This window comes from Manihot esculenta, chromosome 16 (genome assembly GCF_001659605.2).
Source record: "Manihot esculenta cultivar AM560-2 chromosome 16, M.esculenta_v8, whole genome shotgun sequence".
In the NCBI taxonomy this organism is placed as follows: domain Eukaryota; kingdom Viridiplantae; phylum Streptophyta; class Magnoliopsida; order Malpighiales; family Euphorbiaceae; genus Manihot; species Manihot esculenta.
The window spans coordinates 32,430,847-32,502,071 of record NC_035176.2 but is presented as its reverse complement, the minus strand read 5'-3'; the positions used below and the strand labels follow the sequence as shown (position 1 = coordinate 32,502,071).

The window sequence follows — 71,225 nt, the reverse complement described above, 5'->3', positions numbered from 1 at the left end:
ATATTGTTTTGTTAACAATGTTTTTTAATATAGAAAAAAAGGATTGAATAATAAAAATATAATTAAATTACATTAAAAGTATACAGTTATTTTTTTTTATTAAAACTAGTAATTGAAGGTATTATATAATTAAATATTAACAATTTTTTTAAAAAACAAAGTTTTAAAATAATATATATATATATATATATATATTGTCTTATGCTGTTGCCTTATTTAGTGGACGTTGTTTCGTCTAAAATCAAATCATGCTCAATGGCTTTTAAAAAGCTGCGGCACCGAGTATTGCTTTACGATGTGGCGAAGAAGCGAACCACGTGTGGGGCATGCTGAGTTGAACAAACGGACCTTGCGTGCCATGGCAGCCATTTGCGTTTTCTTCCAGAGTCGCGTTCAGTCTTGAGTACGCTCTCTGTCTTCTCCTTTCTGCGCCGACTGAGCTCCAACTGAAATTTTCTGATCAGGATGGTTGAGGAGGTTCTGTTTTTGAAAAGCCAAGTGAAGCGACGGCCGCCACCAGGCGTTTTCTAGATACAGTTTCTGCGTATAGGAGCATGTGGCTTTGGTAATAGCTCTGCCACATGGGGTTTTCTTCTGCTATTCTTTCCAATCTTCCAGCGGACACCTACCCGAAGGTCTGTCTCTCTCTCTCTCTCTCTCTTCCCACATGGGTCGGGGGTATCGTCCTAAATGATTAGAGAAGCTAGGGTTTGAGAAATTGTTAGGGTCAATATGGATTTTTATTTGTTAATTGACTTTTTTTCTAATCAAGTAATTAGTTATTCTCTATTTAGTGATGGCAAAATTTTCCTACTTTTCTGGGTTGTAGGATGCTGGTGCTTTCTTGGTATGATAATGCATGGACAATAGGAAATTTTCACTTTTCTTATGGTTAAAACTCGTTGTTTGGGATTAAGGATTAGTTGCTGTTGTTGTAGGTGGACTCTCATTTTAATTAAAATTTAATGGGTTTTATAAAAATTTGAGAAGTATAAATTGGATTCCAGCCAAAAACATTGTCAAAATTGTGCCTAGGCTTCAAGTTTAGTAGGTTTATATTGAAATAATATAAATGTTTTGGTGCAGTTGTTCCGGCTGAGGTTCAATGTGAAGCAGAATAGAGTGAATTTTATAACAACTGGAAAAATAATAAGACCTTCAAAGTGGATTGTCAAATCAGTCTTAAATTGCAGCAAGTCGAGCATTAATGACAATGGGGCAACTGAACCTGCAAGGATTCTTCTTGAGAGATTGTTTGCACAGACAAAGAAACTTGAAGAAGAAATGACCAGTGACTCTCAGCTTCCCAGGGATGTTCAACCAGGGTTTAACCTCGAAATCCTTGAGTCTGATCTTCTGGCTGTTTTGGATGCCTTGAGGAAGAAGGAAGAAGATCTTCAACATGCAGAGAAACAGGTTTTGTCAGAGCACAATGATTTAAACTTTGCAAAGCAGGAGTTGCAGCAACGTGAAAAAGAAATTGCTGTTGCACATTCCAAGCATGAAAAACTAGAAGGGGAGCTGAGAGAGGCCAATCTCAACCTAGCTTCTCAAGCCAGGCAGATTGAAGATATAAAGCTTCAACTTAAGGAGAGGGAGGAGGAGGTGGCTGCTGGACAATCTGCACTACTTATAAAGCAACATGAAATTGAAAAAAAGATAAGTGAATTGACAAAGAAGAGCGAGGAGGTTGCTAAAATGGACTCTGAACTGCAATACAAGGCTCAACTCTTGGATGAGGCCAATGAAGTTGTAAAGAAACAAGAAATTGAGATTCAAAGACTCAAAAAAGGTCTCCAAGAGAAAGAAAAAGAATTGGAAGTTTCTGTGGCTCTTAGAAAAGTTGAAGAGGAGAAGTTAAAAGTTGTACAGACCAATTTGGAGAAGCAGGCAATGGAATGGTTAATAGCACAAGAGGGTCTGAAGAGGTTGGCAAATGAAACATCTAAACGTATGGTAGAAACTAATGAAACTATGAAGGATTTCAAAAGGGTGAAAAAGCTTCTAGTTGATGTGAGAAGTGAGCTGGTTTCTTCGCAGAAATCTCTGGCATTCTCTAGAAAGCGAATGGAAGAACAGGACCTGCTATTAAAAAAGCAGCTATTGGAACTTGAAGAAGAGAGGGAGAGTGTAATGTCTTACATGACTAGTTTAAAAGATGCCCAAATGGAAGTTGAGAGTGAGAAAGGAAAACTTAGGGCTGCAGAGGCTCGAAACAAGGAGCTTGAACAAAAGTTATCCTTGGAGAAGGAGATCATGGAAGAGATACGTGAGGAGTTGAATAAAGAGAAATCTTCTTTGGAGCAGATGGTGCAGGAGATGTCTTATTTGCAGCAGGAACTAGCGGCAAAAAATACTGAATTTGGTGAAATGCATGATATTCTTCAGTTTAAAGAGTCAGAATTGGTGGAGGCTAAGCTAGAAATTCAGCATTTGAAATCTGTGCAGTGTTCTCTTCAGCTTCTCTCTGAGGAGAAAGATTTGCAACTCTTGGATGCAAAGAAGAAGTTGGAGGAATTAGACCAGGAGGTTGCTGAGCTAAAGATGCTCCTGAGCAGTAAAGAAGACCAACTAATTCAAGCCACAAATATGCTGATGGAGAAAGAGGAGCGTGTTCAGATGATGCAAGATGAGCTGAATGATGCAAGGCTGAAAATATCTGAAGCTGAAACTGTAGTGGAACGCATTGTAGATCTCACAAACAAACTGGTTATCACTGTTAAGGATGAAGATTATAATGCAGTTAGGCCATCTGGGAGCATGGACTTGGAACTAATTCGACAGCCATTGGACAAGACAAGTGATGATTTTAGTTTGCAGAAGAAACAGCTTGAAGGTGAGCTCAAGCTGACCAGAGAGAGCTTAAGAATGAAAGAAATGGAAGTCTTAGCTGCACAGAGGTCTCTGACAATCAAAGATGAGGAGCTTAAAGTCGTTTTGGGGAGATTAGATTCCAAGGAAAAGGAACTAAAAAGAATCAAGGATGAAATGCTTGAAGATGCTAATGATCTGAATAAGCTCTATTCTTTGGCACAAGAGAGAATTGGTGAGAAAAGTATTGGGGACTGGGCTATCGAGAAGCTTCAACTAGAGGCAGCTCAACTGGAAGTAGAAGCTGCAACCTGTGCTCTACAAAAGCTTGCTGGGATGAGTCGAGAACTTCTGAATAAAGCTAATCTAAGCGTTGAGGCTGATGACAATGTTGATATGTTCACACAAAGTAGCTCTGATTCTAAGATAAGCATTTTTGAGAACAATGAATGTTTGAAGGAGGTTAAAACAGGAGTTGCTCGATTATCAGCTTTGACTGAGCAGCTGGTGAAAGAAGCTGGTGTTGTTGTTGGTGAAGCCTAATGGGATAGTGAAGCTAGTCACCTGATTCTGTGTATAGGCATATAGATGTTAACTATTTTCTTCAGAATGTGATCATAACCTTGTTGGGTGTCAACTATCAAGTCAATTCTAGTAGTGCCGATTCTTGCTGTATGATGAATGTAAACTGAGACTTGTTTTTTCTACACAAGCTTTTAATCCAATTAATTCTTTCCAATTCTGTTACATGTCACTATTGGCGATCTGATAACAAAGATGCACAAGAAGAGAAGCAAGATGAGGAGGAAGAGGAAGGGGCTTCTTTAATAAATTCATTAAGGTCATTAATGACTGGAGTTTCCGGTTATCAGGTACGAAATAAATTCATCCCTTTCAGGCATAACTTAGTTCTCTTTTCTATTTGTTTAAGGTGTCAGCATAAGAATGTAGCTCAGACCATGTTACTTGTATGGCTCTAAAAATGGGTTCTGGAGTCTTAATCATGGTGGTGTCAACTATACAACTTGCTAAGGCATCAAACTAATAATTACCGAGTTATGGTGTATACTGAAGCAGAGCTCATAGTGAGTTGTACATAAAACTTGAAAAAAGATGGCTGCAATTTTAGTTTCCATTGAAGTTTGTGTTTGGTCAGTGGATTATTTCTGCAGTGTAAAAGTGGTCACAATCTAGCTCCATCTAGTCTGATGTTTGTTTTTCATGGATAGATAATAGATGGATTCTTTGACATCCATGGTATGCAATTCAACCGACCATACTTGGGTGATGGATGCTTATTTTAACAAGATCTATTTATTCATTATGTAACAATTATGCTCTCCCAATATAATCTAATTGCTTCTCTCTGTTTTTAAAGTATTTTATATATAAAAAAGATTTAGAAGTAAAAGAAATGCTTACCAAGTACTTCTAAATCCAATACATTTGATTTGAATTTCTAAAAATTTTATTATAATTAAGATATCAATTTAAATTTTGCTGGTCAACGTTGTCTAGCTTTAGTTGTATAGGTTGAATTTGGGGGAGATTATGGTTCCCTCCTCCCTCTCTTACGCTTCCAATAAACAAAAATTTAGATGTTACCTAAAATTTCAAATTAGTCATTCAAAATCAATTGAGTTAATTAAGTGATTTTAATTTAAAGAAAATGAATTTTAATTATTCAATGATTTGAATCTTATAAATCTACATATGAGAACCAAGTCTTTTGTTGGAAGTACTGGGAAGTTCCTTTAAAATAATGAGAGGTTTTCAAAATTTGAAATTCTTTTTAAAGAAAAATATTTTTGCTATCTCTAAAAATGAATTTTTGCATACCATTAATTACAATGTATTAAATTTCTAGGTTTTTTTTTTCCAACTCAAGTTATTGTGGAACCATTTCTTCTTGTATCTTGAATAGAAAGAGAAGAGGCGGTGTTTCTTTCGCCCGAGGTTTAGTTTGATTTTAGGTCCTATTTGATTAAACGTATTAATTTTTTAGAAATGACTTTTTAAGAAATAACTTTAACTAAGTTGTGATAAATAAGTTATTCAGCAAAACTATTGATTTTTTTGTGAAAAGTTAAGAAAAAATGTTAATTAAATAAAAATAATTTTCATATTTTTTGAGAATTTTAAATTCTTCACTTGAGTTATCTCCAACCAAACAGGGCCTTAGTTTAAAATTTGGAGGGATTCAAATTAGATTATAGAATCTCTTTAACTTTAATTAAATTTAATGATTAAATTTTTTTAAAAAGAAAATAAATTTTGAATCAGATTCATCCATTGATTTTAATTTAATATAAAATCAATTTTGATAAAAAATAAATCTGAATTAAATCAATTTAATTTCAAACCCTTTGTCCTTTTCATGTTGGTATAAACTTAAATCGGAACAAGAGGTGATATCCATACTATAATTAGATATGTTTGAATGAAATTTTTGTGCCTTGATGTGATTTTAGCTTCAAGCTCCCAAATCTCATTGGCTTGGCTTTTAGTGCAAAGAAGCCAAGACCAAAGAAAGTCATCCTGGACCCAGCTTTCCAAAAATAAATAAATAAAACAGAATGCAGAATGTGAATGGCTAATTCATGTGCAGCTATAATTAGCTATCTATAGATATCTGCAAACTTAAGAAGCTTAACTACCGAGCACCAGCAGTGTCAACACCAAGGATTTTTGCCACAGGTGCCGGAAAACCATGCTGGGCTTGCACTATCGCCACTACACCGGCCATCCACGTTTTCACCATCCATTAGTAGCATACTGTTCTGTAGCTTCTTCCCTTTGGAAACCACCATTTTCTTCCCCGCAAAAAGTCCTACTTTCATAGCAGTGAAGAGCCCCAATGCTATCACAAGTGGTCTCACTGCCCAATGAAAATCCTCAAGATGTTGATATTTTTTAACCACGCCAGGGCAAGTTCTAAAAGAAACAGCTTCAACTTCAGCTGGGTCAGCTAAAAATGAGCTACATTCCTCTCCAAAAGTTAATCTCCCAGGGAACTTGATAATGAGGCATCCATTTGGAAGGATCTGCCAAATCTTCCCTGTAGCCCAGGCTTCTCCTCTTTTACGAGGCCATTCGAATCGAGGGCTGAGAACATTAGCTTTCAACGTAACAAACTGACCCACACAGTAGGATTCTGATATTTGAAGCTCTGAAGAATTGCCTTTCCAAAACGTTTCAACTCCTATAAATCCTACAGCTACACTTCCATCACGATTGATGGAATGAAGTATACCTATTGGTGAGTGCTTTTGTTCTTCCTCCTTCAACAGTACCCAGTCCCCAGCTGCAAATCCAAAAGTGATCCGCTCCAGGGCTGAAATTGGAACTATTAATGGATCATCGATGCCATGGATTCTCACCGAAGCAGAACCATCCTGATCTGCATCATGTTCTAAGCTCACTACTACTGCTTCTGGAACATCCATATTTTCAGACTTGCGTGCATTTGGTGGCTTTCTGGAGCGTACAGTGTCTCCCACTAGCAGATGATCCTTCAAAAGAAACCACTTTGAGTATCCACTGCCACTTGATTTGTTTGAGGTTGTTCCACTTCCAAGTCCTGTACAGCCTCCATCACCATAAATTGCATTATGCGAGCTGCAAGTTGTGGCTCAAACAGATGGAAATGATAAGGCAACCATTTCATATCAGAGTTGAGAAAAAAAGATGCATGACATACTACCTTTTAAAAACACGTAATATGTCAATCATTAAGGGTCTATTCCTGAAATCATAGTCAAAGCAACAACGAAGGACATTTTCAACTGGAGGAGGAAGGCCATCTGGAAGGTGTGGTTTCTCTTGCTTGATAACCACTGAGTCATAAATTTCTTCAATTGTCCTCCCACACCAAGGCCTAACACCAGTCAACATCTCCCCAATGCTGCATGCAAACCCCCACGAGTCAACCTCCAATGATAGAGGACCTCTTACTTCTGGCTGCCACTGTTCTGGAGCCATGTAGTTTGGGGTTCCAAGCCTGCGAGACACATCTGAGCTTGGCAAAGGAATTCCAAGCAGTAAGTAAGGAATACCAACTTCTCCAAGAATTACTTGATCATTTTCGTCTAGAAGGAAATTTGAAGGTTTAAGGTTAAAAACTAGGACTTCCTTTGCATGCAATTCTAAAATTCCCTGAGCCAACTGAATCCCATGCCTGTAAGGCACAAATATCAGCAAAAATTGAGGATTTCAATCTTAAGCCGTAAGAGGAAGAGAAAAGATGTGATGCACAGCACCTCAAAACATCAGCTAATGATAGCTTGCCTCCTTTGAGGAGGGCCATCTTGTCATCAATTGATCCCTCATAGAACTTCATAACAATGCATAACTGCAATGGGTTATGAAGTTAAATTGTTATAAGCCAAGCTAACAATGAGAAGGAAAATGCATATCAACTATGGTGACTCACCTTGCTGGTTATAATTGAAATTCCATAAAGCAAACACACACCTTCAATCCCTCTACACTTCAAAAATAAATCATCAAATTTATCCAACAGAACCTTCTCATGGTCCATCTTCACTGGATATAATATCTTCACAGCCACTTCATGATACTCATCATAATCTTCAGTTGATTGATGATAAGTGGCTAACCAGACATCACCAAAAGGACCCCTTCCTATTCTCTGCCTGAATTTCAGATTTGCAGGGTCAATCCAGGGAGTTGAGTGGCGTGATGAGGCTTCAATAGTTCTATGGTTTTCTAGATCACCTCCAAAAAGATTAAACTCAAAAGTAGGAGGTTGAGCAGGAACAAATTTTCCAGCCATTATGTCTGGGAAAGAAAAATAAAGTTGATTAAATTTCAACTAGGGAGAGAAGAATAGACTTAGCGACTGCCATATACATAAAGATAAAGATAAATCAATATCTTCCTAAAATCATACCCAATGCCATTTTAAGCAGTAGTCGAACGAGCTATATTGCTATCTGATATATAAAGAAAGGACCTTTTTCTTTTCGAGAATTATAAAGAAAAAAAATTATATGTTAATACTTTGGACACAAAATTGAATACAATCAATGGCACAGATTTAAATGTGAGATTACTCGGGCTATTCACGTATTCACTGGTAGAAGCAAGACATTGAACAGAAAAGATCAAGGCAAACAAATCTCAATTGTGCAACAAGCAGAAATTACATCGGAATCATTAAGTTCCTGTGTTAGCTGGCAACCCTAGATTACCGGGAAGCAAAGGCCAACACTCACTAAACTGTAGCTTAATACAACAGTCATCATAATGAGATAAAATTCTTAAAAACCAAACGATCAGTAATCGAGAAAATGAGAAGGAAAAATGTGAAATATTTATTATTCAAAGAATCCATAAGCCAGTATAACGTAAAAGAATAAACATAGCCATAAAGAAAATGAAATTAAATATGTTCCTTGATTCCGGGAAAGCGAAGAAGAAGGGAAAAAATGTAAGTGTTAAGAATTCAATTTTCTTCTTGTGAAGAAACAGAGATAGATTTTCCCTCTTAACTGTATATTTAGTTAAAAAAAAATGAAATAATACTTACAAAAAAACAGTGGAATGGACGAGCAATACAGAGCAAGAGAGTTTTTAGGCTTAAAAAGCCTTGCAAATATCGACGAATGATATAAATGAAAGCTGAAAAGGGAGCAAGATCGTTAAGTTGAAAATCAAAGAACAGAGAGAGAGAACTCTGCAACGACAGAAGAAGAAGAAGAAGACGACGACGAAGACAGTGTTTGTTTGTATGGAATTTGAAGGAAGATCCAACCCAGAAACAGAGAGGAATCGACAGAGGGAGAGAAATACCATACTATCATGAGAAGAGACGGGTTTCTCGTCAGGGTGGGCCCTTAATTCAGCGAACAATTAAAAGAAAAAACAAACATAATATAATTACTTAATTATAATTAAGATATAATTAATGTAAATACAGAATTATAAAATATCAAATTTAAATATCCAATTATATCAGAAGAATTTGTAAATATTATTCATTAATTTAATGAATCCCACTTAAAATCAATTTATACATTTGAATAATGTTGGTAAAAATTTTATATATTATAATTTATTTTTTAAATTTGAAATTAAATACAAATAAAAATTAATTTTAGTTTTTATTTTATTATTTTTATGTAAAAAATTTTAAATCTGCCATTATTGGCGAGTGATTGGTTGAAAAGGAAAATGATTTGAGACGGAGAAAATGATTAGTACGAAAAATTCAATGTAATTAGTGAGAGTAACGTAGAAGAAGAAATAGCCTTTTATTGTTTGTTTGATCGTTGCCAAAAATGGAAATCAACGTCCCTTTAACGTCTCCGTTTCTCTCGCTCAGCTTTCAATAATTTGTGGAAAATTCCTCCCTAAGCCAACTGAAAAATTCTCCTATACTATCCAAATTCACTCATATTCCAATCAATTAAAAATTTATATATATGTTATATGTTATTTAAATTCATTTAAATAAATAATTAATATATAAATTGATTATTATTAACCTCTCATCAATTATCAAATTAATAAAATTTAATATAATTGAAAAGTTAATATAAACTTTGTTTATGAAGTAAATTATTTCTTAATTTAACTTACTAATATTAATTTATATAGTTTTACATTAATAATAAAAATTTCTTAAAATTAAACTAAATAAAAATTCCTAGTTCAATTCCCATTTAATATTAAAACTCTTTAATTTCTGTCTTTATCAATTTTCAAACTCAATTGAATCTGAAAATCTTAATATATACAAAACATGACATATAAACTACATAATCAATTAAAATTAAACAATAACAAATAAATAATAATTAAAAGAAAAGAAAAGAAATTCTTTCAATAGGATGATTACATTAACTGTCAATGCTTATATATTAAAAAAATATAAGTAATTTAAGGTTTCGGAGATAAAGAGAAAGATGGATTTATTGAGCAGGAAGGACCTTCTTCACAATTTCGTCACTGAGAGCAGAAATCTGGGAATCCAGTGATTTGATAGTTTCCTCCCTCTGCTTCTCCAAATTGCCCAATGCCTCTTGCAATTCTGCCTCTATTTTCTTCTTTTCAGCAGCCAGCTTTTCCTCCAACTCAGCCTGCGTCTCATTTTTCATTTTGTTAAGCGCTGCTGATATCTCCGCCCTTGCAGCCCGCATAACCGCCGCTGCCTGCTCCTCCAGCTGCTTCACCTCTGTTGATGTGTCCTTCACGCTCCCCAGCTTCTCCTTGATCGCCGCGTCTCTCTCGTCCATGAATTTACCAAGAGGAGAGAAGTAGAGCTTGTCGAGTGTTACCATGAGGATCAAGAACTGGACCATCATGATTGGGAGAGTCAAGTCGAAGTCAAAGAGAGCAGCTTTCTCTATTTCTTCGGCGAGAGAGGGCGGTGCGAAGGTGAAGGAGGTGGCTGCAAGGAGGGAGAGGGATTTGAGGGTGGAAGAGGAGAGGCGTGCGAGTTGGGTTTTAGTGATTTTAGGGAGGATTTTAATAGGGAGGGAGAGTTGGGGGATTTGAAGTCTGGGTCTTGTGGTGGTGGGGAGAGAAGAAGAGAGTGGAATGATGGGTTTGGAGGAAGCCATGATCACGGCGGCCATGGCTGGTGGATTGCAATTTGGGGCTTGAGCTTTTCTTGAATCAGAGACGATGATACTGAAATCGAGTGAAAGCTTGAAGGGAAGATTTTGTGTGGAAGCGAAAAGAAAGGCTATCTCATTTGTCATTTCTTCGCCACACAAAACGCTGAGATTTGCAATGGACAAGATCCTTAGGAAGGTGTGTTTGCACGTGCAAACGTGCGTGATTACCCACCGGTGGATACGGGTTATTGACCCGTCTACATTAGACCCGCTAGGAAGCATTCTTTAATTTGAAAAAATAATTAAAAGATTAATCCTTTGATGATGATTGTCACATAATTTATAGTATAACTAATCATTAATTTAGATTTAATTTTGATTCAAATTAATTAAAATTCAAGAATTATATTTTGATCTAATTTTATTTCGCCTTATATCAATGTAATTGTGGTTTATTAAGTACTAATTTTATAGTTAATGTAATTAAGAAAAATGAAATTTTAATTTGAGTTCGAAGTGGTTCAAAGTAAAATGAATAAGCTGGAAATGTAATACTCGCTTGGCTTAAGCCTGGTTCTAAGCCTCTGCCGACATCCTTCAAGCTCCGGCAACTCTCAACGGCGGCTGCAACCGTTTGTGTTTTTCAGGAATGAAGGTGATTCAAAAAATCTTATAATTGCATCAAAGTCATCGGCAAATAAGATTTATCTTTGAATTTATTTGTTCTCTTATATTACTGTTGCTGATTCTGGGTGAAAACGTATCACTAGGTATTGGAATGGAATTGAGTTGGTCGAGTATAATCAGAATTTAGAAGCTTCTCGAGTTACAGAACTGTTTTCTTCTCAATTTAAGAACACTGGAACTCTTGTAGTATTCTTTTAGGTGAATGTTACTTCAGAACTTCTCACCAAAACAGCTTGCTCTCTGTTGGTGTTTTGTTCTTAGTGCTGGTGTAAGTTCTATTGTAATTCGTTACTCGAAATATATATAATGGTTCAGTTATCTCTTACTAATTGAAGATATTACTTGGGAACATGATCGTAAATGGCCTTCTGAAGAAATTGACATGCCCCGTATTATAGTCTGTAACAGCAACGCCAATGCCAAAAGTTTCTTTGTTATAATTGATACGTCTCCCGGCTACTAGCCTCTCTCACATTCCCCTGCTAAGTCATCAATTCCGTTATTTCCTTTGAGCTTCTAAAATAAATTATAAATGGTTTTAGGTCCTTTTATATTGTTGCCTTTCTAACATCACATCCCCTGAAGAAAAAGCCCTGTCCACAAGGCTAAATAAAGGAAATTGACCCTTGAAATTCGCTGTGTCAATCCAAGTAGCATTCTCAATTAATTAGTCCACCCAGTGAACTAAGAGTTGTTGGACCGGTATAAATGATACTTGTATTCAAAATAGCCACCGTGTAACGACCCGAAAATCGGACCGCTACCGGCGCTAGGATCCGGGTCGACTTAAGGCCGCCGGGACCCGTAGCAAGCCTAACATATAACCTGTACAATCCCATACATGATCAACAACATACATAAAAAAAAACTAAAACTTTTCTTTCCATACATTCTATCATACACCATACTCAACCTGTGCATGCACTGTACATATACATAATCATAAACTTGACCCCTCTGTGGGGTCTCATTAATGCCCCCAATGGGTGGCATAACATGTGTTGAGTTGGCTAAACATAGACATCCATAACATTAAGATCATGTTTCAAAAGGGATTACATCATACTATGGTCAAGCACACTTCTAACCTCAATATCATTACATCACGTATCTATACATCATTATACAAACTGTCATGTCCACATTCTAACTATTACATACATATGACTTCCTTACTCTTCTTGACTTCTCTGTCTAACCCGTACCTGCAAACCTGGGGAATTTGGGAGAGGGGTGAGCTACTAGAGCCCAGTGAGCAGAATCATAAAGCATTTAAAACGCATGCTATCATGGAATGCATCACATCACAACTAATCATATCAAGGATGAACTTGTCACCATTTAGCCCTCTACATAATCCAATCATGCCAGGGGCGTAGTGCAGGCCACACCTGGTCTTTCTTTTATACATAACATAACATAACATACATATTCCATAGTGCCGGGGGCGTAGTCCAGGCCACTTCCGGTCTTTCTCTTACATAGTGCCAGGGGCGTAGTGCAGGCCACATCTGGACTTCCATATCATATCATCATGTCATAACATAGGAGGGCTAATGGATCATTCAACATTCATCCACATCAACAACATTTTATGCAATGCAACATATTCGTGATTTCTAATGCAAGCAACCTAAGATATCACATGGCATCCGTGATGCATGAACATGCTCAAAACTGATTTATTTATTTAAAAACATAAGAGTCATTCCACTCACCTCTGGCTAGCTCTGACACTGACAGAAACAGCTGACTCACTGCTGGGGTCCTCGGTTCCTCGGGTCCAAACCTACACAGGTGGACTCAAATGAGGGACCAACATACTAGAACGTAACTCTAAAAACATCCCCCAAAAACCCCCTAAAACATCTCAAAACATCCATGCAAGAACATGTAAAGAAAGGCTGGACAAGGCACTTTCGGCGGCAGGTTCGGCGGCCGAAAGTCCCTCCAGAGCCGAAAGTCAGGCAGGTTCGGCGGCACCTTCGGCGGCCGAAAGTGCCAGACAGAGACGAAAGTCTCTTTTCGGGGGCAACTTCGGCAGCCGAAAGGCCTGCCTTCCCAGCCATGTTCGGCGGCCGAAAGTTCCTTCGGCTGCCGAACCTGGTTTCTGCCAAAGGGCAGAAACTTGGCTCCTTTATGCACATTTGCCTCCCAAAACTTTCAACATGCATATAACTCAATCAAATCATGCAAATATACATACATTGGCTCCTAGGGGCTTCAAACTAACTTAAACCTCAACTACAACACACAACAACAATACAAATCCAACATACATGCTCAAAACATAACATTAACTCAAAAACCTAACTATGAGCTAAACATGCATTCTACCCTATAGATCTTGCATAAAACTTTCTTTAAACATGAAATGAGCTTAAGATCGGCTCTTACCTCTTGAAGATCGAGAGAGAGACGTCCTAAACTCGGAGGTGGGAGATTTTGAGTTCTTGAACCTCAAAGCTCCAAAACTTGCTCAAATCTCTTCAAAACGACATAAACCTTGTTAAAACATGAAGGATTGAAGGAAAATCATCAAAAACGAACCATGGAGGAGCAAGAACTCACCGTGGCCGAAAATGGGGAGAAAACTCGCCCGTTTCGGCCATGGAGCTCTTATATAGGGGGCTGGCCAGTTCACGTTCGGGGGCCGAACGTGCCCCCACATCTCATGCATGTTCGGCGGCCGAACATGAGGTTCGGCGGCCGAACCTGGTTTCTTTCAAACCAAACTTTCGGAGGCCAAAAGTGCTCCCAAAACCTATCCACGTTCGGCGGCCGAACATGACTTTCGGCTGCCGAACCTGGTAAAGGTTCCATGGTCTTTTTCATTAAAAACTCAAATTCATTCTTACTTAAAAATCGTTAGAACACGAAAACATTTGTGAAAACATGATTCTACCCTACTAGAGGCTTCCGACATCCGAGATTCCACCGGACGGTAGGAATTCCGATACCGGAGTCTAGCCGGGTATTACATTCTCCCCCCCTTAAGAACATTCGTCCCCGAATGTTCCTCAACTAACACATAGCATGGCATACACACATCATACACATAAAACACATAAAACAATTCCGAAACTAACCTTAGAAAAGATAAGGGTATTGCTGGAGCATGGACTCCCGTGTCTCCCAAGTGCATTCTTCCAAATTGTGGTGGTTCCATAGGACTTTCACCATCGGGATTTCCTTGTTTCTTAGCTTTCTGATCTGGGTGTCTATGATCCGCACTGGCCGCTCAACATAAGTGAGATCCTCTTGGATCTCCACACCAGGCTCACTAAGAACCTTGCCCGGATCTGACACAAATTTCCTCAACATTGAAACATGGAAAACCGGATGGATTCTTGCCATTGAAGCAGGCAAATCTAGCTTGTACGATACATTCCCAATCTTCTGCAAGATTTTAAAGGGTCCGATGTATCGCGGAGCTAGTTTACCTTTCTTCCCAAAGCGAACCACTCCTTTCATTGGAGACACCTTGAGCAATACCAGATCTCCCTCCTGAAACTCTACCTGTCTTCTGCGGATGTCTGCATAACTCTTCTGTCTGCTTGCAGCAGTCTTGATTCTCTCTCTGATTATGGGTACCATCTTGCTGGTGATCTCTACTAGCTCAGGCCCTGCCAAGGCCTTTTCTCCAACTTCCTCCCAGCAAATAGGTGACCTGCACTTCCTCCCATATAAAGCTTCATATGGAGCCATCCCGATGCTAGCATGATGGCTGTTATTGTAGGCAAACTCCACCAAAGGTAGATGCTGCCTCCAAGAACCGCCAAAGTCCAGCACACACATTCTAAGCTTATCCTCGATAGTCTGGATGGTCCTTTCGGACTGTCCGTCCGTCTGGGGGTGGAAGACAGTACTGAAATCCAATCTAGTACCCATGGCATTCTGCAGACTCCGCCAAAACCTGGAGGTGAACTGGGGCCCTCTATCCGACACTATCGAAACCGGAACCCCATGCAGCCTGATGATCTCATCCACATATACCTGCGCCAACTTGTCCACAGAGTAGCCACTCCTGACAGGGATGAAGTGAGCAGATTTGGTGAGTCTGTCCACAATTACCCATATGGAGTCCACTCTGTTGGACGCTGCCGGTAACCCCACTACGAAGTCCATAGCTATATTCTCCCATTTCCACTCTGGAATAGGTAGCGGGTTAAGCATTCCAGCCGGCTTCTGATGTTCCAACTTCACCCTCTGACACACTTCGCAGGCTGACACAAACTGTGCCACTTCTTTCTTCATAGCCGGCCACCAATAAACCTTCTTTAGATCTTGATACATCTTGGTGGCCCCGGGGTGAATACTGTATCTTGCATTATGAGCCTCTCTCATAATGTCTCCTTTTAGCCCTATGTCATCTGGTACACACAGTCGACTCCCATAGCGGAGGATCCCCTTACTGTCAAATCTGAACTCGCTGTCCTTGCCTGACTGAACAGTCCTGGCAATCTTCACTAACTCTGGGTCCTCATGCTGTTTCTGGGCCACCTGCTCCAGAAACACGGGTGTCACTTTCATCTGAGCAATTAAGGCACCTATACCAGACAACTCCAACCGTAGACCTTCATCAATGAGCTTGTAAAACTCCTTCACCACTGGTCTCCTCTCTGCCGTGATGTGGGATAGACTGCCTAGTGACTTCCGGCTTAGGGCGTCTGCCACGACATTCGCCTTACCCGGATGATACTGAATCTTGCAATCGTAGTCACTCAGCAGCTCTACCCATCTCCTCTGTCTCAAGTTCAAATCTCTTTGACTCAGGATGTATTGCAGGCTCTTATGATCTGTGAGGATCTCACATTTTACCCCATAGAGGTAGTGCCTCCACATCTTGAGTGCAAAGATTACTGCTGCCATCTCAAGGTCATGTGTGGGGTAATTCAACTCATGCTTCTTTAGCTGCCTAGAAGCATAAGCAATCACCCTCTCATTCTGCATCAGTACACAACCCAGTCCCACACGGGACGCATCACAAAAGACTGTAAAGTCCTCATCTCTGATCCTCAGCTGATGGTACCCAGACCTCAGATCTATTTTGGAGAAACATCCCGCTCCTGCTAGCTGGTCGAATAGATCGTCGATCCTTGGCAAAGGGTACTTGTTCTTGGTAGTGACTTTGTTCAACTGTCTATAGTCGATACAAAGTCTAAGGGATCCATCCTTCTTTCTGACAAACAAAACTGGAGCACCCCAGGGTGAGGTACTCGGTCGGATGAAGCCCTTGTCTACCAGCTCTTGCAACTGTTCTTTCAATTCCTTCAACTCGGCTGGAGCCATCCTGTAGGGAGGGGTAGAGATCGGTCGGGTTCCAGGCATCAATTCTATCTCGAACTCTATCTCCCTGGCAGGTGGTAAACCTGGCAACTCGTCTGGGAAGACGTCTAGAAACTCTCTAACCACTGGCACCGAGGCGGGCTTTTTAACCTGACTGCTAAGCTCTCTCACATGAGCCAAATACCCCTGACATCCCCTCCTAAGCAACCTACGAGCCTGAAGAGCTGATATCAGACCTCTAGGTGTACCCCTCCTGTCTCCTCTGAAGACTACCTCTGACCCATCCTGTCCTCTGAACCTGACTACCTTGTCCCTGCAGTCCAAGGTAGCACCATGGGTAGATAACCAGTCCATCCCTAGAATGACGTCAAAATCTGTCAAGTCTAGAACCACAAGGTCGGCGGACAAGCATCTTCCCTCAACAAACGCAGGACTACACTGGCAGATTGACTCTGCCACTGATGGATCACACTTGGGTCCACTGACCCAGAGAGGACACTCTAACTCAGAGATCATCAACCCTAACCTCTGGACGGCTCTCGGTGTAACAAAAGAATGAGATGCACCGGGGTCCATCAAGGCATACACATCTGAACAACCAATGACTAAGTTACCTGCCACCACGGTGGTAGATGCATCTGCCTCCTGTTGAGTCATCGTGAAGATCCGTGCTGGAGCTGATGGACCTTCACCTCTAAAACCCGCTGAAGAAGAGGCTGCCCCTCTCCTTCTGCCTCTGCCACTGGCCTGCGTCATGGCTGGAGCTGCTGGCTGCGCTACACTGCCTGAAGCTGTCTGCTGGGACTGAGCCATCGGGGCTGCTCTTGGACATTCTCGAGACATATGCCCCTCCTGACCACATCTGTAGCAGGCCGTCGTCCCAAACCGACATACTCCTCTGTGTGGCTTACCACACATTGCACAAACTGCATTATCCGCACCAGAGCTTGAGCCACTCCCTAGTCCCAGACTGGACTTAACCTTGTTCCAGAACTTGTTCTTCTTAGACTTCCGGGGACCTCTGTCCCACTTCTTGCTACCTGAAGTTGCTGCACTCATTGAAGAAGAGCCTGGGGTCTTAGAACCAGAAGGCTGTGCCACTGACTGTTTAACTGTCCCCTGAACGATGGCACTAGCCTCCATTTTCCGAGCCATATCCACTATGGCATGGAAGCTCTCCCTATCTGCTGACTGGATCAAGGAGGAATATCTGGAGTGGAGTTTCATGATATACCTCCTTGACCTTTTCTGGTTTGAGTCAAGGCTTTGCCCTGCAAAAGGCAACAGCTCCAAAAATCTGTCTGTGAACTCCTCCACACCCATCTCATCAGTCTGCCTTAACTGCTCAAACTCTATCATCTTCAGCTCCCTTGAACTATCTGGGAAAGCCCATCCTGCAAACTCGTTTGCAAACTCTTCCCAAGACATGCTATCCACTTTCGGGTTCACATAATTCTTGAACCACTCTCGTGCCTTTTTGCACTTAAGTGTGAACCCAGCCATCTGAATGGCTCTACTATCATCAGCCCCAATCTCGTCTGTGATCACCTTGACCCTCTCCAGATACACAAACGGGTCGTCCCCTTTTTCATACTGGGGAGCACCCAACTTCATGTAGTCGGTCATCTTGACCTTGCTCCCACTGGCTGAGCTAGGTCTAGGAGGTTGGGTAACTGGGGCTGCTGTTTCTGCTGGAGGAGGAGGAGGTGCAGCATCCCCTGGGGTAGGGTTTGCTGGATTTGGATAGTAAGGTGGAGGCGGATACATTGGGTACTGTGAATATGGTGGGTAGTAGGGTGGGTATGGCATCTGTGTGGGATAAGGGTTAAAGCTGTGGTAGTCCGATGTGCCTCCCATCGAATACCCAGGGTTTTGTGAGAAGGGTGGGTAGTAAGGTGGCTGAACAAATCCCGAGGCCTGAGTGCCTCCTTGGGATTCTCCCATTCCTTCTTCTGACATACTGACTCCCAAACTGCCATCCCTCCTCTGCTCTACATCCATATCATCTCCCATGTCCTCTGACGCTCCTCCCTGAACTGTTCCTCTGACTGATCTGCTTCTACCCAGATCCAAAGACCTTCTAGGGTCTCTTACTGCTCTTTCTCTGCCAGACCTACTAGACATTGCCCTAGGCAATGCCGGAGGACGGGCACTCGTGCCCTCATCCTCAGGTGGTACTCCAGTCAATCTTGCTGATCGACGAGTTCCTCTCATCCTGTTTTCTGAAAAACAGTACACATCACATAAACATTAGCATCATATGGTTCATGTGGGCACACATGAACCCGCATCACACATCATGGCATATCATTCATATCATAGCATTTCACATCATCATGTAAGACAGGACTCCACATCCTATCCTAGTGGACATGACCTTTACTACTGTGCTTGACCTTCTATAACATCTATGAGCCCGACACTCTAGGTCCGACCATATGAACCTAGGGCTCTGATACCATTCTGTAACGACCCGAAAATCGGACCGCTACCGGCGCTAGGATCCGGGTGGACTTAAGGCCGCCGGGACCCGTAGCAAGCCTAACATATAACCTGTACAATCCCATACATGATCAACAACATACATAAAAAAAAACTAAAACTTTTCTTTCCATACATTCTATCATACACCATACTCAACCTGTGCATGCACTGTACATATACATAATCATAAACTTGACCCCTCTGTGGGGTCTCATTAATGCCCCCAATGGGGGCATAACATGTGTTGAGTTGGCTAAACATAGACATCCATAACATTAAGATCATGTTTCAAAAGGGATTACATCATACTATGGTCAAGCACACTTCTAACCTCAATATCATTACATCACGTATCTATACATCATTATACAAACTGTCATGTCCACATTCTAACTATTACATACATATGACTTCCTTACTCTTCTTGACTTCTCTGTCTAACCCGTACCTGCAAACCTGGGGAATTTGGGAGAGGGGTGAGCTACTAGAGCCCAGTGAGCAGAATCATAAAGCATTTAAAACACATGCTATCATGGAATGCATCACATCACAACTAATCATATCAAGGATGAATTTGTCACCATTTAGCCCTCTACATAATCCAATCATGCCAGGGGCGTAGTGCAGGCCACACCTGGTCTTTCTCTTATACATAACATAACATAACATACATATTCCATAGTGCCGGGGGCGTAGTCCAGGCCACTTCCGGTCTTTCTCTTACATAGTGCCAGGGGCGTAGTGCAGGCCACATCTGCACTTCCATATCATATCATCATGTCATAACATAGGAGGGCTAATGGATCATTCAACATTCATCCACATCAACAACATTTTATGCAATGCAACATATTCGTGATTTCTAATGCAAGCAACCTAAGATATCACATGGCATCCGTGATGCATGAACATGCTCAAAACTGATTTATTTATTTAAAAACATAAGAGTCATTCCACTCACCTCTGGCTAGCTCTGACACTGACAGAAACAGCTGACTCACTGCTGGGGTCCTCGGTTCCTCGGGTCCAAACCTACACAGGTGGACTCAAATGAGGGACTAACATACTAGAACGTAACTCTAAAAACATCCCCCAAAAACCCCCTAAAACATCTCAAAACATCCATGCAAGAACATGTAAAGAAAGGCTGGACAGGGCACTTTCGGCGGCAGGTTCGACGGCCGAAAGTCCATCCAGAGCCGAAAGTCAGGCAGGTTCGGCGGCACCTTCGGCGGCCGAAACTCCCAGACAGAGGCGAAACTCATGCATGTTCGGCGGCACCTTCGGCGGCCGAAAGTGCCAGACAGAGACGAAAGTCTCTTTTCGGGGGCAACTTCGGCAGCCGAAAGGCCTGCCTTCCCAGCCATGTTCAGCGGCCGAAAGTTCCTTCGGCTGCCGAACCTGGTTTCTGCCAAAGGGCAGAAACTTGGCTCCTTTATGCACATTTGCCTCCCAAAACTTCCAACATGCATATAACTCAATCAAATCATGCAAATATACATACATTGGCTCCTAGGGGCTTCAAACTAACTTAAACCCCAACTACAACACACAACAACAACACAAATCCAACATACATGCTCAAAACATAACATTAACTCAAAAACCTAACTATGAGCTAAACATGCATTCTACCCCATAGATCTTGCATAAAACTTTCTTTAAACATGAAATGAGCTTAAGATCGGCTCTTACCTCTTGAAGATCGAGAGAGAGACGTCCTAAACTCGGAGGTGGGAGATTTTGAGTTCTTGTACCTCAAAGCTCCAAAACTTGCTCAAATCTCTTCAAAACGACATAAACCTTGTTAAAACATGAAGGATTGAAGGAAAATCATCAAAAACGAACCATGGAGGAGCAAGAACTCACCGTGGCCAAAAATGGGGAGAAAACTCGCCCGTTTCGGCCATGGAGCTCTTATATAGGGGGCTGGCCAGTTCACGTTCGGGGGCCGAACGTGCCCCCACATCTCATGCATGTTCGGCGGCCGAACATGAGGTTCGGCGGCCGAACCTGGTTTCTTTCAAACCAAACTTTCGGAGGCCAAAAGTGCTCCCAAAACCTATCCACGTTCGGCGGCCGAACATGACTTTCGGCGGCCGAACCTGGTAAAGGTTCCATGGTCTTTTTCATTAAAAACTCAAATTCATTCTTACTTAAAAATCGTTAGAACACGAAAACATTTGTGAAAACATGATTCTACCCTACTAGAGGCTTCCGACATCCGAGATTCCACCGGACGGTAGGAATGCCGATACCGGAGTCTAGCCGGGTATTACACACCGGTTCAACCATTGGTAACTCATCAGTAACTAAGTCTGCAGGTAAGATGGAAACAAGAGTATAATTTTCAATGACACATTTCTATTGAGGCACATGGAAAACTGGGTGAATTCGAGAAGAGACCGACAATACTAACTTGTATGCAACAGTTCCCACCTTAGCCAATATTTAAAAAGGACTATAGAACTGGGCGACTAATTTTTTTATTAACTCTTGCAAAAACAGATTGTTATCAATGAGGACGAAGCTTGAGGAAAATATAGTCACCCACATGAAATTTTAGATCTTGACGTTTTTTGTTTGTTGTGTTTTTTATTCGTTATTGGACCTTATGTAAGTTAAACTTCAATTGCCTCAATATTTAACCTCGATCAGCTAAGGAATGAGCAACTAAATCAACTCATGTTTCACTAGGAAGAAACTGAGTGAGGGAGGGAAGGGAACGACCATACACAATCTCAAAAGGTGTCTTGCCTGTATTATATCAGCATTCTACCTAGCTTAACCATTTGGCCCAAGTTTTCGGTTGTTCACTGAAAAAAAAAGCGCAGATTTGTTTCAATGGTCCTATTAAGAACCTTTGTTTGTCCATCCGTTTGTGGATGGTATGCAGAACTAAAACGAAGTTGAGTTCTCTGTAAGCGAAAAATTTCGGTCCAAAAGGAGCTAAGGAAGATGGGATCTTTGTGCTTACCATGATTCGAGGAATACCATGCAAGCGAATAATCTCCTTTGTGAAAATTTCAGCTATGCTCTTGGCTGTAAATGGATGCTTTAGGGGAATGAAATGACCATATTTTGATAGTCTATCAATAATAACTAGGATGCAATCAGTACCGTTGGAATGAGGCAAGTCGGTAATGAAGTCAAGAGCAATGTTCTCCTAGATATTTTGTGGAATAGGCAGCGACAGTAGAAAACCAGCAAGAGATTGAGTGTCATACTTAACACGTTGACAAATCAAACCAGCGGCCACAAATTGAGTTACCGTTTTCATCATCCCTCACTAATAAAAAGAGGTAGTTATCCGCCTATAGGTATAATAGGCACCTGAATGACCTCTCAATAATGTAGAATGAAATTCTGAAATAAGTTTGGAATCCATGATAAGGTAGCAGGAAGTACTAAATGATCCTTGAAATACAGGCGATTCATAAGAGTATAATGAGGATGAAGGGAAGGGTCTCTACCCAAGTAAAAGATGATTTGTTGGAGGAAAGAATCCTTGGATATCTCATCTGCTTGTGAGTTCCAATCCAACACAATCCAACCAAGTAGGAAAAGAAAAAATAGATAGAGTTAACAACTCCTCTTCCTTTTGAGAAAGGGCATCAACTGCGTGATTAGAATTTTAAGGCTTGTATTCAATAGTGAAATGGTGTCCCAAAAGCTTAGGGAGCCATCGTTGTTGAGCCAGAGTTATAATAGGTTGTTCCAATAAGTAACAAAGGTTCCATTTATCTATTCTAACCACAAAAACTTGTCCTATTAAGTAAGGATGCCAATGATTCAGCTCTCATTCATAGGCCAAAGTGGCCAATGTATGGGAAGAAAGGGCTTTGTTGAGAAAAGCAATTGAACGTGCCTTTTGCATTATGGCGCCAATACTAGAATTGGAAGCATCACATTCCAAGACAAATTGCTTTGTGAAATCAAGCATATGCAATACTAATAAAGAGATAATGGCTAACTTCAACTGACATAATTCCATAGGAAGATAGGGTTTTTCTATAATAAGGCTATCAATGGTCAAGCAATCAACCCATAATTGCGAATAAAACGATGGTAATAATCTGTTAAGCCCAAAAAAACCCTGACGGCAGTGATAGTTTTTTGCTATGGCCACCGCAAGGCACTCAAAAATCTTGGAGGGATCCATGACAATACCGTGGGCAGAAATTATATGATTCGTGTACTCAATTGAAGTCTTACCCAAACTATATTTCTTCTAGTTGGTAAAAAATTGATGAAAGGCAAGAAAAAAACTGTAAGGCTATCCGAAGGTGCTCCAAATGAGATTCCTAACTAGGACTATAAACTATAATATCATCGAAATAAAATAGCACAAAGCGGCAAAGATATGGGCGAAACACATCATTCATACTTGATTAAAAATTAGTTGGAGCATTCCTAAGACTGAAGTGCATTACAAGGAATTAGTAATGACCCGATGCTTTCAGAAAGCCGTCTTATAAGCATTCTCCAAAGCTAACTAAATCTGTAATACCCGGCTAGAGTCCGGCATCGGAATTCTATTTTCCGGTGAAATCCAGGATGTCGGAACCCTCTAGAAGGGTAATAGATATGTTTTCTAAATTGTTTTAGCATGTTTGAATGGTTTTAAGTGTAAAGGAAATAAGTTTTTTTGAAAGAAAAGAGCCAAGGAAGAAATGCAAGGTTCGGCCGCCGAAGGTGAAAGTTCAGCCGCCGAACATGCATGAGTTTGGATTCACGTTAGGCCGCCGAATATGGTCTGGCCAGCTACCTATAAAAGGCCCTAGGTCGGTGAAATGGATAAGTTTCTTCCATTTTCACAGGCAGAGGTGAGACCATGCTCTTCCTTGGGTGATCTTCATGACTTTTACAAATCTTTCAAAGTTTTGATGAGTTTGTATGTTGTTTTGAAGGTTTTGAGCTAAAAACCAAGATTTTGAAGCTTGGAGACTTTGAGAGAGAATTACTCCATATCTCCACGTTAGGATCACATATCCTCTAGATTTTCAAAAGGTAAGTGTAGATCCTTAGCTTCTTTGATGTTGTATGAAAGTTTTATGGAGGTTTATGGGTAGAGATGCATGATTAGGGTAAGTTGAGTTTTTGGTTGATTTGTGGTCAAAGCATGTATATGTGTTTGGTTGTGTTGTTTGTTGGGGTTTTAAGTTAGTTTTGGACCCCTTTGTGCCTATACTTGAGTATATGCAGGTTGTAGAATGTTGGGTTACATGTTTGAGTGAAGATTGGGTACGTTTGCATGAAGCAGAACAAGTTTCTGCCTTACTGGCAAATCCAGTTTCGGCCGCCGAACATGCTAAGGAGGTGGTTTCGGCTGCCTAAGCTCGCCCAAGCTTGCCCCCGAAAGTTTGGACTTTCGGCTCTGGAGGGGAGTTTCAGCTGCCGAAAGTGCCGCCGAACATGCATGAGTTTCGTCTCTGGGGAGGACTTTCGGCAACCGAAGTGCCGCCGAAAGTGCTTGAGTTTCGGTTCTGGAAGGGACTTTCGGCTGCCGAACCTGCCGCCGAAAGTGCCCTGTCCAGCCTTCTTTTGCTTGTTTTTCTTGATGCTTTGAGGATGTATTAAGGGGGTTTTGGGGAGTTTTATAGAGTTGTTCTTGAGCTAGTTTGGTCCCTCATTTGAGTCCACCTGTGTAGGAACGGACCAGAGGCACCAAAGAGAGCAGCAGTGAGCACTGCTTCAGAGTTAGGTCAGAGTCAGCCAGAGGCGAGTGGAACTCAACTTAATGTTTGAAATGAAGAAATTAAATGTTTTGAGCATGTCTCATGCACCATGAATATGCAATAGGTTGATTGCATTAGACATCACGAATCTGTTGCATTGCATTTGATATTGTTGATGTGGGTGATAGTGGATGATCCATTAGTCCCTGAGAAAGTCCAAGACCCCATTCTACGGCCTGGCACGGTAGATAAGGAAGTCTAGGACCCCATTCTACGGCCTGGCACAGTATATGGTAAGTTATTATGATATGTACAGGAAAACCAGGACCCCATTCTACGGCCTGGCACGAGTTTAGGATGTCGGGACTATTTGGGGACATGTTCACCCGAGATGATGTGAATTGTCTGTGATGTGATGCATTTCATGAGAACATGTTTATAACATGTTTTATCTGTTCTACTCACTGGGCTAGTATAGCTCACCCCTCTCCCTTAACCCCAGTCTTGCAGGATCAAAGTACAGGGGAAGTCAGAAGAGTACAGAAAGAGTAACGAGTTTTGTAATAGTATAGTGTGGACATGTAATATGTACAGATTAGTATTGTGCGAGACCTAGATGTGTTGTAAATCCTTTTGGTATACATGATCTGTTTATTATATGTAAATGTTTTTATGAGTATGGAAACCAGGCTTACCATTGAGTTTAACCCGTCTAGAGCAAGCTCTAGTAAGGAGTTCTGTAAGTACAGAGATAGTGCATGTACAGGTAGAGCCGTGTTTAGAGCAGAGTTTTATACTTTTACAGAAAATGTATAATCATGTATGAGATTGTACATATACACAGACAGTATAGCAGACTTGCTACGAGTCCCGGCGACCTTAAGTCGACCTGGATCCTAGCGTCGGTAGCGGTCCGGTTTCCGGATCGTTACAAAATCTGGTGATATCCTGTCTTCAAATCCAATTTTGAAAAATATTGATATCCTGACCCAAATCATCCAAAGCCACAGACTTACCCAAATGAAGGAAGTTACGAGAGATTCCAATTTGGTGAAACGTTGGTCTTGTTTGGAACAATAAGCAGCTTGTTCCAGCCGAAATGATTCAAAAGCATCTTCCAGGCTGTCGTGTGCCTCTCCACCTGATCGACTCACGCGACTCCATTCTGGTCCTCGGCATGGACTAACGCCGGCAAGTCGGACCACTTTGGTAGAGTAAGAAACAGTTTATAGACAAAAACAAACTGAGAGAGATGAATGGGTGTTTCTTTGTTGATATTAATAGCCAAATAGCCAAAGAAAGAATCTGATTACAGCAAATACCTCCCCTGCTACTAGCCTCTCTAACGTGCCCTGCTGAGTCATCAATTCTGTTATTCCCTTTGAGCCTTCTAGCATACACCATAAATGTATTGTTGCCTTTGAAACAGAGGCAAGGCATTATCTTAACATTAGAAAGTACAACTCAATGTATAGTGCATTGAGTACCTTTCAATTTGGGAAATCATGCTTTCTGCCTTACGTTTTATTGGAATGAATCAGAGTCTTTCGAGGTAACGCCAGCTTTTGAGATCCAACTTGCAAGGCACTGTACTAATTTTGCTATGGTATCATTCAGTAACTTACATGAGAGGTTTGGTTATGGCAACTATTGATAGACCGAATTTCAGAAGCTCAAGATTGATGATTAATCTGGAACGTGCAAGAGATTGTACAGATAGGAGAAGACAGCTTGTTATTACGAGTTTTAAGGTGGCAGTATAATGGATTCCAAGTTGGAGAAATCCAAGGAATCATGCCCGAAAGTTCTTCATTTTCAGCTCTTGGGTGAAACATCTCAAATAACTTCTTTCTCCTTTAGTTAATGTTATTTCACCTAAAGATGCCATTGCAATTAAGGCAAAATTAACATAGGCCAGGCAGTTTATGTCCATTTCCTCCATCAGCTCTTCACAATCATAAATAGTTACTGTTTATCTTTCAAAAGATATTTTACTGTTATTTTCCTTGTTCCTGCACCTTAATAATATTCTTTTCTGTGCAGTGAAGAACTGCCCAACAATTTGTTCCCATTGACAAGATTTTGAAACTGATTCTTGAAATTTTGGTTATTTTCAGGGGAAGCATTAAGCAACTGCATTAAGTTCATATGGAATTTTGGTTGAGGCATCCAAAGGGTGAGTTTGACAGTTGGGTAAATAGTTTATAGATTTTTAAAGTTTGGGGGTCCAAAACATGTACATACATCATCAGTGCATATAGTGAATTGGCATTGTTCCAGAAGGACGTGGATAGGGACAAGGAAGATAAGGATCAACACAAAACATAGAAAGAATTATCACCTTAGAAAAATTTACCCAGTGCGATTGCTACTTAACCCAATCATGCATAAAAACAAAGAAAAATCATTATGTTTTACTATGGTGTCCTACCCCCAATCCTAATTGAGAAGAAACTTTGAGGCTAGTAGCAAAGAATTAAACGAGCTAATGATGGAATTGAGACTATATGTCTAGAGCAATGATGCATCAAACTTAAATCTAAAATTTCTAATTACACATGAATCACAGTAAACTCCCTATATGCATGAAATTGGCAGGTCTCACTTGGATCTATTTGGTTGGGAAGCATACGGGTATTTTAGAATTAGTTTCTCTTAAGAGTTTGAACTCAGAGATCTCGATTGCCAGGTGAAAGATGCTGCAATTGTCTTAACAAGGTTAGCATGAAATAGACCCACTGATGGGGCAGTACTGATGCTATTATCAAAGAAACCGTCCTTCTGGTGATGCTCACTCCACCACGTGTGACTGAGAGGTATAAAAACTTTGGTAGGGAAATTTGAGGACATGTTCAAATGCTAGAGATGGTTCAATCGTGAGGTGAGTGTGAGTGTGATAAGTGATTGAAATGTGATGTGAAACTACCAAGTACTTTGAATAGAAATATGACAGTCTCAATCAATCAAAGAGTTTCTTATCCTCCAAGCCAGGGAAGGAGAGAAGCCTTTTCTTTGATGAGCTTTTACTGCTTTAGCAATGCTTTTTGATTTCTTCCAAGGAGACCTTATCTTGAGGTGATACAACATTGAATGCTTTTGGAGTACAAAGAGCAAGCCCACTTGCGTTTCAAAGCATGTGGGTCCTTCCATTTGTCTATGGACCAGGGTAAAGTTTTTTATATACTTCAAAATCTAAATTATCCAAATCCAAATCGAAATTGAATTAAAACTTGATCTAATAAAGATAATCCTTCTGATTTCAACTCTAATAATTTTAAAATAAAATCATTAATTTGGACACGGAATCAGCCCGTGACAACCTAGTTTCACTTGCTTATCTTTATTACGCAAATGAATGGGACAGGTTAATTACACAACTATAATGTTTCTGTGAAGCTTATCAAACATAATAATGTCTTCAGAAAAAAAAAAAAAAAAAGATATAAATTCTTTCAAGAAGAATATAATTGTACAAATGACAATAACCACTCAACCTAAACCGTGGTTTCCTAATTAGTGGAAGCTTCCTCATTACACAATTTTACTTGTTCAGAAAGCTTTTCTATGGTTAATATGTCAAATTTAACTCTGAAATATATTAGATTTCAACTTTCTTCCTCTGGTCAAGCAAACTCAAATAAAGTTGATACTAATTTGCAGAGACAGATTTGACCTTCTTATCAATTTTATATCTAGATGAACTATTGAATTCCCGGACACGAACTCCAACCAGACAGCCAAGTCCCAGAGCTTGTACAATATTAGGTTTGAATTTATGAGTGCCAGCTATAGGCAACAGTAAAACTACATGCAAAAATTTACAATGTTCACAGATCACTCTCTTCCTTGCTGGGTTCCACCACAAACAAGAAACCAGATTGATTGACTTATCAAAAAGAATTCCTCCTAAACTGGTTTAAACCTGTCTCCAGTCTCCACCCACGCCTGTCCTTGCAGGGTCTCCGGAGCCAGCACCCCATCCCCACGGCGGCCGTCACGTGAACTTCACAAGCCTACACTCCATGGCTTCAAACGTGAGCTGCTTCATTATGATAATATATTGGAACCCTACCACAAAACACACACACACATAGAGACACTTGTAGATTATTATTAGGTTCTGTTGTCCAAGTTCATTCCTCTCTGAAATTATTGAGCTGAGACTGTTGAAGAGTTGTAGAAGTAAACCCCGACAGAGGGAATCGTTATTATGATAATAGAAGAAGTTTGAGTCAGTTTAGAATATGATTATGATGGAGAAGATGATCAGAGAATGTTCTCTGGGTCAGCCATTATTTTTGGATCTAGGTTGAATCATAGAGTTCATGCATCATGATACGTTTGACGGAAGTTTGCCGACATCTTCAACTTGTTTACAAACTGAATCATGTGCTCAATCTTTATCTCTATGTCGTCCAACTGATCTCTCATTAATCTACACACATTGCCTTTGTTCATTTAACATAAGCTAAATACACCATTATCAGGGCTTGAAATTAAAATAATGTCTTAATTTTAACATAAGGTAGCATGAATATAAATCCTTTGATAAAATAGATAATTTAAATGTGTGTTCTAAAATATTCATTAAAATTCAGAATGTGGTCTTTAATAAAAAAAGACGTAAGATATTTTTTCCAAGGTTGAAAACTTACCTAATCAATTTTGATTTCAAAGGAAAACATGGAAACAACATTTATCTTACGTATGGAACTATATTGGAGTTAATTAACTTTCTCATTGATTAAGACAGAGAGGCAAGCTGTGGTCGTTGAAGTTGAAGTGGGGACGCAGAGACAAAGGGCTAAAGACTGGGAAGAGTAGCAGATGACTCATAGAGCCCGGGCTCAGCGGTCTTACTACGCTGGTGCATCCTTTTCTTACCTGTCTGAATCAATGCCAGGCTTTTTCCCGACCCAACTTCCATGCTGTCCCTAACTTCCTCCCTTCCTCAGGACAAGCCCCAATCTCGTCTGTCTCCCTTTCATTTCTCCCACTTCGATATATATATATATGTGTGTGTTTCACAGTTTGAAACAACGAACTCCATTGGTTTAACCTTTAGCTTTTAACCAACCATCTCTCTACTGCTTTTGCTCTTCATATGTTCATTACTTTGAGCTCTGTGTTTGTGTTTTTATATGCTTGAGTTATGGAGCTTCAACTTGATCTTTCCCTCTCAACGACCCACAATCCTATTGATGGCTCTAACCTAAACAACAAAGGGTTCGACCCACATGATCAAATTCTGGGTTTGAAGCCATGGAGCCATGATGGTTGTTTGTTGGACAAGAAGCGTAGCTTTGAAGATGCATTTGGAAAGTTTAAAGATTCACCACAAGCTTTGTCTTTGCTTCTATGGAGTGGACATCCTAATGACGAAGATGATGAAAAGAGAGAAAAGAAGAGGCTCTCTTGCCGTCTTAGCAAGTGAGTAGTGTGATAATCATTATTACTTGCAGATTTTTTTTTTCTCTGTTTATAGAATTTGACGGTTTGATTTAATTCGTATACGTAGAATGAATGAAGAGGTGATGGAGGGAGATGATCTTGTGGTAGGCTGGCCGCCCATTAAATCATGGAGGAAGAAGGTGCTTCGCCAGCAACCAAGTGGCGGCCGGATTGTCAATAATCGGGTGGCTGGTGGTGGTGGATCAGACTTAATTAATTCCAAGTACGTAAAGGTGAAGATGGAAGGAGTGGCAATTGCAAGGAAGATTGACCTTAAGCTTTTCCATTCTTATCAGACACTTACAAGATCCTTGATCACCATGTTTGGCAAATGTGAGTGATTATGCCTTAAAATTCAAGTGCAGTCATGAACATTTTGCAGAGTACACAAACAAGGTCTTAATTAATTGGTTGCTTTTTCTTTTTCTGTGTTTTCCTCTCCATATACAGGCCAACAACTTGAGAAAGATAATGCAAATTACAGATTGGCATACCAAGACAAAGATGGTGATTGGCTACTTGCAGGAGATATTCCATGGCAGTAAGTATTGTTAAATTTTCTCAATGGAAATCAGTCAAATTTTGCTTGATAGTTCTCGATTTCAAAATCAGTCATTAAAAAAGTTAAATTCAATTTAATTGATTTGAAATGAAATCGTAGTGATTTGAAAATGATGGTTTTGCAGGAGTTTCATAGAATCAGTGCATCGTCTGGAGTTGCTGAGGAATGGAGGTTGAAGTTATAGAGAGTTGCAATCTTTGATAAATTACATTATGCCTTGTTTTGTAATGTAATATATATTTGCTTGATGAATAAATTAATTAAATAGTTATAGAAAATGAGTGAATGTGGGGAAGAAGTGCTTAACCTAGCCCTAGAATTTGTGGGGAAAAGCAGAATAATTTGCTTAATTAATTAATTATTAAAGCTTTTCTTAAGTATTTTGTATTGAATGTAAATTGAGCAATGTAGCTACATATATATTTTTGTAACATTTCTTATCCAAATGCCTATCAATTCCGTAAATTAATAAAATTATTTAAAATGGTAAGGCAACATAACGTTAATTATTTTATTATAAAATGAAAAAATTTAAAATTTTAATTATTTTACAATTTATTTTAAAATTTATAAATTAATTTCATCGATTTATAAATTAAGACGACCACCGTATTCTTTCTAACGGATAGTTGAATCCAGGTTTCCAGAATTTATGTTTACTGGGCCGTAATATGGATATGAGCTTATAGTTATAGAACATCTGTAACCCTTAGGCTCTGTTGCGAGTACTTGGACTTTTAAAAGCCCATTATTTTAATAAACTATTTTATTTTTAGAAAAAAAAAAAAAAAAGAAAGAAAGATTCATTGCCGGCTGAAGTCATTCACGTGTAGCTTGACTAGTCGAGATTTGTTTTTTTTTTCCCTTTATTTTCTTTTCCACGGGACAAGCCCCCAATACTAACAGAGTTGCCATTGCCAATTCCAACTTCTTAATTCAATGAAATTTGCGCCCTTTTTCGTCATGCTGATTCTAGATTTAGACGAGTCAAAAGAGGTCATGTGTTCGAGAGAGACTCAGAGAGAAGGGACAAAAAGCATCTTTTTCTGCTGATATAATAGATTAGCCATTACAGAAGTAGAATGCTACACCTCAACCTTTTGGTACCCAATATGAAAACGTCAAAGGCTTAAGAGTAAAAGTCCACCCCATTTTGGTGATTTTTTGTTCAGCCTTCACTTTCATGCACACGACACACCGCTTTTGTCAAGATAATACTTCTCATGAAATTGAATAACTATATAAAACTGGAAATTTTGACCTCACTGGCTTTTTGTTGTTGTCTGGTATTGCACTGGATACGAATCTTCAATAAATCACAATCTAAATTTCTCCACTTGGGTTTGTCTTTTCATCTATAAGTTTGATGCTGGCCTTCTCCCTCTGTGTATGTGTGTGATTTGTTGCTGCTCAGTGATGAGGATCTTGAACTTCTCTTTCATTGTCGTTTGGGTGTTTCAGGTTGTTACTGCACAGCCCACCACTGATCCTAATGAAGGTCTTGCTTAATTTCTATTTCTGAAACAGTTTAAATTCCTTTTAGTTAAATGGGATTTCTTAATTATTTCTGTATTTGCCTTGCTGTTCAGTGGCTGCCCTCAGTAAGATGATAGATTACTGGAACTTGAGAGGCAAATTAAATATTACTACTGATCCTTGTGCTCAAAATGCAACATGGGCTAATGAAAATGCTAATCCTCGAGTTGCTTGTGACTGCCTTGGCAACACCTGCCACATCACTCACCTGTCAGTTTATAATCACCATTCCTTTCTGTATTGGTTCTTAGCTAGAATAGTTAATTTATGCTTAGGGTACTGTTTCCATTTGCACATAATTCAGGAAGATTTATGCTTTGGACATTGCTGGTGAGATCCCCAGTGACTTGTTTGTGCTTAAGGAGCTGATGGACTTGTAAGACGCTATTTTTCTTAACATCCTTTCTTCCACTTTCTAAAATTCTAATATTGATTCATAAATGCTGGCTTATGATGCAGGAATCTGGGTCAAAATGTATTAAACGGGTCCATCCCTCCTGGGATTGGACATTTATCAAAGATGCAATACCTGTAATTATGCTTCACATGATTGTAATTTGTAGAGCTTCTAAGTTTTTCACTAAATGCGAAGAATTTCCTTTTACTGTTTGGTATTCACAACTGTCTTCCACATGTTATGATAATGAAACAGTAGTCTAGGCATCAACAATCTCTCAGGTCCTGTACCTCCAGAGCTTGGAAATCTAACCAAGTTGCTTTCTCTGTTAAGTGCTATACACATCCCACAGTCTTTTAAGTGTTTGATACTAATCTTCCGATTCATTTATTTGAATTAATACTAATTTTCTTGTGACAGAAGTTTTAGCTCAAACAATTTCTTTGGACGGCTACCCATTACCCTTGGAAATTTGACTTCCTTAGAGCAATTGTAAGTTGTATAGTATGAAAGCTAAATTATAGATCTTTTAACAGATCAATATTTTCTCTGCTGCACCTTTGACTACAGTAGTCACAAGTCAGAGGTGTAGCATTTGTTTCCCTAGCTGCAAGTTTAAAGCATGATTCTTCTTTTTGGATGTGCAATCTGATTACTAATTGACTGTATTTTCCTTTTAGGTATATTGATAGCAGTGGAGTAAGTGGACAGATTCCCCAAGAATTTGCAAACTTGAAATCTCTTCAGATTCTGTACTTCTCTGTAGATCATTGAACACTGTTTTTGACAATTGGACTTTATTAATGAGCTCACAAGCTTATTTTTGTAACTGTTGTTCATTTTAGATGGGCATCTGATAATCTCTTTAATGGAAAGCTTCCAGACTTTTTTGGGACTCTTACAAAGCTCAGGGTCCTGTATGCATGATTTTCCTTAAAAACTCCACTACTATACTTCAAGAAACAGATCATTTATGTTTGCTAATTTTGCTGCATATGTGAACTTTTGCATTTTGTTACTCATAGGCGACTTCAAGGTACATCGCTTCAAGGTCCAATACCGAGCAGTTTTAGTGCTCTAAACAACCTGGAGGACCTGTAAGGCTTTAAATTATGAGTTGCATCTTTTGCATCACATTTTCTGTATTTTTTGCCCTGAAATAACAAGCGATACATTGTAATGTGACTATTGAGTTTGCTAGATATTCTCTGGCTTTTTCTTTCGCACAAATTGTGCATTTCTCATTGGAGATGATGTACAAAATAAGAAAATTTGACATCTGTTTGCCCTTTATAGGAGAATTGGTGATCTTAGTGGTGAAGATTCTTCTCTTGAGTTCCTGAAAAACCAAACAAATTTATCCATATTGTAAGATTCTTGTACATATTAAATTCCTAAGATCCTTTCTTTCCCTTTACCACACCCACTGCATGCTATTATCCATTTTGGTTGTAGGATCTTGAGAAACTGCCTACTTTCAGGACAAATTCCAGAACAACTTGGCACATTTTCTAAGTTGAAACTGTTGTAAGTCACTTTCAAATCGAAGTGAAATATTGATATGGTTGATTCTTTTCTTGTCAATTTAAGGTTTCAGTATGTTAATTTCTTGACAGTAAACAATTTTTAGTATTTCCTTTCATTCATCTATGAAGTTTCTCAATTTCTTCCTGCTACTGCGTAACTGGGGGAATTTGTTGTGGCAGGGACTTGAGTTTCAACAAGTTGACTGGCCATATTCCCACCTCATTCCAAGATTTGGCTTCTTTACAATACATGTAATTTTTTACTTTTACTGCTCCACTATCACTTCTATTATTTTCTTTTATGAAGCTAATATTTAGTCATTAACTTATTGTACTATTTGGAAATAATGCTTCATATTGAATTACACATGAAATGTGGGAATGCAAAAGCAGTGCCTTCTTTTCCACTGATAAGGCCTTATTATACTTGTTGGAGAACTTATGTTCTATTAACTTATTTGATATCATATCTCAGGTATCTTGGGAATAACAACTTGAGTGGGGGGCTACCTGCAAATATCATAGGTCCTCAGCTCAACGCAATGTGAGTCCGACTTTGAGTCAGTTTCTCCTTTTTGGTTTACATTTATCCAATTTCAGGAGTGAATGCATGAACTTGTAAACAGAAAACTGCAAATCCATTATAATTGAAGTTGAAATTAATCAAGGAAATAGCATCATGGATAGATGTTGTTGCCAACTCTGATTTAAGTTAGATCAATCAGGCAAAGCCACTTGATATCAAATGAAAGTTGCCATGGAAATTAATATGATGATTTCATTGTTTCTTTGATGTGAATGCAACAAGTTAACTATGTTTCTTAATTCTGGCCATATCTATTTATTTATTATTTCATGGCAGAGATGTCTCATTCAATCCTCTTTCTGGAAATTTGCCACAAAATTTTGCAAAAGTTGGCTCATCCATGTAAGTTAACATTTATAATCTCCTCTTCTAAAGCTTTTCTATGCTATGCCTCCAATCCAGTGATGGTAGGCAATATTTTTATCAAAATGCTTGCGCAGCAACTCATCTAGCAACAAATTTGTTTAATTTTCAGGATTATCGTTGGAACTTCCATAAATGCTAATGGCTTACAGGACAGGTAAGACTATTTTGGAGACTCAAGTGATGCGATTTCTATGTCCTGTTGGGATTTTCAGGCTCCTTTGTTTACTTTCACTTTTAATGGATTGATAGTATAATGCTTATAATGAGAAAATGATAAGTTTGGTTCATGATTTGATTGTTTTGTCTACTTCTAATGGTCCTTTTTAGAATTGAGAATCTTAAATAATTTATGTAATTGTTTTAGACTGTTTATCAATATTTGTGGGTTCTTACAACAAAACTTGTCAGCTTGCTTTTGGATTTTTTTTTTGAGTCCACTTATTTCTAACACCAATTTCTTAACCTGACATAGTTAGTCTTTTTCTTTATTTCTTAGGATGCCACTCTTTTTCTTTTAATCTAATCAAATGAATAATGATGGAAACAGCAAGGTTTCTGGGATGTTGCAATGCCTTAAAGCCGATCTAAAATGCAGCAACAAATTTCCATCCTGTAAGTAAAATCTTTGGAACTTCAACATATCTATAACATTGGGATTTAACACAGTTCCGAGATAATGGAGTAAGTACACTGGTACTTCTATTGCAGCTTCATTCTCTATCAAGTGTGGAGGCACAGGCCAAACATCTGCATCTGGTATTGAATATGACGATGATTCTGAAACACTGGGAGCTGCCTCACAACGAGCAAGTTCCGACAATCTTTGGGCTGTAAGCAATGTTGGGAATTTCATCTCAAACCCTGCACCGGAGTTTATAGCACAGACTGATTCTCAAATCACTGAAACCTTGGAGTCTGAGCTGTACAAGACAGCAAGGATTTCACCAAGTTCGCTAAGGTACTATGGTCTTGGCTTAGAGAATGGGAGATACAGCGTTGAGCTTCACTTTGCGGAGATAGTAATGGATGATGTCTCTCAATCTTGGAAAGGCCTTGGGAGGCGTTTATTTGATGTTTACATTCAGGCATGTTGATAGCTTGAACCTCCTTGTAATTTAAAGGGAATAGTTTCCTTAATAATAACTCATGATTGGTTACAGGGAAAGAGAGTTCTGCAGGACTTCAACATTCAAAAGGAAGCTGGTGGATCGAAAAGAGCCATGATTAAGACCTTTGAGGCAAACGTGACAAACACCATCATGGACATTCACTTCTTTTGGGCTGGGAAAGGCACTTGCTGCATACCATTTCAAAGCACATTTGGACCTTTAGTGTCAGCAATTCATGTCTCTCAAGGTTCCTCTCTCACTCATGCAAATTTCCTTTCCAGTTTCTGCTTTTGGATTGCAATTTTTTTTTTCATTCCTAACTAGCTAGCTCCACCTTTTTCAGTCTCTGATGGTACAGAATCCTCCAAGCGAGACAAGAAGCAAGCAGGGAAACTTGTTGGGATAGCAGTAGGATGTGCAGCTGGGCTAGTGATAATCTCTTCTCTGTTCTATCTATGGTGGACAAAAGATTCACCCAAACACATCCTAATTCAAAGAGAATCACCTGGGAAATGATGAAGCCAGAAGCAAAATACACCCATGAGTAGCCAATGAACTTTCATCATCTTGTAATATATATATATATATATAATTGTTCAATTGTGGTTTTGGATTTCAAGTTCAATGTTCAGTCTCAGTTATGGTTGATTTGCTGTGGGAATATTATCTAATGCTTCCTAACGTGATGTGAAGATTGGGGTTATTGGCAATGTGTTAGGTGTAAAGAAGACCTAACAGGTTTGTATAGAAAAATAAAAGTGGCTCCAATGGCCCTTTGCTTGATTGTTTATTTTTGCTTATTGGTTAGAATTTTGTTATATTTTGATTTTGGAGATTTTCATTAGGTTTTTGAATTTTAGTTATATTTTTCTAGGGATTATTCAGTACTATTGGAGTATATATTCTCGCTTTCACAAATACAAGTTCCACTCCTTTTTTATTTATTTTTTTAATAAAATATATATATAAATATTTTTTTTTAACTTGATAATAAAATATATTTAAACTCTATAAAAAAAACATGTCTGATACAAGTTTCATCTAAAACGAGATTAATAATCATTAAATTAAATATTTTTTTTGAAATTGTACATAATTAATTAAATATTAATGAGTTAAATATTAATGAATACATGAATTTAAACGGAATTGTTTAATTTAATGATTGTTAAGTTTATTTTTATTTGAGTTAAAGCTTTTTATAATTTTACATTTTATTTGAAAATAAAATTATTAATTATATTAATAAAATTTTATTAAATAAAAAGAGATTATTTTAAGTATGTAACTATTATATCTAATAAATTTTTTGATTAAAATATAAACGGATAAAGTATAATAAAACTTTAAAATTACTTAAAATTAAATTAAATTTAAAAATATTTAAATGCGGAGACATTTGAAAATTTAATTGATTGCGGCTGTAATCGATTGACCATGTTTCTAGAGATGCAATTATTGGTATTTGCATATTTGACCTCTAAAAGTTGTGTAATCTCAGTCTCAACCTCAATTAGAAGCTTCTACTACTCGCAATTAATTTTTCCAAGACTCTGTGGGACCAAGCGACTGGATCAACCCATAACCCGAACTGGAAATCACAGAGTCATTATCAACGTAGACCGTACGCGTAGTATGGTAATTAAAATAATCCCACACGCATCGTAACAAAACCAACCATTTTCCTCCATCTTCACCCCCTTAAATCCATAGAGAGAAAATGCTTTCCTTTCAGACAACCATACGCCCCCCGACAGTTCCGGTGATATAGCTGTCTCTTTCCTCATTCCAGATCTCTTTTTAATCGACGGTTCTTATTTATCCACGTGTCATTCGGATCTCAACCCGCTATTAAATCTTCCTTTTTCTCTTTCTCTGCCATTTCTTCTCCATTCTCATACACACACACACACAGGGAATCTAGAGAGAGAGTGAAACGGCTCGCCGTTTTCTTCTTTCAATCTGACGACTTCGTCCGTAGTCCATTTTTGTCGGCGTAGTTAGCAGATCCGGCGACGTTAAAAGTCAACGGTAAGGTTTAATCTCCATTAAATTACTTCACTAATCATACTTACAACTAACTTTCCTTGATTGCAACTGAATTGTATTTGTTCGTTTATTTACGCTCAAGATTACAGTGGTGAGGTGTTAGATCGGTTTACAATAAGGGCTTACGGTTCAATCTAACGGTCGAGATGGCGCCGAGCACGATCCGGAAAGCGATTGGGACCGTTAAGGATCAAACCAGCATTGGCATAGCCAAGGTAGCGAGTAACATGGCACCGGAGCTGGAGGTGGCGATAGTTAAGGCGACGAGCCACGACGATGACCCAGCGAACGATAAATACACAAGGGAGATCTTGAACTTGACATCTTATTCTCGTGGTTACGTGCACGCTTGCGTGGCGGCAGTGTCGAAGCGGCTCGGGAAGACAAGGGACTGGATTGTGGCGCTCAAGGCTCTGATGCTGATCCATAGGCTCTTAAACGAGGGAGATCCGCTGTTTCAAGAAGAGATTTTGTATGCTACGAGGAGAGGAACGAGACTTTTGAACATGTCCGATTTTAGAGATGAGGCGCACTCCAGTTCCTGGGATCAATCTGCGTTTGTCAGGACCTATGCTATGTATTTAGATCAGCGACTTGAATTGATGCTATTTGAACGGAAAGGCGGCAGTGCCGGCGGCAGTTCTCATGGTGATATTGAGAGATATGGAGCCAGAGGTGATTTCAGATCACCGCCACCGAGACCATACGAGTATAATGACTATGGGGACTATAGGGGTGAAAGTGGGCATGGAGGTTATGGAATGACTAGGAGGACGAGGTCTTTTGGAGACATGAGTGAAGCCGTGGGGAGAGATGGGCGAGAAGAGAGAAAAGCGGTGACTCCATTGAGGGAAATGAAGCCTGAGAGAATTTTTGGCAAGATGGCTCATTTGCAAAGGTTGTTGGACAGGTTCTTGTCGTGTCGGCCCACAGGATTAGCCAAGAACAGCAGGATGATACTGATTGCGGTGTACCCAATTGTGAGAGAGAGTTTTCAGTTGTATGCGGACATGTGTGAGGTTTTGGCCGTCTTGCTGGACAAATTCTTTGACATGGAGTACCCCGATTGTGTTAAGGCTTTTGAAGCTTATGCTAGCTCCGCTAAGCAGATTGACGAGCTGATTGCTTTTTACAATTGGTGCAAGGATACTGGCGTGGCTCGATCGTCAGAGTATCCAGATGTGCAGAAGATCACAAGCAAGTTATTGGAAACGTTGGAGGAGTTTGTGAGGGATAGGGCGAAACGGCCCAAGAGTCCTGAGAGAAAAGAGGAGGCTCCTCCTCAGCCTCAGGAGGAAGAGCCTGTACCCGATATGAATGAAATTAAGGCACTGCCTCCTCCGGAGAATTACACTCCTCCTCCCCCTCCTCAGCCAGAGCCTAAGCCTCAGCAACCACAGGTCACTGAAGATTTGGTGAATTTAAGGGATGATGGTGTTACTGCAGATGATCAAGGGAATAGATTGGCTTTGGCTTTGTTTGCCGGACCACCTGCTAATAATGGAAATGGATCATGGGAAGCATTCCCATCTAATGGAGAGACTCAGGTAACCTCAGCTTGGCAGAACCCAGCTGCTGAACCGGACAAAGCAGATTGGGAATTGGCTTTGGTTGAATCGGCTAGCAATTTGTCAAAGCAAAAGGCGACGTTGGGTGGTGGGTTTGATCCATTGTTGTTAAACGGCATGTATGATCAAGGAATGGTGAGGCAATATACTAACACTGCACAATTGAGCGGAGGTAGTTCCAGCAGTGTGGCATTGCCAGGGCCAGGGAAGAGTGCAACACCTGTTCTGGCTCTTCCAGCTCCAGATGGAACAGTTCATACGGTTAATCAGGATCCTTTTGCTGCTTCTTTGAGCGTTCCACCTCCCTCATATGTGCAAATGGCTGATATGGAGAAGAAACAACATTTGCTTGTCCAGGAGCAGCTAGTGTGGCAGCAATATTCGAAGGATGGGATGCGAGGTGAATCTAGCTTGACCAAGATCAACGGCACTGGATATTACACTGCAGCACCAGGGCCTATGCCAATGATGCCTTATGGAATGCCACCAGTGAACGGAATGGGCCCTCCGGCTGGGTATTACTACACTCCTCACTGATTCTTTATTCTGTTTATCCATAGACGAATTCTCGTTGTTCATGTTATGTTTTATCTTTCTAGTTTTTCCTTTTTAACCCTTTTAAAAGGTTTTGATGTTATTCCTGCTATTTGTGCAAAGATGGGCTTGGGAGGGAGGAGAGACTGAATTCGATACACTAGTGATTGTGGGGAATTTGATGTTTGGGGAACCTGTAATTGGAATCTTGGCATCTCTTTGTGCTTTTGTAATATTAGCACTTTCTTTGACACCTCTTGATGGTCTGAGCTACTCTCTGTTTAAGAACATAAAGCTCAACTAGCATTAACGAAATTTTTGTTATTGGGATTAATTATGGAGAACACTTGCTCTTTATTGGTTAGGTCTTTTTTATGAAGCCTTTGTGATAGTCTTAGGGGGGAATCTTGCCTAGAATAGAGAAGTTATGTGTTAACCTTCACAAAATGCTAATTCATGTCCTTTCTTGGCTTGGAAGCTGTTACGGGAAGAGGAAAATAATCCTCCAAATTTGGGAAGCCGAGATATTCATATCCCCCACCGTAAGGGATGATGGTTATTTCAACCCAAATATCTCTCTTCTTCTTCTTCTTTTTATTTAACATGGTGTGGGATGGACTTGCTTGGCTTCCCTTCGTGATAAGGAACTAAGTTCCTGTTGGAAGTACTTTGTTATTATCATACAGCTGTATCAGAAAACAGTTTTATATATCTGTAGTTTTAGTTGCAACTTTCTTGATTCCAGCTCTGTCTTGGAGGTTTAACCATGTAAGTGACCATTTGCAACATGCAGTTGCTAATTAAATATTTATGTCTTGATTATCTGAACCGCAATTTGGATATATACAGTCACCAATCTTCAACCAGAACGTAGTTGGGCGATGTTGACGAAAGATGATGTGTTACTATAAATTGACATCTGAATTTCTTATTTCGAAACAACCAAGGGAGACAAGGTTTAGGAAAAGGACATACAAAAGTACCTTGGATCGCTTAAAAACAATTGGGATTGAATTTATGAGTGTGCTTGAAGTAAATTGTTTATCAGAAATAGAAGAAGCTAATGTCGATAACGATGAAGTATAAAACAATGCAGATTGAAGCGTACAGAGTATGCTAGAGGAGGGCTAATTGAAAACGACCTCATGTCTGTAATGATACGACATCATAGGATACGTGTCTGTTGCATTTGCAATTTTGTGTTTCCTTTTCTAGTGGAAACACAGTAATCCAACTCAAACGGCATGCTTTATCTAAGTAGTGTGTAAGATAAGAACCAAAGAGGATCAATCCATAATGATGAAGTGACTGCTTTTTGTTATTCAAAGGAATGGCATTGGATTCCATGCATTTTTAAAGCTTCATTATGGCTCTTTGTTAATTCCTTGACCTGTAATTCCTTATTTCTTTATTATCATTAAGCACCCTGGAGTTGGGTGTCGGTGGTGGTGGGTTACCAAAATTGTAGGTGGCCACATGTACCAGTGTAATTAATTAGGACGATATTTCCTTCTTAAGGCTGGGACCCAAAAGAAGCACAAGTTCATAAACCGGGTGTGGATCCATCACTTGGGAGAAAATGGATGGTCCTGGTAAACTCTAGCAGTATGATGATACTAAAACATTATTAGGCATGGATCGTAGTGACAAGACTTATTTCATTGTCTTCTTTTGTGGGTGGCTAATGTTTTATTTTGAAAACAACTATCCGTGGAACTTTGTCCGCAACCCATTAGGAGCCGTAGTACCAATGACCCCACACCCTCTTCTTTTATGTTGTTATTTCCCGTGGAGAATGCTGCACCATTTGCTAGCACATTGGCAACTTTTTCTCTTTTCCTTGCTAGTCACAAACATGAGCCTTTTAGAAGGTGTGTTTTGTTGGACAAGCAAATGAAAATTAAGAGTAAGAGCGGCAGCAGGAGACTGGAACCTAAATCTGGATCATAATTGTCCTAATACCTAATTGGTACATGAGTGGTTTATGTGGATTTAATGCTTAGCCAAAACCTACATTTTCCATTTTTGTTGTGCAGCTTCTCGAATTGGCTAAGGAATTGAATAGGTAATTAGTCAAAATAATAAACATGTCATTGATTACCTAACACTTCCAATCCCATCAAACTCGGAATTGAGATGTCAACTGCTTGGCCTTAGCTGTATGTGTGCGCAAGATAAAGCAAAAGAAATACCATATGTACATGAAAGGCTACTGGATATTTGGGCTCCAGTGGGACCAAAGCAGGTCGACTGTCCCACCGCTCCACCTGTTTCTTTTTTTTTTTACAAAAGCCTGTGGTTGTTGGGTCTCATTTTCAATACAACTGTATAATTGTTATTATAATATCTTTTTCAACGGGCAATCATATATCACAAGTGATAGATTGGGCCTTGGATTAAGGTGATTGGGCTGAAAGTTGATTGAGACAATTTCACCACCCTTTCTCCCAGTGAAGCATTAAATTGTCCCAAAGCCTTCAAATATGTACTTGGAACTTGGAAATTGGAATTGGATCACATGAATGCAAAGATAGGCCGGCCAGAGAGCACTTCCACTTATTGACATTTGCAGACAGACATTCAACTTTCCTGGCTGGGCTACGAGGCCCATAACTATAAAAGTCTATTATATAATACCAAACTGGAACTTAATTTAAAGCCTAAAAACAAAGCCCAAAAAGAAAAAGAAAGTTTATTCTCATTTGCTCAACCAAACAAAAAAAAGCCAATAAATCCTCTACCTCCCAGTTAAGCTTTGATGCTTTATTGCTACTTGTGTTTGTTCGTTTATTGATGCACACTCATATTCCCTTCCCATTTCTTTTACTTTTTAATTTCCTGATGACCTATCCGAAATTTTTGTTTTAATTAAATTATTTATTTGTTCAAAATATTTTTAGATATTTTAATAATTAAAAGTGTATGTATTTGAACCCATCTTTTCTCACAGTTCCCGTTTTCTATACACAAGCCATATAAGCTCTTCCAATTTACTATAGGAGTCTCTTAAGAAAATGGTGATAGAAATTTAAAATTTAAGTCTTGTTTATTATTTTCTGAAAAGTCACGAATATTTTAATTAAATTGAAGTAAATTATTTTTTTATATAAAAAAAGACTATTGATTTTTCGAAAAATTAAAAAGAAATTTCTAGATGCACCCCATTTAGATGTTTTTTTTTTTTTTTACTGACTAAATGATGATGCAGTTTTTTACTATTATTATTATTATTAAATTTATTGTAAAAAATACATTTCTTTGATTTATAAAATTTGATTTTATAGACCATTAATATATATCTAGTTAGTGTAAATTATCATTTAATATTTAAATATTTTCATTCGTTTTATAAATTATATTCAATAGTCGTTGAAATTTGGTTTCGTTAACTAACTAAATAATTCTTTCTGTCTTTCTTTCTTTTTTTCTTAATTACATGTCACTGGAATTCTAATAGTCACATATTAATTAATATTATAGTATCTTATCACACACACAATTTACTAAAAATATATTTATAAATTTAAGTATTTATTTTTAAAAATCATTAGTTATATTTAAATTTTAAGATTTTAATTATGATATTTCCAAAATTGCTACATCATGTATGTGTGTTTCTCTATCTTTTTTTTTTGGAAATTGTGCATAAAAATAACTAAAATAGTTCCTTAAATGCTATATTATTTATATCTTTTTATTAAATATAAATAAAAATTCATATATTAACACTTAAATGAAATTATAATTAATTATAATTTTACAACTAAGAAATTTATAATATGGTTTTGAAAATAAAAAATAAAGTAATATTGGATACAACTTAGTACAAGTAATATATCTGTTCTCAAATTAAGAATAACAAAACATACATGTGTTTTTTTTTTTTAAAAAAAAAAAAAAATTGTGATTTATTATTATGCAAAATGCCATTAATCTAAATCAAGAGTGAGAAAAAAACAAATTGGATTACAAGTACTTTAGATTTTGGCAGCAACTTTTACAGAAAACCAATTATGCAGGTTCACATAAAGAAGAAGAACCAAAGAGTACTGTCACTAGCAGCAGGCCACCCACCCAGAGCCAAATCATCATGTACAAGTGGCTATGGCTTATTGCTACTGTACTATTTTCCTTTTCTTTTCAAGAAATGACCTCCTGCCTCCTATGTCTTTTTCTTCCCCCAAAAAAACACTTTGTCTTTTTTCCATCTTTACATCGGTAAATCAAGATTTCCATTACAAGAGATTAACATTCGAGGGTCTTGTATTAATGAAGTTTAACTAACATATTTACTTCAAATCCATTGTTATTAATGCCCAGATTCACTTGCTGGCATTGCTTGAAAAAAGATGAGTTGCTGCAGAGGCAGAAATTCCACTCACGGATGAGAGCAGAGGGTACTTATTGAAACATCTCATTGATGGCTGCGTGTGTGAGGCCATCTCTCCAAAAGGTTGATGGAAAAGAAGAAACGTAATAATGGCATAAATGTTCAAGAAGATTCTCAGCCTCAGGGCTCAACAAAAGCTTGGTTTCTTAGGTGGATTGCTGTTTCTTTTCTTTTCTTTGTTTCAATAAATTTTGTTTTGTGATGCAGTACTATCAGAGCTTTAGCTTTGGATGGTCATGGGTTCTAAATGGAGATGTGTCATTTACCCCACATGTCTGCAAGCTCAGAATGCCTCAAAAAGTGGTGACTGTGACAAATGCTTGGCTTGGCCTCCCTCAGTCAATGCAAACAAAGAAGGATTCGTTTCTTTATTTTTTCTGTTTTTTTTTTTTAATTACCAGATTTGAAGTCATTATTGGGACAAGTCATCTACTCAAATTAGGAGGAGGTTGATATTATTGCTTGCTGTTGGGTCAAGGTGAGAACACCAAACCAAACCCAAAAAGCTCATTTTAACATTCTGTTTCTGTGCAGCTTTAGTTCAATTTCACCACCAAAACCCATCAAAGCTGGAAGCTTTTAGGACAATTTGGAGTGTTAAACTAAAAAGAAAGAATTTGATTAGTGTAAATCAAAGTTGGTAGATTAAGAAAAAGCAAATTTCCAATTTCCATGTGGTTAAATAGATGAGCCCCACCAAAATCACTGCATTCCCTGATCTCTATATTCACCATTCATGGTGTGGCAGGAGAAGAGAGCTGAAAATATGGTCGCTGTCGGTGGTATCTAAGCAAACCCCAACCTCTACTCGCTGTAAGGTTTCACAAGGAAATGGCAGCAAAAAAAAATTATGTTGTAAGAGAGAGTGTGTAAAAAAGAAAATGAAAGGTGGAGAGGCCAAAACCTTAATAATGAAAGAGAAAATATATAGAGAGGGACTCCTGGGGCTAGGGGAAGCAGGCATGTGGATGATTGGGGGACACACCAAACTCATCGATTAAACCCGTTCTGAATAATTGAGTTCATTGCAGAAAAGAGAGAGAAAAAGAAAAAGAAATCAAACCAAAAAACTCCCCTCTCCCCTCACTGTCTCTCTCTCCACTTCCCATTCATTATATTTTTGGTACTACTGGCTTCTGTAGAGTAGTGTGGGACTTGGGTGAGAGTCACAAGCCAAGCAAAGGGCAAAAGGAAACCAAAAGCAGAAGCTACCTCCACTTCCACAGTGCTTGGACCTTGTTTTTCTTTTTTCAGGAAACAGAAGACTCTGTTTTATTTTTCTCTCCAAGCGTTGGTGAAGATGCCCAGATCAGGCCCCAGACCTTATGAATGTGTTAGGAGAGCTTGGCACAGTGATAGACACCAGCCCATTAGAGGTTCTCTCATTCAAGAAATTTTCAGGTTTCCCCTCATCTCTCTCTCTCTCTCTCTCTCTCTCTCTCTCGGGTTTGTAAGTATGGGCATGTGGTTTAGTATCTTTTTTTCTGTCACCATTTTTTTTTTTTTTGCTCTGTATTTTGGTTAGAGTTGTCAATGAGGTCCATGGCTCTGCAACTAAGAAGAACAAGGAATGGCAAGAGAAGCTACCTGTTGTTGTCTTGAAAGCAGAAGAAATTATGTATTCCAAAGCCAATTCCGAGGTAACTCTCTCTCTCTCTCTCTCTCCATACAATCCTCTCAGTTAGTCAGTCTCTCTAGACTGAAGTTTCTTGCCCCCATCTGGTTCTTGTCTATTGCTCATTATAAAATCAATAAAATTTTAGCAACCCATGAAGTCAAGTTTTTTGTCTTTGAAGCTTAATCTGAAGTTCTGTGCTTTGGGTCTGAACAATTTATGCATTTATATGTTTCTGGGACAATAAGCTTTCCATGGTTTAGTGGATTTAGTTACTGTGTTTGTCTGAATCTTATGCATTGGCTTCTGATTCTCACATAGGCTGAATATATGGACCTAAAAACACTTTGGGACCGAGCAAATGATGCTATTAATACAATCATTCGACGCGATGAGAGTACTGAAACTGGAGAGCTTCTTCAACCTTGCATTGAAGGTACTCACCCCGATTTTACTATCTGCAATGGAGATGTTTGCTGCTTTGAAATAATCTTGGCTCAGATTTCAGTGCTTGTTATTGATTTCAACATGTGGTACTTTGAATGTAGATTAGTTAGACAAGTGAACTGTCTTTGAAGAAAGATAGGAGGGAGATATGATAAATTTGATGAAATCATGCAATTATTTCTCTAAGAATAACACTTTTAAGATAACTCACTTTTTGTGTAATGCTACACTTTTTACTGCCAGCTGCTCTTATTTTGGGATGCACTCCAAGAAGAGCCTCCAGGAGCCAACGAAATTGTAATCCCAGATGTTACCTTATTCCTGGCACTCAAGAGCCCAACACTTTCTCTTCCGGCATAGTAAATAGCACCACACGAGCAAATCATACCACAAGCCCTCCATGCATACCTAATTATGCAAACTTCATAACACCCACAATTATTAATTCAACCCTCTTGGGCCCTGAGTTGCAAAACCTTGTTTACAAGAATGTCGCCGTCACTCCTAACAAATTTCTCTTTGCAACTGATAACAGTCATCTAGCTAACTATAACCAATGTTTACCAGCGGAGAATCGTCCTGTGTCAAGTATGTGCTCAGTTTATCCCTTGTACTACGGAAGTTGCCTAAAGCCCCAGCAAGACTTGGGAATTCTTTCTAAAGCTGCTGAACCTGTCAGGGTGAGTGGTATTGAGCAAAACCTCTTCTCCTATAATGAGGATCCTGCTGTTAAAATCAATCAATCAGATCCCAGTGATAGTCTATTGGAGCAGCATGAAGTTGGGTGTGATTTGTCTCTACGGCTGGGCTCTCTTTCAGCTTCTTTGCCAAGTGTTCAAAAGCGTCAACTCCAGGATGTTGAAGCTGTTGGTTCTGGTTATTCACAAGAGAGGAGTGAATTCAGCCATCGGATGCCGCAGACTGATAAAGAATTCTCTTTGTTTACTACAGTCAATGTGGATAACTCATTAGATTCATGTCCAAGCAAATTGAGAGAAGATGTAAATGTAGATGCGCAGATGAAAAAGCGCAAGGCAGTTTTTGTTTACCCTGTGGAGGATCAGGCATATTGTTGGCAGCCAAAGCTTCCATGCAACGATTTGACTAGCCGAATGAAAAGTGCAGGTTCATAAACTGATGAGAATCTTAACCAGCAGAATGAAAATTGTAGGTTTGTAGACCCACAGGCTCTTGCTTCTGTTTGTTTCTTCAATTATTGGCATTCCTTAGTGAGGATATGCCTTACTAAAGCATTTTTGGTAATCCAGCTGTACTTTGTAGTTTGCTTGGGTAGTGCTAAGCTGCTAGCTATGTTGCCGCAAGAATGTTAGTTGTAAATAACCAAATGTAAATTAGAAGAAATGATCCTGGAGGAATTAACAGAAGAGGCTTGTGGTTTTACAATGTGCTAAGAACTGTGTTGTGCAACATAGTCCTGAAATTGGAACTAGGCTATTATCATGCTTTATTTTGTTTTATCTATATAAAAAGAAGCTAATTGGGTAGCCAAAGTCATTGTATGTTCAAACCCAGTTCCTTGTTGCACATGGGATGTAATGATAGAGTAAGATATATCTATATGGGAAGGATGGGGCAAAGTAGTGTCTCTTCAGTAAACCTTAAACTTAACTATTATGAGAAATGATCTGGGGTGACTGGCCCCCAGTCTAAGTGGTCTGCTTAAGAAGTGGGAAAGAGACGATTAATGAATAACTGGATAGGGTTTTGGTTAGTGTTAGTGGGGGACAAGAAAGTGTTTCATGCCAATTCTTCCAATTAACCTTGGATATGTGCTTTGGGGCTATGTTGTGGACCCTTTGCTATTTGATCTAATTAGGTAGGTATAAGACTTTTTGTTTGTACGGTTGGTGATTAACATTTGTGGGCATTAGGTGCTTATCAGCCGTTTATAGGGTCAGATTCTCATTCATTCTAGGTCATAGCTCTCTCTATGTGCCTTTGTGGGCTATTTGGTCTTTGCAAGTTTTTCTTTAATAATTAGGTAGGCCAAGGAAAATGGATGGAGGAGGTTCACTCTCCTGTACTTGAGCAACTATAATTGCTTAAACTACATGATAGTGCTTGGGGAACCAGCAGCATCTTCAAATGTGGGTGAAAAAGGTGATGGAATTCTGAAAATTCCTTAAACACACAGGAAAGGTTGCTAATAAGATAGAAAGAGAGAGAGAATCAAATTTTCTTTGTGTATTGTACTTGAAGAATGTCAAAAAAAAAAAAAAAAACTAGAGACTTTACATGTATTTCATTATTTTGATTGCAGAAACCAGAGGCCTTAATCTATCTGATTAAAACAATATTGAAGCTTTTTGATATAATCAGGAACTTCTGCAGGAGCCCCTTTATTACTGTGTGCAGAAGGCCATTTATGAGAAGCATTTGTAGTCTCTTCAAGTAAAACAAAATTAGATTCTGTACACAATAGAGTTGCACTAGTTACTGCACTCATCACTTGAGTATTGGGAGGAAGTAGGAGATGCAAATGAAGATGAAGAGGAGGTTGAAGAAGAGCAATAGTGGAAATCAATCTGCAGTCTCTTTAAGGAGAGAATGTAGTCACTTTTCCCATTTTCTCTTCCTCTTCAAGTTCCTTAAGTGTTATGGCAGCCAGGAATCTTTTAATGAACTCCCTACCACAGTCTTTCCCTTTGCAAACTATGTCTGCACTTTCTTCGTTGACATCTTTAGGCTTTTCTCTTGCCGCTGCTGCTACTGTTTCATTGGAGTCGGCCTCTTCTTTCACCACCTTCCAATACATCACCGATGACTCGTCGAACTTTAAGATGTATGCCTGGTTGCAGCCCTCAAAGAGCCTCTCTCCTAAGGAATCAATGATGTAGAAAGCATCAGCATCTGCTTTCAACACAAAGAAATGATCATTACAAGTCTCAATATAGATCCTCTGGTCATAGGCTTCAGTACTGCTGCTCAACTCTTTCCATATATCATCAAAAGACTTGGCTCCCTTTAAGTTTTCAAACTTTTCTGGGCTAAAAATCCCAGTAAAGATTTATTGCGCAATATGATTAAAGGCCTAAGATCAGCCTTCAAAACCGTCTCAAGATTGAAGTGGTTATCCGGGAAGGAGTTCATATAGGACTGATCATTACAGAGTTTGCACCACTCAGAGGATCCTTCTGCTATAAGGCTATCAAATTGTGATGCCGTTGGCATGAAGTTTTGGTTTGATTGAAGCCAGTGGACAATGACTGTAGCCAATGCTGCAGGTGCTGTGTCCATCAGCCTTTTCACTTCTTTGATCAAAGGACGCGAAGAACACGCTGGCTTTGAGTTTTGCTTGCCCATCTCTGCTGACTAATTCCTTCAACTCCCAGCAGTCACTTCTGATGCGGCTCTTATCTTTCTGCAAATGGGTATCCCAGAATTGCATTAGGCATCTCTGCCTCATATATTATCAAGATTCACTTCTGCTTCTAAGAAAATATCATAGATTAAAGGAAAATACTTGTTGGGCATCATCAGAATTATCGAAGTTAGGCAACTTTTATTTTCAACCACATCATTTTCTGCATTAACCTTCTCGATTAATGGTTCTTTTTTCCACCCACTCTGCATTAACCTTCTCGATCAATGGTTCTTTTTTCCACCCACTCTGAGACGAGAGTTGCATGGAGTCTCTTAACTCGGGATGATCCCAACACTTTTCCTGTATTGCCAATCAAAGGCACTGAGTCATTAAGTTAGATTGTAGTGTATTGAAGTGTAGAGCAGATAAAACTATCAGATGTATTGCAATATTAAAATAAAGTCTCGATTCTCAAATCCAGTTTACTAATTTTAGTTAACTATATTTTTTAGCTATTATATTATTTAATTTCAATATCGTCTAAATTTAAATAATTAATTTTATTTTTTGTTTTTTGGCGTAGAATATTAGATTTAACTCATGGCATCAAACGGCAACGTTGTGAATATACTCACAACCAAAATTTTCTTTTTTCAAAAGTAAAAATTTTGAATTTGGAGAATTAAGATGAGAACGTTGTGAGTAACTCTTGAGAAAAAGTATATTGAACCAGATGAAGAGACCAAGTTAAAGGAAAATAAGAAGGATTCTAAAGTATTATTCTTCATTCAGTAAATTGTGCACGAGTTAGTTTTTTCAAAAATTGCAGCGCAACTATGATGTACCAAGCCAATTTTAAGGTAATCACGATTAACTTCAATCCCTTCATTGTGATTTCAAAACCTTGCAAATGAAGAGTGGAGATGCAGTGCAAGATTTTCTCTCAGTAGCTACAATTGTTAATTAAATGAGGTATTATAGAGAAGAAATATTAGATCAAATTATTGTTGCAAAGGTGTTAAATAGTTTAAATCCAAAGTTTGATCATATTGTGACAGCCATTGAAGAGTTTAAAGACTTAGCTACATACTCATTTGATGAACTGATGATCCTTGCAATCTCATGAAGCGAGATTATACAGATGAGATGAAAAGAATGAGAAGAAAGACTTTCATGTAAAAGTTGAAGTAGCTAGCAGAAGATGTAGAAAATAAAGATACAGAAACAGAGGTCATAGCAAAAACAATCATAATAGAGGCGATGGAAAAAGAAAAGAGCAGCATGAACAAAGAACAGAGAATCAGATAACTAGCAGAAGCAGTATTCAATACTATTACTACGAAAAATATGGGTATGTAAAAGCATATTGCTGGAAACAAAATTAGTAAGTCAATTATGCAGAAAAGAAAGAGGAGACCAAGCTGTTTATGGTTTACGAAGATGGGCTTTTTGCACTTTTGAGGTTAAAAAAACTTATTTTAACATCAATCATATTAGTTCTCATTTAATAGCCATTAATCTATTAAATGAAATTCCAAATTTTATTTGCTAATTTCATTTCACCTTGCGCAAGGATTTAATTTAGAGTGATAAATTATATCTTAATCGTATAAATACCTTCATATAGTTCCTAATATATTTAATTCATTCTCATTTGTTACTCATGAACTAAACAACGTGTAAGATGAATCAAAATATAAAAATTCATATATAAGACTATTTATTGATTTCAAGTTAAAATATCATTTACAAAATTATTATTTGAATAATCCATAAACACATATTATTTTCATATGAATTTCTCAAATGGATCAATTCAATGCATTTATTCATAAAATAAGTACATACATATTAGTTTTAAATATCAATTTTAGATATCTCACATATTTCAATTTATGAAATTAATTACTATTTAAAAAAAAATATAATATGTATTAATCGCGATGGATCTAATCATTATCCAATCATAATAAAAATATCAACAATAAAAAATATTTGAAAACGTTACTTAAATCTAATCATTATCCAATTATAATAAAAATATCAACTAAAAATATTTAAAAACATTACTTAAATATAATAAAAATTTCACAATTATAACTGTATTATAATTTTTTTATAAAATAATAAAATTTTATAAATTTTATTTTTTTTAATTTAATTAAATAAATACTAAAAATAAATAATTTTTTTTATAAAATTATATTAAATATTTAAAATATGTAAATAATAATATCCGATTATAACTAATTTATTTACCTTGCTATAATTTCTTTGGCTCTTCAAACATGGAACAAATCTACTTCAGGGTCCTTTCCATTTCATCTAATAACAACTATTCCTTCTTTTCCATCTTCGTCATCTCTCCCGCAAGACGACTTCGAGCTTCAATGGCTTCACCTTCACGTGAAGCTTCTTTGTTGGAGTCGGCAGCTATGACGACTACTTCTTCATCTTCTCTCTTTCGAAACTCAAATGATTTTATGTGCTAAAAGTACTGATTGGGATTTGAAGTATAAAGAGATTTGCTTAAAAGAGGAAATAACAATTAAGAGCAGATTGTGTGTTAGTTAGTTTGTTTGATGGTTTTGTAACGAACGTTCCATGTCCAAACGAGGAAATTGTTAGCCGCGTGTGAGCGTCTTCAGTCACGTGATTTTTATATTTTTGCTTGTCTGGCAGTTTGTTATTGCTGGAATTACTTCGTCTATCTAGAAACGCCCTACACCTGATTCATCCTCGGATTGGGAGTTGGGGAGGTGACACGTCAACTGGAACAGACAACGATTTGACACGTTGGATACGCGCTGGAGTTGAAGGGAGGAGTGAGTTGTCCGAACTGAACAGCCGAGCCTGGTCTTCGAAGAAAAGAAACTACTTGGTCGTATTGTTGCCACGTGTTGTAATTATCGTTCTCCACACGTGCGGAAACTGATTTTGCCAATCCTTAGGCTGCTGTGTATTTCTTCGTCATTTTATTTTTAGGGAAGAAATACTTTAAATATTATTAAAAAAAATTATTATCATTTAATAAGAAAAAATCGCTTTATAATTTTTTTTTCATATTAACTCTTTTTTGTGTATAGTTTATTGTAGATTATCATCATTTTTCAAAAAGTATAATTTCAAAAATTTTACATAATTAATAATATAATGTACATGACATGAAATTTAAAACGCTTAATATATGATATATATCAATAAAAATAATTAAAATATATCCATTGGTTTTTAAAAATCAATACTACATTATATTTTAGCTTTATTAAATGAATATATCTTTGTCTGATTTTTCTTAAAAAATTTTGTTTAATAAATTTTTAAAAATAAATTAACTTTCACCCCTTAAATCATGAATATAATTCCAAAATCAAAGGTATAATTTGTATATTTTAACTTTATCAAATTAAAAATAAATATATATATTTTTTAAATAGGGGTTGAGAGAATTTCATTTGATGATAAATTTTAAAGCATTGAGTTTTCTAAAATCAAGAAAGATTTATAAAAAATAAAAAATAAACATGTGTATTGCTCCATATTGTTTAGATAAATGGTGTCTTTGGTAGTTATTTTGATGGTAATTTATTTTATTTAAATTTTTATATATTTTATCATTAAATGATATTTTTTATGCAATAATAACTATTAATTAATATTTACTTTTATTTAAAAAAAATAAATTTACTGAAAGTTCCTATATAAATTGTGAAATTTTTTTTTTTTTTTTTGCAATACAATAAAACTTGCATTTTCAAGATCTAGTGGGCTAAACTATATACAAAAAGAGGGATAAACAAATCCAAGAACCCAAGAAAAAGAGCAACCAACTACAGCTTAAGTCCAAGCCCAAACAGCCCAAAACCCATGAAGAACAACCCGAAACCCAAGCCAAGGTCACCAATCGGACCAACACACTCAGCATGCAGAACCATCCATCCACAGCCAGAGAATCGCAACACCAAACAGATAAGACAACTGACAAGCAGAGAAATTCAAATCCGTCTCCAGTATCTCTAACGAAAAACAACAGAAATTAAAGTCAGAGGCATGCATGCAACACTGGAATCTTGGATAGATCAACTGGACAAAGATGGCATTAAGAACAACCACTGCGAGGGAGGAGGCGCAGCAAGCTCAATCAGTCATCGGCCTATAGAAACATTATCCATCGGACGTAGCGTGCGATCTCGAGCAACGAAAACCAAATAGTAGAGGTCCTCCCGCAAGAAATGAAAACAGAGCTATTACTCTCAAGACAAACAAGACTAACAGGTTATCACTCACAACCGCTACTCTTGCAAAACCCCGCTGACCTTCAATATCGACGACCGCTTTCTCACTTACTCTGACTTTTCGCTTTCCCTGCGATTTCTCTCACCGGCCGCCGTAGATATTGAATGCACACACTATAAATTGGGGTTCATAATTCTCATTAGCAATTGCTTTATTAATTATTACGATATTCTTCTGCAAGTTATTAAGTAAACTATGGGCCCAAATCATAACCCAACACGGCCCAATATATAACAGCGTTAATTAATTAATTTAACTCGCTTTTATCTTGTTAAAATAAAAGGCAATTCACAGTATAGTTTCTAAATTATTATAAATTATTAAAACTAAAAAGATTCACTCACGAAAAATTAAATTGTTATAATTTAATATTAAATTTAATAAAATTATTATTTTATTAATATAATAAAAATTTAATAATTAAATTATTTATTATTAAAATGATAAAAACTAAATTATAAATTTTGTTAAATCTTTAATACTGTGTTATAAATTAACAATTAAATTTAAAAGTCAAATTATATTATCAAAGGAAAATAAAAAAATAAATATTTTATTTTTTAAGTGCCTTAGGACAATGTATCAAATGTGACCTAAAAAAAGAAAATAAAATTTGCACCTTTTAGTTGAAACTTGAAAGTTATTTGGATTACCTAACTCATTTTTTATTTTTTAAAGTCGTCTTAGGGCGGCTAAAGAGTTAGTTTTTTTAATTCAAAATTCAAGAAAATTAAGTGTTATATAGCAAATTTTTTGACAATTTTAGTTTTCATATATGATATTTTAATTAAATTCAACATTGATTTTGTTTAGAAAATTATTTAAAAAAAAAAAAGAAATATTTTCTCTTACTTTCTAATAGAGATCTCTCAACCTTCTATGTGTTGAAAGGGCTCTACCAACTAAAGAAAAAAAATCTATCGAAAATACATCTGAAGAAAACTCTTTAATATTCAAGTTAAATTTAAAAATTTTAAAATAAAATTTTAATAATAAGAAAAATATAGAAAAATAACGAATAAGATAAAGAAAAACAAGAAGCTAAGATATATATATATATAAAAAATATAAATATATTTTTTGATACATTTTTTATAAACTTATATTTTAATTAAAATAATATTTATAATTTTATATGTTATCAGCTTTCCAATAAAAAAAGGCAATCAACTGTCCTTTCATTGAGTATAACTAAATTTATTTTGTTGAGCAAAGGTAGGTCATTCAGGGATGGATTTATTTGATTTGATTGAATTTTAAATGAAGGCAATTTTCAAACTGAAGTGACACTTAGAATTAATTAAGTTGCAAAAAATGTTACCAAATAGTCAAGTATTGTCCAATAATATATGCTTTACTGCGATAAAAATAAAAATAAAAATTTAATGAAGGTGATAATGTTAAAAATGAGCTTAAGGTGATGATACAGGTTTGACAGAATCATGACGCATCCATGCTTTTGCTTTGCTCAAGTCAAAAGCTCTCATAAATTAATACCAAATCCAATAACCTTCTGCTCTACTTTCAATATATGTGTATGTATATAATTACATAATTCCTAATTTTCATCAAATCCAAATCCTAATTCTAAGACTTTTTAAGCCAGATCAAAATTTAATTTATAAAAATATATACTCAAAATAATCATAATTTTAATTGATATATTATTTATTTATTTATTAAATATATATATAAAAGACTTAAAATGAATATTTATAAATTTAGTCTGATGATAATTCAATATATTTAAGAGTTTTTAAATTTTACTCTTTTAATTATTATTTAAAAAAATATTTAAGGTGGAGTTTTTTCCTCGGACACTCTGGCATGTGAGTTAGTGGACACATAAAAAATATTAATATATCATATAAAAATTAATGGGATGCATGTGAGATCATGAAGTGCTGTCATATTGTCACGTGGAAATTTTTTTTTTTGAAAAAAATACAACGGATGTTTCATAGTAGCAAGTAAATTTCGTATTGGGTGTAGGGTATAGCTTTGGTGTATTTTGGTTGGCACATTGAATATTCATGCGGCTGTCACTCAGCCTACGTATTAATTGGTTACCCATTTTGCTGTTTGCAACGATGAGATCCATCTCAGAAAATATACATGAGATAAAATATATTGAAGAGAGGATCAAAGGTGGCTGGAATGATGAGATCAGTCATGGATATTTTGAATCAAATGGGTTATAGGAAATTGGAAAATATAACACAAAATGAGGATCTTGTCCAACCTTACTCCACCTATCAATGTCTCATGTTGATTACACCTGTAAATTTCTTCATTAATTATCTTTTAAGGTTGTTTTTTCGATACTAATTAATCTATTAATTAACCAATTCTTACAGCTTTTTAAGGTTCCTGCGACTCATGGCTGCAATGCCAGTATAGAATCATCTCTTTGTCCATTTGTCTCACTGCTTGCTCCTAGACATATTCGCTTCCATTTGTACATTACTCTTCGATTTTCTTCCAGCTAAAATTTTGGGAAAGTGAAAAAAAAAAAAAAAACTTTTTAACTTCATCTGTCATTAATTTTAAATTTTATAATTTAATTTATATTAAAATAATATAATTATAATAAAAAAACAAAAAAAATTATTCTGAATCAGCCAATAATAACTTAATAAGGCCTACGCATAGCTGATGCATGTTAGCTGATGCATGTCACGTGGCTAGAAGGGTCGGTTTCAATTTCATTGACCTAAAGAGAAGAAGGGTAAAAATGGAAATGAAAGATTTGGGAAGCGGACCCACATACCAAGTTGCTACAGAACCGCGGACCCAGATCCGATGGGTATGAGTTGGAGGTGGTTCACGACAAGCTTTTGACTCATTCCCTCACTTTCGTCCTACTTTGCATTAAAGTAATCCCAACTGGAAATTAATTTTTGATAAATTAGTCTCCCATAAATTATTTAATAATTCCACTATAAATAATACATTAATTTTTCACCAATTTCTCTCCACTCGCCACTCAAAAGTCATGCCCTTCTCTACTTAATTCACATTTAATTATATTTATAATCAATGATTTTTCTTTTTCATAAAAAAATATTTTATTTTATTTTAAATAATAATCATATAATAACATTATGCTACGTACACAATTTAATTGATAAAATAGTGGTGAGAATCAGAATTATTCAATGTATGTGACTTTATAATATTTATTTATTAATTAAATATTTCAAGTTATGATCCCATAATAATTAGGCATACTGCTAATATATTTTAATAATCCACATTAGATTATTTAAAAAAAATAATAAAGCAATCCACATGCTAGCTTTTGAATTTATAGTTTTAATATTAAAAATTTTAATTTAGGGTTTATGTCGTAAAATAATTTGTAAAAGAATATATACACTCACTAAAAATTATTTGATTAAGTAATGAATAGTACATAAAATAAAAAAATAATAATGGAAAAAATACTTTTGTGAAAAGTTTGTTAGATAAATAATGTATTCAACTAAAATAAATTCTTAAAAAATATTTTTTTTTGAAATAATGGGAATTTAAAAAAAAAAAATCATAGCATACTTTCAAGAAAAAAAAAAAGAAAATGTTAATTTTCTGTTAGAAAAAAAAAGGTCAACCCTCTGTCATAGGGAAGGGATGAAGGGAACGTTAAGAATTCAAAAAACGTGGTCAGAAAAATGGTAAACCTTTATTTACCCACCCCTTCTTGGACCCATATGAGGTCTGAATTGGACTTTTCTGATATGGATAAGGTTTTAATTTAAATTTATTAACCCATTCAAATTGATCTAGACTTAAATCTGTTAGATAATAATAATAATAATAATAATAATAATAATAATAATAATAATTAAATTTTAGATATTTTTTTAAACTGCATAGAAATGCATAACTACACAGTGCAACAATTTTAATACATCAAATTTGCTAAACAGAATGTGATCTAACTTTAGATAAAAACTTAATTTGAAAAAAAAAAATTCATAAACCTATTTTATGGTGAAATTTATCAAAATATTAACAGATCTACTAATTAAATTAATAAATAAATATATATTTTCAAATTATAATCACAATACTAATATAATAATCATATAGCCACAAACATTCTACAAAATCTAACTATAAGGATAAGAAAAAAGGTTGAATGTATTATGGTAAAATCTATCTTATAAATAATATTATGATAATTATATCTAAGGCTAAACTAAAGTTACGCTATTGTCTTATCAAATTAATCTTATTGTTTCTCGGTCTTAAATTCTAGATAATTTCCTTTCGTTAGATATTAATTTACCTTTTTAATATATTTTTTGGAAAAATTATTAAAATAGTAAAAAATAAATTTACTAATTTTAATAATCATTTAGTAATAGAATAATATGAATAAAGAAGATGTAAGTAAAGATAATATAAAATTCATTAATTTTAATTATAATAATTGTATTTGTGAGATGAATATGATTAAATGTCGGATTTATTTTTATTCTCAGATTGTGAATATGATTGACTTAAACCCATGTAAAAAAAAATAAAAAAAATCAATAATTAAATTTACCAATTTAATCAAATCAAAACCGTAAAAATCAGATCGATCATTCATTCTGCGACCTGAAATCACTAATTTCAACCCGAACCCGAACCCGAACCGGCTCTGGTGGCGGGGAGTTCCTCCATTTCCCAGAGAGTCAAACGTCTGCACAACATTTAAAAAATTAAGAAATTGATGAATCTGTCAATCCACAGCTTACCCAAAATTTTGATTCTTGATGAACAACCTTGAAAGATAAAACCCACCTCAGATCTCTCCAGAAAGAGGCTATGGACCTCTGCCTGTAATTCCACTATTGTTCCTACAACCTCACCCATGAAATAAGGTGAGATTTTCCTGACTCTTGCATTTACTCATTCTCTATTTCTCTCTCTAATTTAATTGCTACAGGAGAATTCAGTTCCTTTGAATCTGGCTCTTCTCACACGTCTTGCTCTCTATCTTGTTCTCATGCTATGGGCCAATTAAGGAGTTCTTATCACTTGGTTCTCTTCTTCTTCTTCTAGCAGCTATCTCTTGGACCACTGAAGGCTACCCATCACTTCTTTTTGTTGATTCTGTTCTCTGTAGTCTTGATACAATTTGAATCCTTGTTTCCTAGTAGTTTGAGGTCTGAATTTGTCTGTAAATTCTATTACTGAGTGAATCATGTCTGCTTCTTTTACTAGCCAATTGGTGTTTGAAATGAAGGGGCGCACGGGTTTAAATGCCAAATAGAAGTCCGTGATTGGGAAGCATCGGTGTGCTTTCGTTTTCGTCCATTCATACTACTAAATCTTCTTTTCCTTGCATTTCTATCCTCTCCATTCCATAGCTTGTTATTCTTTTTTTCTTCAGTTCCTCAAAATTTCTTTAAATTTAGGAATTGTTTTCTTTGGATGTCTTCCAATCTGCATCTTTCATACAGCTAATTTTGGTGTTTAAAGGCTGATGTCTGTGTCCTCTGTTTAGCAGCAAATTTTCCTTTCTTTCCATCAGTTGTTTTCGCACTTCTCTTCTAGAGTGGATTTTCTTTGTCTCTTCTGGTGCAGCCATGGATTGTGGGGGTTTGATTTGTTTTGTGGGCTTGGTTATTCTCATTCTATCTGAATCATGTATAGCTGGTATACAAAGCATTGGCAAGATTTATCCTGGGTTTCAAGGGTCTCAGATGAATTGGATTGATAAGAGTGGGCTCTTTCTTTTATCTAATAATTCAAATTTTGCTTTGGGCTTCAACCCTACTCCAGATGTCACATTATATCTATTAGTTATCATCCACACCACAAGTTTAGATGTCATATGGACTGCAAATAGAGGCTCCCCTGTTGCAAATTCTGATCTATTCTCCTTTGGTGAAGACGGTACTGTGTCTTTAAAGAAGGGGGACCGTCCAGTCTGGGCACCTGATACTGGTGGTAAAAGAGTTTCTGCTATAGAATTGCAAGATTCAGGAAATTTGGTTTTGCTTGGGAATGACAGTCGAGTAATTTGGCAGAGCTTTAGCCATCCAACAAACACACTAATATCAGATCAGGAGTTTCGAGAGGGAATGAAACTGGTTAGTGATCCTAGCGCCAATAACTTGACCTATGTACTTGAGATCAAATCCGGTGACATGATTCTCTCTGCTGGATTCCGAACTCCCCAGCCTTATTGGTCCATGCAAAATGACAATGATAAGACCATCAATAAAGATGGTGGGGAAGTCACTTTGGCGTCTCTCAGTGCAAATTCATGGAGGTTTTATGACAGCAATAAAGTTCTGTTGTGGCAATTCAAGTTTGCAGATGAGAAAGATGCCAATGCTACCTGGATTGCAGTTGTTGGAAACGATGGCTTTATTTCTTTCTACAACCTTGATGATAGAGGCAGTGCTTCACAGACAAAAATACCAAGTGATCCGTGCAGCGTACCAGAACCTTGTGATGCATATTATGTTTGTTCTGGTAACAAGGTATGCCAATGCCCTTCAGCTCTTAGTACCTTCCCAAATTGCAAACCGGGTATTGTCTCTTCCTGTAACAGCTCAACAGGTTCTTCTGCTCTCGTAAGTGCTGGCAATGGGCTCAACTATTTTGCACTTGGGTTTGTTCCACCCTCTTCCAAAACTAGTTTGGAAGGCTGCAAATCCTCTTGCAGTAGTAACTGCTCCTGTCTTGCTTTGTTCTTCCAGAACAGTACAGGGAATTGCTACCTGTTTGACCAAATAGGAAGTTTCCAAGACTCTGGCACCAGCTCCAATTTTGCTACATACATTAAAGTCTTGAGTGACTCAAACAATGGGGGCAGTGGAAGCAGCAAAATGGGTTTTCCTTATGTTGTGATAATTGTTGCTGCAACAGTGCTTATCATTTTTGGTCTACTTTATGTGGCATTTCGGTATTACAGGAACAAGAAAAGATTGCTAGAAAATCCCCAAGAGTCTTCAGAAGATGATAATTTCTTGGAGAATTTATCTGGGATGCCGATCCGTTATAGTTACAGGGATCTTCAAACTGCAACTAACAACTTCTCAGTGAAGCTTGGACATGGAGGATTCGGTTCAGTTTATCAAGGGGTTCTTCAGGATGGAACACGGCTGGCTGTGAAGAAGCTGGAAGGCATTGGCCAGGGAAAGAAAGAATTTCGAGCAGAAGTTAGCATCATTGGTAGTATTCATCATCACCACTTGGTTAGGCTGAAAGGCTTCTGCGCTGAAGGATCTCACCGCATGCTTGCTTACGAGTTCATGGCAAATGGGTCTTTGGATAAATGGATCTTCAAGAGAAACAAAGAAGATTTCCTGTTGGATTGGGATACAAGATTCAATATTGCATTGGGAACAGCAAAAGGACTGGCTTATCTCCATGAAGACTGCGATGTAAAGATTATTCATTGCGACATAAAACCTGAAAACGTGCTTCTTGATGATCATTTCAATTCCAAAGTCTCAGATTTTGGTTTGGCCAAGTTAATGAATAGAGAGCAAAGCCATGTTTTCACGACCCTAAGGGGAACCAGGGGCTACCTTGCGCCAGAATGGATCACAAATTATGCCATATCAGAGAAAAGTGATGTCTACAGCTATGGGATGTTGTTGCTTGAGATTATTGGTGGAAGGAAAAACTATGATCCATCATATTCTTCCGAGAAATCCCATTTTCCATCCTATGCTTTTAGGATGATGGAAGAAGGGAAAGTGAGAGAAATCCTTGATTCAGAGTTGAATTTAGATATGAACGACAAGAGGGTCTCCGCTGCTATTAAAGTTGCATTATGGTGTGTGCAGGATGATATGCATCTAAGGCCACCAATGCCTAAAGTTGTTCAAATGCTTGAAGGTCTCTGCCCTGTTCCTCAGCCACCAATTTCTTCCCCATTGGGCTATCGCCTTTATTCAGGTTTGTTTAAATCAATAAGCGAAGAGGGCACTTCCTCAGGACCTTCAGACTGCAATAGTGATGCCTACCTTTCTTCTGTGCAGCTTTCTGGCCCAAGATAGCAGTTGTTCACAATTTGGGGGGATTGTTCTTTAGATTTATAGTGTTGAAATACTCATGTATACATCTCCTAATATTAATTAGACTAAAAAATTTTTGTAATACTCTAGCAATTAGCTTGTCACTTGTTCTTGCTCTGTAAATGAAGGTTGTTTATGACAAACAAGTGACGCAAAATGAACATATTTCTGCATCAAAACCTCATCTTGAGTGAACTTCTCTAGAATTCTGTGAAAGTTACCATAAACACAGCCAGCTTATGATCTTAATAGGTATTAACAGTAGAAACTCGCAAGTCCTGTCATCATTCATATCGACTCTTGAGAAGTGTACAGAAGCAGCAGAACGAGCTTTTGCAGAACAAAAGTTGGAAATTTCCAGTGGGTTGTGACCACATTTGACCTTGGAAATTATTAATGGGCCTCAGGACTGTCCCCAGCAATCGCAGTGGACCAATAGGATGTGGCCTTTTGGTTCTTTGACTTGCGCTGAACCCAATCGCACTTGACACCTTCTCTCCAACTTCAAACCTCTCTTGCACAAAGCAAGCTTTAGGCTTTCTGAACCGTCCGTTAAAGATGGCATCTTTAACCATTCTCCCCGCCAAAGCTCCTCTTGTTAGCTCCATTCCATCCTCCTCTTCCCATCTCGAATTCAAATTTCCCGTCAAATTACAACATTCCTCTCTCTCAACTGTCAAATTTAGACTCAAACCTCTCCAGGCTCGCTTTATTCCGGCCACTGGCGATGAAGATTCTGGTAAACTGTACCGTCTCTTTATCATGGTGTGTTTGATTGCTGAGAAAACGAAGCAAATAATAATAATAATAATAAAGAGAAGAAGATAAGAGTAGTTTTTCTAATATGTTAATAAAGAGAAGAAGATAAGAATAGTTTTTCTAATATGTTTTTGGGGTCTACAGGCGAGAATCTTGACTGGGTTTCTAAGAGGAGGAGAAACCTCATTTGTGTTTCCACACTGCCTTTTCTATTTCATTTTCGAGAATCCTTCGAGGGCTTTAGTGCTGAGGCAGCTGAGTGAGTTAATCAAATCCCTCGCTTTTTTTCTTTGGTTCAGCTGCTTCAATTTTGAATCCCTTTTCTTTTACTTGTAAACGTTTGATTCAAGTAGACAATACACGACTATGATTTTGTTCCGCAACTATAGGAGGATTGTTGACATATACTTCTACTGTCTTCATGTTTCCTTTTTTTCTAGTGGAGGTTTATCTTGAAAGATGATCCTCGAATTTTTTATGTCACAGACATGTGAGTGCTCAGCTACTTACAGCCTCAATGTTTGTGACTTAGATGCTTTAGTGTAATCTTAAGTGTGTCCACGGTAGATATATGTGTTTCTGCTTGTAGTGCCTCACTAGATGCTAGTTATTCAATGTTCTTATTTTTATGATTTTCTTTTCTCTGTTGATCCTGAAGATTGGATGCCACATATATGCTCATGAAGGAAGAAGTAAGGAAGGTAGTGTCCAAAGGCAAGGCTCCTGGCGTACTTCGACTTGTTTTTCATGATGCAGGAACCTTTGAAACGGATGGTAATTCAGGTATTTATCATGGGAAAATCATATGATTTTAAAGTGATTATAGTTATCATTTGTATTAGGAATTCCCATCAAATGGTTTGATAAGATGTTTTATTGGACCTTTGTAATATAATGAAAACTTTTAAGTAAAACTTTATGTAACTAGGTTGTTATGATGTGAACTTTTATTGTCTGGGGTATGCACACTTAAAATTAATTCATGGAGGATTACTGCCAAAGCTACTTCCTGCTAAGACAATTTATGCCAATCAATAAGCTCATTCATTAGTAATTCTGTAGAATCATTTGAATAGCTTGAGATGGTTGATGCCTTTGGTGTTCAAGGTGCTGTGGAAATTATTATTTTAACTTTGGTTCTGTTGAAATGGTATGTGAACACGGGTGAAGCCATTCAGTTACTGTGAATTATTTTTTTATGCTGCAGTTTGTTCTTTTTCTTGTTTGCTTATTCCTTTACATTCAAACTTACTAGGTATAGTGCTGTTCTCTTTTGCTTTAGACTTACTCTACACTATGATTATATCTGCAGGGGGTATGAATGGTTCTATAGTTTTTGAACTTGATAGACCTGAAAATGCAGGTTTAAAGAAATCTTTGAAGGTATTTCTCTCTCGCTTTCTCTTCTATAAACACCAACATGTAACCTGCTCGCTTGTATATGAATGCATATTTGAAGTTTGAGTGTGTGGTTTTAGCAGTTTTAATAAATATGTTTACTCTAAATTATAAAATTAATATAAATTTGTAGTGGTGAATCATAATATATACTACTTATGTCAAATAACATACTTTTAGTGACCAAGTAGTTTCACTCAAACTTTTTGTAATTAAAAAAAATCAAGTTAAAGAAAAATTAACTCAGAGTAGTCTTTTCAGAATTTGACAATAACCATTTATGGTGGTTGTGAGCTGTAGAAGGATAATATTTATTGTATATCACAATAGAGATTACAACCTATTTATACATGAGAGACAGTAACTAAACAGAAAGGAAATGACAATCAATCTCGATGTGTTTAGTCCTCTCGTGAAATACTGGATTGGAGGCAATGTGGATAGCTGCTTGATTATCACATTACAACTTAGCAGGCACCGAATTTGTGAACCCAACTTCTTCCAACAGTTGACGTACCCACAAGATTTCACAAACGGCTTGTGCCATAGCTCGATATTCAGATTCAGCACTAGAACGGGAGACCACATTTTGCTTCTTACTTTTCCATGAGACCAAGTTACCTCCCACAAAAACACAATACCCAGTAATTGACCTCCTATCAACTTTCGAGCCTGCCCAATCAGCATCACAAAAGCATTCAATATTTGAGTGCCCATGGTTACCATAGAATAGGCCTCTCCCTGGGGCCCCTTTAAGGTAACAAAGAATCTGTCCTAGAGCATCCCAATGGGCAACAGTAGGAGAAGACATAAACTGACTTACCACACTCACTGAATATGCAATATCAGGACGAGTCACCGTCAAATAATTCAGCTTGCCAACTAATCTTCTATACCTTCCAGGATCTGCAAATGGCTCACTGTCTTCTGTGGTAAGTTGAAGGTTAGGGGTCATTGGGGCACTACAAGGCTTAGCACCCAATTTTCCTGTTTCTGCCAACAAATCAAGAACATATTTTCTTTGAGACAAGAAGATGCCTTTCTTACACCGCATAACTTCGATTCCCAAGAAATATTTCAAGGAACCCAAATCCTTTGTATGAAACTGTGTTTTAAGAAATTCTTTTAAGGATGTGATGCCAGCAATGTCACTTCCTGTGATAACGATATCATCCACATATACTACAAGCAGAATTACTCCACTATCAGAATTTCTATAAAACACTGAGTGATCACACTTACTCATCTTCATTCCAAACTGTTGGACCACCTCACTAAACCTGCCAAACCATGCCTGAGGACTCTGTTTCAAGCCATAAAGCGATTTTCGAAGTCTACAAACTTTACCTGACTCCCCCTGAGCAACAAAACCAGGTGGTTGCTCAATATAAACCTCCTCCTGAAGATCACCATGAAGAAAAGCATTTTTAATATCCAGTTGATGCAAAGGCCAATCATGAGTAGCCGCCAAGGAAATAAACAATCGGACAGATGCGAGCTTGGCAACTGGGAGAATGTATCAGAATAGTCAATTCCATAAGTTTGTGCATAACCTTTGGCCACTAAACGGGCCTTGAGGCGAGCAATAGATCCATCAGGATTTACTTTCACTGCAAACACCCATTTGCACCCAATAGCCCACTTTCCTGGGGGCAAGGACATCAACTCCCAAGTACCATTAGTGTCGAGGGCCATCATTTCCTCTTCCATTGCAGCACGCCAACCAGGATGGGACAAAGCCTCAATAACAGTTTTGGGAATTAAAATAGAATCTAAAGCAGTGATAAAACAACGAGAAGAGGAGGATAATTGATCATAAGAGACACAAGATGAAATAAGATAAGTGCAAGTACGTTTACCTTTGCGAAGAGCAATGGGCAAATCCAAATCAGACAATGAAGGATCAGTAGGAGTAGGATCGGTCGACGAAGAAGCGAGTAGCGGAACGGAGTCAGAGTCCTCTAAGCGTCTGGAATACACATGAAAGATGGGAGGGCGACCTGGCACATGAGCGAAATGTGTAGGAGTAGTCTGAGGAGAAGAAGAGCGAACAGTGTATAACAAGAGGTCATCTTCCTCCTCCTGGGTGTTATAAACAGATGATGGCGGAAAAAACGGAGTGGACTCAAAGAATGTTACATCCGCAGACACAAGATACCGATTCAGATCAGGAGAAAAACAACGATACCCTTTCTGACGTCGAGAGTAGCCAAGGAAGACACATTTGAGTGATTTGGGATCCAATTTAGTAACTTGTGGACGAACATCACGAACAAAACAAGTACAACCAAAGAGACGTGGCTCAATAGGAAATAAAGATTTAGTGGAAAATAAAATGTTATAAGGGATATCACCATGAAGGACGGAGGAAGGCATGCGATTGATCAAAAAACAAGCAGTGGATACAACATCAGCCCAAAAACATTTAGGTACCTTCATTTGAAATAAGAGGGCTCTGGCTACTTCAAGAAGATGTCGATTTTTTCTTTCAGCAACTCCATTTTGTGAAGGAGTGGCAACACAAGAGGACTGATGAAGAATCCCTTTTTGTAACAAATAAGATTGAAATTCCCCAGAGAGATACTCTTTAGCATTATCACACTGCAATATACGGATGGAAGTATTGAATTGGGTTTGGATTTCAGCATAAAATGCACAAAAAATAGAAAATAATTTTGAATGACTCTTCATTAAAAATAACCAAGTAGTACGAGAGAAATCATCAACAAAGGTAACAAAATGCTTAAAGCCAGACTTAGACACAACAGGACAAGGACCCCAAACATCTGAATGGACTAACTCAAAGGGAGACGAAGCCCGTTTATTGACTCGAGACAAAGTAGGTAAACGATGATGTTTGGCAAATTGACAAGACTCACAATCTAGAATAGACAAAGAATGAAACTGTGGATATAACTTCTTCAAAACCGAGAGAGAAGGATGCCCTAAACGACAATGAACATCAAAAGGTGTTAAACGCGTGGAGCATACCAGAGATCGAGGAGATCGAGGTAGTTGCTGATCCAAGACGTAAAGACCCTCTGACTCACTTCCTCTACCAATAATCTGCTTCGTCGAAAGATCCTGAAAAACACAGTGATCAGAAAAGAATGAGACACAATAATTCAATGCATGAGTGAGTTTACTCACGGAAAGCAAATTAAATGCGAACTTAGGGAGACATAACACAGAGGATACAGAAAGAGAAGGGGTTAAGTTGACATGACCAGAACCCATGACAGACGATTTAGTGCCATCAGCAAGAGTAACATAAGAAGGCAATGTATGAGACTCAAGATTGGACAAAAGGGTAGAATTACCTGACATATGATCGGTAGCACCAGAATCAATAACCCATTTGGAGGATGAAGACACAAGACATGCAGTAGAGTTACCTGACTCGGCAATTGCAGTGATAGAAGAGGAATTAGAAGATTTTATAGATGCCTGGTATTGGATGAATTGTGCATACTCATATGCAGATATCAAAATTCCCTGATCGGAAGATCCATTCAATTTGTGTTCCGTGATTTTAGTCATCATAGGAATCACATCAGTTACGGTGGTGGTTTTAACTTCAGCCATAAGGACAACAAACCCAAAAACGATAGCAACAAAAGAAACACAGAATCAGAAAACAGTACCCGGCGTGAACGGTACCGATGAACAGTACCGGTGAACAGTACCCGTGAACAGTGCCGATGAACAGTACTAAATAAAACACCTCCACCCAACACCCGAACGTTAAACAAACCTCAAATCTGACAAGGAGTCGGTGTGGTGACTCCAGCGATGGTTAGATCCAAATGTTACCCTTTATGGATAACCCAAATGAACGGAGCCCTAAGTCTCCAAAAAAAATTTTAAAACTTTACGAGAGAGAAAAGAGAAAAAAAATCTCTATGAGAAAGGCTCTGATACTATGTAGAAGGATAATATTTATTGTATATCACAATAGAGATTACAACCTATTTATACATGAGAGACGGTATCAAAATCAAGCCTATGATTATACAATCCCTAAAATTAAGCAACTGACCCATCTATCAATATTTACTTCCTATATTAACATATTTACTTTCTATAACTTATAACATGAGCAATACCACCTCTATGACTAGTGGCATTGGCCATCACCTTGTTCACGTGGCTAAAAAATCCTGATTTGGAAAATTTTTCAATTTCACAGATTTCCATATGTATATATATATACTCTTTGAACTCAGTTTTGGTGAAATGCTCTCAAATTGTGCATGATCTCCTGCCAGCTAACACGAAACTGGGTGCATTGTTGTTTAGATTCTTCAGAAAGCAAAGAGCGAAGTGGATTCAAAACAATCAGGTGGTTATTATGGTGCTGTATGAAAGGGGTCAATAATGGTAGATGTATGTTTCCTTGCTGATGCAACAATTTCTTTTCCGTTGTTAGTATCGTGGGCAGACATGATTGCTGTAGCTGGAGCTGAAGCCGTTTCAATCTGTGGAGGTCCAACAATTCCAGTTATATTAGGAAGACGAGATTCAGTGTAAGACAGTTTAAAATGGAATAAGACTTGGTATTAGATATATGAACTGAGTTACTAAGGTTGAGTTATCCACAAGCCTTTCAAATGAGCTTGTGAAAAACTTGCCAAATATTGTTAAGCTTGATTGAAAATCATGTCTTGATTTATGCAGCTTTAGTGTAAAATTATGAGGAAAGTAGGAATTTTCAACAGTACCTCCTTAAATTCTCGGCTTTAATAGCTGCAATATCTCTTTACAGGGAGCCTGATGCTGAAGGCAGACTTCCTGAAGAGTCTCTGGGTGCTTCCGCTTTGAAGCAATGTTTTAAAAGAAAAGGCTTATCGTGAGTTTACGTCCGTGTTTTCATTGGCATTTTGCATATGTAATTGTAAAAAACTGTTTAAACATGTCAATTCTCCATTTGCTATGTGAATTTGAGCTTTTAAAACCAATTTCTTTGGCCTTCAAAATTGACTTTGTTGTTTCAACATTCTCATTTGGTATTACTGATTGCATGTGAGATTACCTTAAAAAGTCTTTCATTGCCCTATACTTGGTTTTGTTGCAATTACCAAAGAAAATATAAAATTTAACAATCTTTCGATTTTTTGTCATGATTATGTTAAGATATGGAGTGCAATGATATATTATGGACTGTACACTGTTCCACAGTCTGATGGAAACCATTCCTGCATCACAGAACACAAGTACTAGTTGCCCTGTCTGGAGCTCATACTCTTGGGAGTAAAGGCTTTGGAAATCCATTTGTTTTTGACAATTCATACTATAAAATTCTCTTGGAAAAGCCATGGAACTCTTCAGGTAAAGATTATTCAACAACTTGTTCTGGCTGTATTAGTATTAGATAGTTCTTTTTATAATCTCAAATTGTTCATCTTTAAGGTATCTGAGAACCCTGTTACACTGCTGGCATAGTATGCATCACAACAAATGACCATTTGTCCACAGCCATGGAAGAAGACTTCTCCTGCCATTTCATTTCACTAGTCAAAACTCCCAAGTTCTTTACATTAGTCCTTTTGACTAAACCAAGCATTTATTTAAAGTATTTACCACATTTTTGGTCCCTTTTCTTTGAAATTTTTTCGGCATGATCTGATATCACTATTGCTTCTGTTCTTTAATTGCAGATAAAATGGCAAGCATGATTGGACTTCCTTCAGATCATGCACTTGTTGAGGACGATGAATGCTTAAGGTTGGTCATCTTCTGAAACCTCCCATTTCTGTGTTAAACACTCATGAACTGCACCATAATGAATCAGTCAAGCAAATGTGAAATTGTTAGACTTAGTTTTTGCTTCCTCTATATGCTTGTCTGAAAAAGAAACTCATGACATTATAGCATAAACATGGGCTCACAACACTGAAAGAAAACTCATGTTTGGTTCAGATGGATCAAAAAGTATGCTGATGACCAGGATATTTTCTTCGAAGATTTCAAGAATGCGTATATCAAACTTGTGAATTCTGGTGCAAGATGGAAAAGCTTGTGATACCTTTTAAAAAGTTTTCTTTTCTTTTCTTTTCATTGGATTTTGGTTGTATATAGTGGAAAAGAATCCCCATTTATTAAAGTTGTAATTTCAACTGCATTCATTTTGAATGAAAAGATCTGGGAGCCTCATTTTTTGGAACAAGATTACCCAGATGTTCATTGAACACACCTTTACAACTTTGTATGTCATCACTATATATATTTCTATTCAGGTAAGAATCAGTAAGGGTTGATATTCTGTGCTGTCTACAACTAGCACGTGATATTCGTCTGCTGCCGCCATTACAGAGGTTAAGTTATTCTATAATCGAAAGTTGAAGGAAATGATATTACTTAACATTTAAGGAGTAAAAGGAATAAAATAATTATTTGGAAGAAGTTAAAAGAGTACAAATTATGGATTTGGAAAAAGAAAAAACAAAGTATGAGAAGGATAGATGAGAGAATTAGAGTGTATTATTATTGTGTGAAGACAGAAGGTGGTCATTCAGCTCATCATGTCCCAAACAATAGTGACTACTCCAAGTTCTACAGTGGTTCAATGCATATCCTTTTGGACATTTTCCAACTCCTGACGTGACATGTTTTTTTTATTTTTAAGCTTTTATATATATAATGTCCAGATATTTTCATTTTGTCTGAAAAAGAGAAAAGAATGTATTTTTGTTTTTAAGAAATTTTCTACTAGTATTAAATATTTTTCAAAAATATTAAACAGCTCGAATAAT

The 71,225-nt window shown here is 37.4% G+C and overlaps 6 protein-coding genes and 2 pseudogenes across 11 annotated transcripts; 6 read left to right on the top strand and 2 right to left on the bottom strand.

Moving 5' to 3' along the window:
• The first annotated feature begins 222 nt into the window (after positions 1–222).
• Positions 223–3,550, top strand: LOC110603648 (myosin-2 heavy chain, non muscle). Its single transcript, XM_021741461.2, has 2 exons — positions 223–635; positions 1,087–3,550. The coding sequence occupies exons 1-2, from the start codon at positions 582–584 to the stop codon at positions 3,352–3,354; spliced, it is 2,322 nt and encodes a 773-aa protein (XP_021597153.1). The 5' UTR covers positions 223–581; the 3' UTR covers positions 3,355–3,550.
• Positions 3,551–5,360: 1,810 nt separating this feature from the next.
• Positions 5,361–8,699, bottom strand: LOC110603422 (annotated as a pseudogene).
• A 933-nt stretch (positions 8,700–9,632) lies between these two features.
• Positions 9,633–10,546, bottom strand: LOC110602979 (ATP synthase subunit b', chloroplastic). The gene has a single exon (XM_021740610.2). The coding sequence runs from the start codon at positions 10,536–10,538 to the stop codon at positions 9,747–9,749; it is 792 nt and encodes a 263-aa protein (XP_021596302.1). The 5' UTR covers positions 10,539–10,546; the 3' UTR covers positions 9,633–9,746.
• An 18,750-nt stretch (positions 10,547–29,296) lies between these two features.
• On the top strand, positions 29,297–36,855 carry LOC110602871 (annotated as a pseudogene).
• Positions 36,856–37,779: 924 nt separating this feature from the next.
• Positions 37,780–40,469, top strand: LOC110603552 (probable clathrin assembly protein At4g32285). Of its 2 annotated transcripts, none has more exons than XM_021741309.2 (2): positions 37,780–38,096; positions 38,204–40,469. In XM_021741309.2, the coding sequence occupies exon 2, from the start codon at positions 38,261–38,263 to the stop codon at positions 40,217–40,219; it is 1,959 nt and encodes a 652-aa protein (XP_021597001.1). In that variant the 5' UTR covers positions 37,780–38,096; positions 38,204–38,260; the 3' UTR covers positions 40,220–40,469. The 2 variants fall into 2 exon arrangements, with proteins under 2 accessions (XP_021597001.1, XP_021597000.1); XM_021741308.2 differs by having other exon boundaries at positions 37,799–38,096; positions 38,197–40,469.
• Positions 40,470–44,240: 3,771 nt separating this feature from the next.
• On the top strand, positions 44,241–48,179 carry LOC110603369. Of its 3 annotated transcripts, XM_043951787.1 has the most exons (6): positions 44,242–44,434; positions 44,537–45,084; positions 45,355–46,007; positions 46,132–46,246; positions 46,543–46,657; positions 46,912–48,179. In XM_043951787.1, the coding sequence occupies exons 3-6, from the start codon at positions 45,907–45,909 to the stop codon at positions 47,799–47,801; spliced, it is 1,221 nt and encodes a 406-aa protein (XP_043807722.1). In that variant the 5' UTR covers positions 44,242–44,434; positions 44,537–45,084; positions 45,355–45,906; the 3' UTR covers positions 47,802–48,179. The 3 variants fall into 3 exon arrangements, with proteins under 3 accessions (XP_043807721.1, XP_043807723.1, XP_043807722.1); XM_043951786.1 differs by having other exon boundaries at positions 44,241–45,084; XM_043951788.1 differs by having other exon boundaries at positions 44,241–46,007.
• Positions 48,180–58,995: 10,816 nt separating this feature from the next.
• On the top strand, positions 58,996–62,491 carry LOC110603738 (G-type lectin S-receptor-like serine/threonine-protein kinase SD2-5). The gene has a single exon (XM_021741623.2). The coding sequence runs from the start codon at positions 59,869–59,871 to the stop codon at positions 62,296–62,298; it is 2,430 nt and encodes an 809-aa protein (XP_021597315.1). The 5' UTR covers positions 58,996–59,868; the 3' UTR covers positions 62,299–62,491.
• A 149-nt stretch (positions 62,492–62,640) lies between these two features.
• On the top strand, positions 62,641–70,702 carry LOC110603739 (putative L-ascorbate peroxidase 6). 3 transcript variants are annotated; one of them, XM_043951789.1, is made up of 10 exons: positions 62,641–63,055; positions 63,220–63,334; positions 63,734–63,858; positions 64,388–64,458; positions 68,782–68,815; positions 68,903–68,999; positions 69,239–69,322; positions 69,680–69,801; positions 70,131–70,197; positions 70,393–70,702. In XM_043951789.1, the coding sequence occupies exons 1-10, from the start codon at positions 62,875–62,877 to the stop codon at positions 70,493–70,495; spliced, it is 999 nt and encodes a 332-aa protein (XP_043807724.1). In that variant the 5' UTR covers positions 62,641–62,874; the 3' UTR covers positions 70,496–70,702. The 3 variants fall into 3 exon arrangements, with proteins under 3 accessions (XP_043807724.1, XP_021597316.1, XP_021597317.1); XM_021741624.2 differs by having other exon boundaries at positions 68,773–68,815; XM_021741625.2 differs by lacking the exons at positions 70,131–70,197; positions 70,393–70,702 and adding an exon at positions 69,883–70,045 and having other exon boundaries at positions 68,773–68,815.
• The last annotated feature ends 523 nt before the right edge of the window (positions 70,703–71,225 follow it).

Coding starts and splice junctions, on each gene's coding strand:
- LOC110602979 (XM_021740610.2), bottom strand. CDS start 10,538: ATGACAAATGAGATAGCCTTTCTTTTCGCTTCCACACAAAATCTTCCC.
- LOC110603648 (XM_021741461.2), top strand. CDS start 582: ATGGGGTTTTCTTCTGCTATTCTTTCCAATCTTCCAGCGGACACCTAC. Junction 636..1,086: donor CAGCGGACACCTACCCGAAG/GTCTGTCTCTCT, acceptor GTTTTGGTGCAG/TTGTTCCGGCTGAGGTTCAA.
- LOC110603552 (XM_021741309.2), top strand. CDS start 38,261: ATGGCGCCGAGCACGATCCGGAAAGCGATTGGGACCGTTAAGGATCAA.
- LOC110603369 (XM_043951786.1), top strand. CDS start 45,907: ATGCCCAGATCAGGCCCCAGACCTTATGAATGTGTTAGGAGAGCTTGG. Junction 46,008..46,131: donor CTCATTCAAGAAATTTTCAG/GTTTCCCCTCAT, acceptor TATTTTGGTTAG/AGTTGTCAATGAGGTCCATG. Junction 46,247..46,542: donor ATTCCAAAGCCAATTCCGAG/GTAACTCTCTCT, acceptor ATTCTCACATAG/GCTGAATATATGGACCTAAA.
- LOC110603738 (XM_021741623.2), top strand. CDS start 59,869: ATGGATTGTGGGGGTTTGATTTGTTTTGTGGGCTTGGTTATTCTCATT.
- LOC110603739 (XM_021741624.2), top strand. CDS start 62,875: ATGGCATCTTTAACCATTCTCCCCGCCAAAGCTCCTCTTGTTAGCTCC. Junction 68,816..68,902: donor AGTGGATTCAAAACAATCAG/GTGGTTATTATG, acceptor TTCCGTTGTTAG/TATCGTGGGCAGACATGATT. Junction 69,802..70,130: donor AAAGCCATGGAACTCTTCAG/GTAAAGATTATT, acceptor CTTTAATTGCAG/ATAAAATGGCAAGCATGATT.